We start from the raw sequence: 71,328 nt of genomic DNA, 5'->3' as shown, positions 1-71,328 counted from the left end.
GAGGCAAAAAAGTAGCATTGCAATTTAGCCATGCAATACAAAGTTGAAGAGCCTCTTGGGAAAAACCATCCATAGAAGCAATAGAGCTTTTTTGGAAATTAATAGAAGAACAAGATAGGTGGGACTTTGAGAAGCTCCTGTCTATCAACAATGGGATCCTTTCAAACTAAACAGCTGCTTGATATGAAAAACATCAGCTATGAACGAGACAATAGAAAAAATTAATCACCTATGAATGATTCTCATAGGAAGTTGCACTGAAAAAATCACCCAGTAATACAGGTTTTAGAAGGTAGTTTGTCCCATTTTTTCCATTTTCAAGCTTTCAATTCATGATCGGATATTATGTCGATCCCAAGACATTATACCCAATTATAGTCCCTGTGATCTGAGATCTTAGGAAGGGAAAGGACAGACCTTATTTTTGGACTTCTTCTTTTTTATTATTATTATTATTTTTTTTATTTTGCACAAAAGTGGGGCTTCCTCGGACTCGAATCAATATATCCATTGCCTTGTGAGGCCGAGCCTTTTATGATTGCACCAAGCAATGACCCCTAATTGATAATATATCAGTAACTAATTGAGAAGCAACCGTATACTAGCTAAAAAATAGTAATAAGGTTCCAGGATATACTACGTACTTTGGGGAGTGATTGACAACAAAGTTATCTCTATAGCAAATCTATTGCCACTACTTGAGCCTTCAACCAGATCCAAATGTTCCAAGAGCTTTGAATGTCGTGGGTGATACTTATAGGATTTCCCAAGGAATCAAAAACTGGGAAAGAAGCTTGAGGGATTACAAACCTGGATTTTCATGAAGCAAAACTACTACAAGACACAGTTCTTTGTTATTAATCTGAAATTGAATAATGAAAATCTCAAAGTGCAACGAGATCACTCTTCAATGAATGTTCTTCACAACATCTCATCCAATGGATTGGGGACAATGGAAAAGGTAAGCAAAATGAAACATAAGCATTGGAAACTTCATGCGATTATAACTCCTACTTGACTTATTTTAAGGTGGGTTCATAACAAAGCATATCAATGTGATTCTGGCCTTCAAAAATCTCTTGGATCAACAAAAACCCGGGATAGTTGAGATGCAGCAGTCCAATTGATACTGTCATTTCCTGCACCACCACCCAACTTCTTCAAAAACCATACATCATTGATGCGTGATATGGAGGATCCCCATGACAAATGCCCACATAGAGGGTCACAATTACTCACCTCAGTGACAATAGCTTTGCAGTCAGTCACATCCTTGGCCAAACTAAGAGCAAAGCACCACAAAAATTTCATAAGATCACCCATTCTCTCCCCTTCACCATGAAGCCCATAGAGGAAGAGAAAACCAAATGGACCAGCGAGAAGTTCACAAGATGAAGGAGCTCTTAAACAACCGAGGATTTTGGATCTTATATGGGTAAGAGTAGTATTAATACACCTAACTGAAGGTGCTCCTTTTACCTGAAGCTTGTAAACTTCGTAAGTCTTCCACATGCTAAGGATGGCCCAAGAGCTTGGAGTTTTGCTAAGGAACTCTTTATCATTCTCTTTGCAATGCAAACCATCCCAATGCTCTTCCTTGAAGTATGACACCCACGTACCAAGGCTGAGATCTTCTTTAAGAATGACATCAATGTCGGCCGGAAAGAATTTCTCACCTCCGAGTCGATCTTTATATAATGAAATAGCTTTCTCAACAGTCAGCTTCTCTATCCTCACATCACCAGATGGGTTCTTCTTGCTACAAGCTTCAAGTGGTTGAAACAATATTGCTAAAGAGCTTAGTTTTATGTAATCACATTTAAGAACAAAAAGATTTATGGAGGCAGCATTGTTCTCCTCTGTGGCCAAGAAAACATATCGTGCTCCATTTCTTTCTGCCCAAGCTTCAACTGATTTCATGAGCTTTAGTCCAATTCCCATACGCCTGCATGGAAAAAAAAGCCAAAACATGTCATCATATGTCCCTTTCTTTTCTTCTTCCTTGCATAAAATACCTCAATATATAGCTATTGGATGAGGCTGAACTCAATCTTATTTTTCTTCTTTAGACCGTAAGTCAAGTAATGATCAAAAGAAAAATGATGATTCTGTGCTCTTAATCCAATTCATGCATCAAAATGCCCACTCACACATATGACTCTAAGTCAATATTAAAAGGGAAAAAATCGCCGTTGCGTATCATTTAATTATCAGTTAATTATAAATAGATTAAATTACATGTTAAAAATCCTTTTCTTTTGCGAGTTGATACATATGTGTAACACGATTTTCATGTTATAAGGAATTGCTTTCGTTTCAGTATGCTATAATCATCACATTTAAGAGAGGTTTAGCCTATTATGTTCCTTGTTTTTTCTAAACTTGTTTAAAACTGTCATAGATGAGTAGAACTGGGCTAAAATGTTTCGATTTGGGGTACGATAGTCTAAATTGTTTATACTAGCAAAAGTTTTTAATGGCATGTTATCTTTTTTCTTGAAATGCATACATGTTATCTATCCTTTCTATTTTCCTCATATAATCCCACTGAAATTAATCCTGGAACATGAGTGGAGTCTGAGATAGCAACTTAAAGACATATTTGTAGTCATTGTGTGCTGTAACGGAAATTCAACAATATGTTTATCAAATTTAAATTTATAAAAGTGATAATATATCGAAGAGTTCAAAGAGAGATTTTCTTTTTTTCCTAAAAATTTTTCTTGTTCTTTGCATACATGCTAAGCTAACTCTGGCATTTTCTAAACATACATATATTAATATTTTATTGATATAAAAATTCTAACAACTGATAGTACTATTTGACTAGCTAATTGTTCAAACCCTAGTAATAGTTTTGTTAGTGTTATTCCCGGCCATTCTTTTTATTTTAGCGTTGGCTTGCTTATTGAACAATGTACGTTTCGAACCAAGGGGAAAGGGAATGTACAATAAAGAGCACATGTAAAAATATTGCACAAAACGCAAACATGCATATATATATATATATATATATATATATATATATATATATATATATATATATATATATATATATATATATATATATATATATATATGATTTTATAAATAAATTTAATAGGAAAAAAAAAGATTATTAATCTGCTCTTCCTTAAGTAGACACCTCTTTTTTGGAATTTACCTTACCTATTTAAGAATAAAGGATAGGAATCCTTTGCATTGTACGCGATGCATCGCATGGTATGGTGTATCGCATGCACCATCCATCGCATGATAGATGGTACATACGGCCATGCATGGCATGCATCACACAACTACAGATGGGCGGGTGTGCATTGCGATGCACGATAGGGGATCCGCACGCAATAACAAATGCATCAAATTACTGTCACCAAGGTCACTAACACATGAACTTGGTATCACCCTCTCGGGTACGTGTGCATTTGCTGTGAACATGCTGGAGAGAGAGAGAGAGAGAGAGAGAGAGAGAGAGAGAGAGAGCAACCTATGCTTAGGGGAGACCCTAAGGCCAAGGATGTAGCTCATCCACACTTGGCCAGTCTCAAGGCCAGTTCCCACACACTTCATGCAGCCTCTCACCACTCCAACCACCTCTCCATCTCCCACCAACTCAGCAACCTGCAGGCCAAGATAACATTAGCATCTCAACCCATACAATCATCCATATCATCTTCTCCATGGTAAAAGCTTTTAACTCAAACAATTAATATCATGGGACAAAGCACAAAAAAAATAACATCAAACAACACTTTAAAGTAACCGCACATACCAACATAACATGGAGAGGATGAAGCCTAACCCTACATAGGGGGTCTCCTAACGTGTTAGTAAGGATGGAGTAATCTTTTCTAGACCCAACCTCGCAGTTCCTCTCAAGCTTCTCTACCACCTCCCAGTCCTTTTCCCTGTTGAATTCCCTGACGACCACATTGTTGTCCATGCTACCATGCTTGAGATCCATCTTTCCTCTATTTTCCTTGTTCTATGAGGATGAGGAACTCAATGATATGGGAGGGATCTAAAACTTTCTACCCAACAGTTGGCTTGCACTCATATATACTGCCCTTATATATGCTGGCCATATCATTTCCCATTTACTTTATGTGAGCTTCCTTGTTTGTTTCTCATTTTGGACCTTTTCATCCAAAAAGGTTTCTCATTTTGGAGCTAACAAACCACAAAAACACTTTATAACCTTCTTAACATTAGAAAGCGGGGTCATGCATCATAACCTCTTATGAGTTCTGAAGAAAAGGATAATATCACAAGATACTTTGTTGTTTACTTGTTGACATTCTCCATGTTTAGAGTGGAATCTCCATGTAAGTTTTGATGTTTCAGCAAAAGGTAGAACTAATCTTTCAACTTCTCTCCTCCTTGAGGCTGTCCACATTATTTTTGAAGTCTACAGACCTCCTAAGTTACAAAGAATGACTCACCATTATACAAGTAGTGGTCCATTATTCAAAGTCTAAACGATCACTATCTGTTTATCTTTCCCATGGGGCCTACTAATGATACATCATCAGATTAATTGGAAGAAATACAACCTTTTCAATGCCTAGATTTTTTTTTTTTTTTTTTGGTAGCAAAATGCCTAGATTTTTTATTGTACAGTGAGTGCTTCCTTCTAGTTCCATGGAGCTTCAATTTCCTTTTTTTTTTTTTCTTGAAAAATAAGTGCAGGAGCGCCACGAAGCATTTCATAGAAATGATAGAAAAATTATTCATGTCCAGCACCAGGAGAAACAGCTCCCAAGATTTGGAATCAGAACCTTTAATTTGCCTCAGGGAAGAGGGTTGCAACTTGCTAAAGCTAGGTCACATGGAGCTCATTACTGCAACAAAGAAGATCATTATTGACAAAAAAATTTTGATGACCAAAAACAAAATTGTCAACCACAACGTAGCTTTGATGATGAAGATTAGCACTCATCACTAAGTTGGCGTTAGTGATTCAGTCATGCACCACATATAATATTAAAAGATTCTGTTAAATCATAAATTTTGTGCTTGGTACCTTAGTAGCATGTAGTTCAACCATCCCAAATCAAATGTAAAGGATACTGGAACTAATCTTAGTGGTGACACTGCCTACCATCATCATAAAATGTGACAATTATATACGTTATCTGCACTTTTTTTAGTTCTAGTATCCTCACTTCAGTGATAACATATCATGCATGTTTAAATGCATTGATGATATAAGAGACATGAATAGAAAAGAAATTGATCTCTTTGATAGGCTTGAAGTGGCCTTGTAATTTCTGTGATGTCCATAATGTTTACATAGCTTACATCCTACTTGTGCTTTGAAACATCAAGGCCTTCAAGGCCTTCTGACCTTCCTTTCAAAAAATGTTTCCTATAAAAAGTTTCACAGATTGGCTGTCAGTTTTGGCCACCAATAAAGTGTTATTCATAGAAAGGGAAATGATCCGATGGTTTTTTTTGTGCCCTACAATAAACTAAAAATCCTGGCAGCAGTCATTCTATAAGACCCACCATTTGGCATGAGAGCTTTTGGATCATTTGTGAAGACTGTCATAAAAAGTCTGGCAACTTTCTCCTGCCATCCCACCAGACACACACAAACAACACCAGTTGCATGGCCAGATCTCCGTCCTTGGAAAGATGGAAGAACTTATGAACCTCGCTGGTCTTTTTCCTCTGGCAATAAATGATGCTTTGTTGATTCTATATGTTGGTGCTACTTGTGAATGTATAGTTGCTGCCCTGGAACCCTGAGAAATAATGGCCAATCTGTCTACTCTCATGCTTCAGGAATTCATTTTAATTTCCAAATACTGAATAAGATTTTAAATATCGATAGGATGATGGGGTATTAGACACAGTTCAATCAAGATGGGATGAATCGAAAAATAGATCAAGATTGCAGGACATCTACCATCTTCGTAATGAAAAAAATCAGGACATCTATTTCACGATATTTAAAATCTTAATTAATATCAAATTTGGTATCCTATCTGACTATAGCACTGCTGCATACCATGCCATCCATTTTTTTCTTAAAATCACAATCATTCAATCATCAACATCTGAGATCCTTAATGTATAAACCCATTTTTCTAATGTCATAGACCATTCTGATGCCATCATGATCATAAAGGAGTAATGCGGCAAAAAAGCGATTGCTAGTGGGTATTATAGATTTCTAGCAATGTTCTTTTTAGGATCTTGTTCTCTCTTTCTTTCTTAAGCTCATGTTATGAAGAAAAAATTGAAAAAAAAATATCAACAACAACTGATTTTATTATAAAATAATTTATAATATTTATATTGATTTATTATGCATCGCTTCACCTGTTATTGGATAGTTTTCATGCAATAACTGTTCTAGTTGTATATAGAAAGAGAAGATTGAATCACCTTGCATGCGAGACACTCTTGTGTCCATTGAAAAGAATATCATTCTAATGATCAAGCAATGTACCTGCAAAATTAGAGACAAGATTGAACCAACTTGATACCTGCAGATACAGTGCAGAAAGAATCTCAAATATGTATAAAAAACAATCCACAACTTGGTGAAATAGTACAACTTGGTGAAAAGTTGGATGTGACCTATTGGGGTGAAGCGCTTGAGACGGCTTCTGCTGATACCACTGTCGCAAGTTGAGAGATGGTGATAAAAAAAAGAAGGGAGACAGAAAAGAGACCTTGTTGGAGGTAGTGACATGATTTGAAAGGAACTTTCTGAAAAGAAAGACGTGGCCTTTATACAGAAAATAACGGCAAGATAGATTCTACAAAGCTTGTAGTTCATGTCGTTTATGTACTTTTAGGTAGCAGCTTAGAAATAAAACTTGTGTTAATGATCCAAAAGTAACCGGGGAGAAAAAAGCTGCATATTATTACAATAATTTGAGAGGAAGATGATGGTACATTGGTAGTCGGTACTGCAATGAAGGTCCGTGGAAAATGGAAAGACACACTCAAATGCCACAATTAGCAGTGTTGAAAATTTATAAAGGCTGCAGATATCGCTGTAAAATCTGTAGTGTACGAGATTCTAAACCTTCACATGAGAGTTGGCTTGCATAGTTTGGAACTGCTGTGGTACAGAGAGAAATTTTTTAATTTTACATTTGTTGCGGCCAATCATCTCGTCGTCCGATCATCGGAGAACGTGCACCTGCAAAAACGAGAAGTCCACACTGATCGAAGACGGCTCCGGTGGAGACCCTCCGACGGTCAAGTCAGAGAGGTGACTGGGCAACAGTGAAATGAAGACAGAGAGCTCAATCGAGGGAGAGAGAGAGAGGAGCGAGCCTGTGGTTTTGGAGTCGAGAAGTGGGGGGAGCGGATCCCTTGCACTGTTGCCTTCCCCGATTTATATAGTGGAGCACGGTATGGCGCCGTCATTAATGGCGCAGACAAGTGAGGAATTGTCAACTCACTGTAGATTGTCAGAGTCGCCGTGAAAGTGTCATGTCGCCGTGGGGCTGTCAAATCACCAGGGTTGACAATGCCCTCGGCGGGACAATGCCCCTAGATGGCCGTGCCGCATGTTGCTGTTAGAATCTGACAAGGTCTGGCAGCTGTACGGCGATCGGAGGAGTCGACCGACCCTAGGTCGGTGGCCAGCTGAGTGGCGTCGGACCCCCCCTTTGGTCGGGGAGTCTTACGTGAGTCGGCCATCAGACCTCCGGGTTCAGTCGGTCGGGAAAGGTGCGCCCGACATATCCTCAGTCGGTCGTGAGCCGATAATTGGCCGGTGATGGCGTCAGTCGGTTGGTCCGACTGTCAGTCGATCGGTCGGTCCCTCCGACCGTAAGTCGGTCGGTCGGTCCCTCCGGCCATCGGTCGGTCGGTCGGTGGGCATTCCCCAACAGTTGCCCCCCTCCACTCCTGAGTCGGACGGTGAGCTGGCCGATGCTTCTATTTGGGCAGCAACCCTGGGCGAACAGGAGTGGATTCGTCGCATGCCAGATTCCGATCGTACCGCGGATTGATCCGATGTCAGGCGTCTCATAAATGCCAAGCGATTCGCTAGCGTCGGACGTATAGTCGGTGTCAGATGTCACGTCGGCGTTAGGTGTCAGATGTCGCGTCTTGTCGTCGTCAGACGTCACGTCGGTGTCAGGAGGTCGGGTGCCGGACGATACGGTGTCAGACGACCGGATATCCGACATCGATTTTGGGAGTGCGGGGCGCTGTCAGGCGTCCCATCGGGAACGCGAATCGGCGCAGGCGCATTAATGCGGGACCGCGGCCCCATTCGCCGCGTGTCGAAAGTGGTTGGCCGGCGCCCCCGCATTTAATATGGGCGGTGCGGCCGTCCCGGGATGGGGCGTGCCGAATCATCAGGCCACCCGGAAGCCGCCACATGTCACAGATCCATGGGTCTTCGATCGGCGTGGAGACATCTCGGCCGTCGGACGGCCCTATATATATAGGACCATCCGGACCCAAGACCTCACTATCGCCATTTTGCTGCCGAAACTCTGTCCGGGCGATTTCTCAGTCGTCGCGGGCAGAGCTTTTCTGCTTCCAGAAGGGTTTCTTCCGGTTCGTGGTCTTCTTTTCATCCTCTTCTTCTTCTTCGCCTCTTCTTCTTTCTCTTCGCTTCTCCTTCTTCTTGTTCGATTTCGGTGTAATGGCCGGGAATCCGACTCGGGGAGCTCGGTCGGGAAATCCGACTGACGACTCCCGGTCGACTCCGGAAGTTGAGGTTTCCTCGCTTTCGGGGCCGAATGTTGATCGGCTTCGGGAGCAGTATTGCATCCCGGAGCAGTTTCAACTGTCCGCCCCGAGGGTCGGCGGTCGGGTTAACAGCCCTCCGCCTGGCCAACTGCCGTTGTATGTCGAAGACCTTCGCGCGGGTCTTCGGCTCCCGATTCTGGAGTTCGTCCGGAATCTGTTGAATTATTACGGACTCTGTCCGGCGCAACTGGCGCCGAACTCCGTCCGTCTCATAATTAGCTTTGCGCTATTGTGTCAGCTTTTGCCGACCAACCCTCGCATTTCGCTCTTCCGGGCCTTCTTTGTGCTCCGACCCCACCCTAAAGCCCGAGGGTGGTGGCTCTTCAACCCCCGGAAGGGCCTTTCCTTCATCACTGGTCTTCCATCGTCCATCCATGGGTGGAAGAACCAGTTTTTCTTTGTTTCTTCTCCATCTTCTTGGGGCTTCCCTTCCCACTGGGGCGCGCCCCGAACTGAAGCCAATGACAACAGCCGGGTGGAGGCGGACGACCGGGAGGACTTCCACCGACTAAAAGATATGTCGGTCCCGAAGCAGAGGGAGCTTGTTACCGAACAAGCTCTCTATGACGCCGGCTTGAGCTTGATCCCCCGACTAGGTATCGCCCGATCTCCCGGTCTCCTTTTCATTCGGCCCTTGGTCCGGTTCTTTGATTAACACTTTTGTCGGTATCGCAGGGACACCTCCAAGAATGCGGACGACAGACGTCGAGATTCGGCAATTCGCGACAAGGAAGAGGCCAGCATCGGGGGCCGGACCTTCGCGCCCCCCGAAGAGGCCTGCTCCAGTGGCGCCGATCGTCGAAGCATCGATGACCGACCAATCGGAGCCCGTCATAGCGCTCGCGGCTCCGACAGCACGTGCGGAGGAGAGGCCGGTGGAAGAAGCGGCCGAAGGAACGTCGGCTGACTCACCGGCAGCGGTGGAACCGGATGACGTTCGAGAAACCGAACATCATCCGGCGGCGTCTGTGGCCGCAACGGGGGGTGCTGGTTCTACTTCGAGCATCCCCTCACTGTCGGTTCCGTCGGTCGGGGCGGCCGATCGAGGAAAAGCCCCGATGGATCCCGCGGACGAAACAAGGTCGGGGAGCCGCTCTGTACCGCCCAGCGCACAGTTCTCCGAAGGGGCGTCGGCGTTGGCCGACCACAACCTGGCGAGGAGGTTGTGCCAGGGGATCCGCCTTCCGGCCGACGTGGAGTCACTGAGGTCTCGGCAAGTGATCGAGATGCTGTCCAAGTTCTACCCGACCATGGTCGAGGTAAGCTTTGTATCGCCTTCTTTCTCCTTAGAATTTTTCTCACCATGTGTTCCTGACGAAGTGCTTGCAACGGCAGCTGATCTACACAATGTCGGAGCTCGAGGTCGGATACCGGAGGTTCGGGAACGTCCGGGCGGCTTGGAAGGAGAGGTCGGCGGCGGCCGAAGCCGAAAAGTCAATGTTGGTCGACCACCTACAGCAATCGGCCGATCGGGAGGCCAAGTTGGTAGACGAAGTCTCCCGGCTCGGGTCCGAGCTAAGGTCGGCCAAGAAGGAGGCCAGACACAAGGGCCGGGCCGTGCGTCGTCTGCGACACGAGCGGGACGGCATTGCCGCCGAACTCCAAGGCGAGCGTGAGCAGCTTCGGGTCAGCCTGGAGAAGCTTGCCAAGGCTGAGGAGGAGCTTTCGGTCGCCCAGGCCGACGCCGACATAGCGAAGGCGGAGGCAGAGTCGGCGAAGGACGCGCTCGGTCGGGCGGAAGAAGAGGCAAGGTCGGCGAAGGAGTCGGCCAGTCGGGCGGTTGAGGACTTCCGGGCCTCCGACCAGTATCGGGAGGAGATGCTCGAGTCGGGCTTCGCCTCGTACCGGGTGGGGTACGAGGACGGTCGGGATGCGGTCTGGGCCTTGTACCCGGAGCTGGACCTCAGCAGCATCGTCCCACCGGGGGCCGAGGAGGAAGCCACCTAGGAGATGGCCGACTAGCCATCGGGAGGCGTCGTCGCTGCGGAGGAAGCCGTCCCGGAGCAAGTGGCGCCGACTGCCAGTCCCCCATCGACCGAAGGTCCAGCTTCAGCCGTCGATCCGACGCCGATCGTGGCCGACACACCGGTCATCCCCGATCTTCCGTCGGTCGAGGAAATCGACTCAGAAGGATGATCGGGCCTTGCCGACTTTCTTTTGTTTTTTCTGTTCTTGAAATACTTGTAATCGGGCTTCGACCCGACTTTGTAAACTTTCTTTCAACTTTGAATGAAAACTTCTTCCATTTTTTCCTTTGTCTGTTTCTTTCAAATGTATGGTTGAATGCCTTCGTGAGTCGCTAACTTATGTAAGTCGCTAACTCACATAAGTCGGTAGGACGTTCGGCAACTCGTGCCGCCACGAAGGTAGAATAGGTCCCGACTTTAAATCAGCTTCTGATAGTCAAGGTCGTTAGTCGGGCGCGTCTGTTGAGTCGGGAGCCAACCGAACATGGCAAAGGTTCGGTAGTCGGGTCTCCACTGACGCGTTCGTCGAATGTCGTCCGGCGCATTCAGTCGGGGAAACGACGACAAGTCGAATCCCGATGCACTTGCGCGTGTATTCATGCTGCGCCTTTTGATATACGGTGGTAAGCCGAATATCGTCCGGCCGGCCGTGGCTCGGTCGGCAAGTCGTGGATGCGACTAAGGTCGCGTTGTGCGATAGACGGTGGTAAGCCGAATATCCTTCGACCGGTCGTAGCCTGGTCGGGAGTCGCGACGTCGGTCGCGTAGGCATTTCGCCTCTCTTTGGTCGGGGCCCGATCGACTTGTTAGCCGATGGTTCGGCCCGAAAGTTCGACCGTAGAAGGAGTGTCAACTTCCGTCAATGTAGATGCATCGGTCCTCGCAAGAGTCCGATGTGTCGTCAAAGGTCGAAGGAGTGTAACTCCCGTCCACATGGGTGCATCGGTCCTTGTAAGGGTCCGATGCGTTACCGTCGATAAGGTCGTCGGTTCCAGATGGACACTAAGTCTACGTTGGTATGTCGGGGCTTGACCTTGGTGAGCGCCGATCATTAGTCGAAGAGTTAAAACTCCGAGATTTCAAACCGAATTTGTATTCCGACTGGATAATTACAAAGTTCACGGGTAATACAACTTCAAGTTGTCGGCGTTCCAAGTTCGGGGAATGGGTTTCCCCTCAAGGGTCTCCAGTCGATAGGCTCTCGGACCATAGGTGTCTGCTACCTTGTAGGGTCCTTCCCAGTTTGGAGCCAACTTCCCTTGGTCCAGGGGCTTCGACACTTCCGCCTTCCTCAAGACCAAGTCGCCAGGCCTGAAGAGCTTCGGTCTGACCTTGGCGTTGTAATACCTAGCGACCTTCTGTCCGTACGAAGCCATGCGAATTTGAGCCGCGTCTCGTAGCTCGGGAAGGAGGTCTAGGTCGGCCCTCCGATATTCGGAGTTGTCCGGCTCTCGATACCGCTCGACTCTTGAAGACGGCAGTCCAATCTCGAGCGGGATCATGGCCTCCATTCCATAGGCCAAGCTGAAGGGCGACTCCCCGGTCGGAACGCGGGGGGTCGTTCGGTAAGCCCACAGAACGGAGCCCAGCTCGTCGACCCAGAGGCCTTTGGCTTCGTTTAGTCGGGTCTTGAGTCCGTGGAGCAAGGTCCGATTGGTCACCTCGACCTCGCCGTTGGACTGTGGGTGCCCGACTGAAGTCAGTCGGTGCTTGATGTGGAACCTGGCGCAGAAGTCTCTGAAGTCCTGGTTGTCGAATTACCGTCCATTGTCGGTGATGATCGTATGCGGCAACCCGAACCTGAAGATGATGGACTTCTGGATAAAGTCCTCCATCTTCCGCTCGGTAATCTGCGCCAGGGGCTCAGCCTCCACCCATTTGGTGAAGTAGTCGATGGCGACGACTATGGACTTCCTCTGACCCGACGCTGATGGAAAAAGACCGAGAATATCGACCCCCCACTGGGCGAAGGGCCATGGAGCGACAATAGGAGCAATTTGGCTGGCCGGTTGGTGTTGAATGTTGGCGTACTTTTGACATGGCTCGCACCTCCGGACCAACTCGGCCGCGTCTTTCTTCATGGTAGGCCAGTAGTAGCCCTGTCGCAGGACTTTGTAGGCCAGGGACTTGCCCCCCAAGTGGTTCCCGCAAATTCCTTCGTGCACCTCTCGGAGAGCGTAGTCGGCGTCGGTCGGTCCCAAGCACCTAAGCAAGGAAAGGGAGAACGACCTCTTGTAGAGTCGGCCATCCATCATTCCATATTGAGAGGCCGACCATCGGAGTCGCTTGGCCTCCGTGGGATCTTCGGGGCCGATCCCGTCGGTCAGATACCGAACGATCGGGTCCATCCAACTTGATTCGGCCGTTAGCTGCTGTACTTCTTCGACCCGATCGATGCTCGACTGCTCGAGGTTCTCCACGAATGTCCGACCCAAAGAGTCGAAGGCCGATGTCGCCAATCTGGAGAGTGCGTCGGCACGGGCGTTCTCCAACCTAGGGATGTGAAAAATTTCAAAATACCTGAGGCGTGCCACGAGGTCCTTCACTTTCTGAAGGTATTTGACCATGGTCGGATCTCGCGCCTCGACTTCACCCTTGACCTGCCCCACGATCAGCTGAGAGTCGGAGAATGCCCGGAGGCTGTCGATGCCCAGTTCTTTCGCCATCCTCAAGCCAGCGAGGAGTGTCTCGTATTCGGCTTGGTTGTTGGAGGCCTTGAAGTCAAACCGGAGGGCGTACTCGGTGACCACCCCATCCGAATTCGTGAGCAGGAGCCCGGCCCCGCTTCCCTGAGCGTTTGAAGCTCCGTCGATGTGGAGTACCCAGGTGGAGATCGGGTCTGGCTCGGAGACCGCGTCTCATCCCGGGTCTTCAGCTCCCGACCCTTGGTCGGTTGTCGGGCACTCGGCGATGAAGTCGGCCAAGACCTGAGCCTTCAAGGCAGGCCTTGGTCGGTACTGAATGTCGAACTCGCTGAGCTTCATCGCCCACTTCGCGAGTCGTCCAGATGTGTCCGGTCGGTGCAGTATCGCCCTCAGGGGCTGGTTGGTGAGCACCACTATGGCATGAGCCTGGAAGTATGGACGGAGTCGTTGCGCAGAGACGGTCAGGGTGAAGATCATCTTTTCCGTCTCCGAATACCTTGCTTCGGCGTTGTGGAGCACCTTGCTGATGTAGTAGATAGGCTGATGGGTTCGGTTCTCGTTTTCTCGGACGAGCACCGAACTGATCGCCTCAGATGATGTGGCCAAGTAGAGATACAAGGTTTCCCCGACCTGCGGCTTTACGAGCAGCGGCGGGGAAGCCAAGTACTTCTTCAGGTCTTCGAAGGCCCGTTGGCACTCATCCGACCAAGAAAAACCGTTTGCGTGCCGCAAAGTTTTGAAAAATGGGAGGCACCTTTCAGCTGATCGAGAAATGAATCGGCTGAGAGCGATGATTTTTCCGTTCAGCTGTTGGACCTCCTTCTTGGTGTTCGGATGACGCATGTCGAGGATTGCCTTTATTTTTTCAGGGTTGGCCTCAATCCCTCTCTGAGAAATGAGAAATCCGAGGAACCTCCCTAAGGTCACTCCAAAAGCGCACTTGGTCGGGTTGAGCTTCATTCGGTGTCGTCGAAGGGTGCGGAAGGTCTCCTCGAGATCCTGAACATGATCCGAGATCTACGCGCTCTTCACCAGCATGTCGTCCACGTACACCTTCATGTTGCGCCCGATCTGATCTTTGAAGACCTTATTGACAAGTCGCTGGTAGGTGGCGCCGGCGTTCTTCAGTCCGAAGGGCATCACCCGATAACAGTAGAGGCCCTTGGGAGTCACAAACGCGGTATGCTCCTCGTCTTCAGGCGCCATCCGGATCTGGTTGTATCCGGCGAAGGCGTCCATGAAGCTGAGCAGTCGGAATCCGGACGTCGCGTCCACCAGCTGGTCGATCTTGGGAAGTGGGAAGCTATCTTTTGGGCAGGCTCGGTTGGGGTCGGTATAGTCGATGCAGATCCTCCACTTTCCGTTGGCTTTTTTGACCATGACAACATTGGCGAGCCAATCGGGATACGCGGATTCTCGGATGAAGCTCGCTTCGAGTAGCTTGTCCACTTCTTCGTCGATGGCCCTCTGCCTCTCTGGAGCGAAGGACCTTTTCTTCTGCCTCACCGACCTCATCGTCGGGTCGATGTTGAGTCGGTGGGTTATTGTTTCTGGGGGGATGCCCGACATATCTGCTGCGGACCAAGCAAATATGTCGGCATTGGCCGTCAGCAGCTCCGTCAGTCATCGTCATTCGGGGTCGGGCAGTTGAGACCCGACCCAAACCTTTCGATCCGGATTTTTCGCTATCGGGACCGCCTCGAGCTGCTCGGCCGACGAACCTCGTTCTTCCTCCTCCCGCTGGTCCAGCTTGTCGATTGTTAGGGAGCCCCTCGACTCGTCGCTTTGAACGGAGATCTAGAAGCATCGTCGGGCGAGCTGTTGATCCCCACGCATCTCCCCGACCCCATTTTTGGTCGGGAACCGAACGAGGAGATGGTACGTCGAGACGATCGTTTTGAGGGCGTTCAATCCGGGTCGTCCAAGGATGGCGTTGTAGGCCGAAGGAACTTGGACGACCGCAAAAGTTAAGTGGACCGTGCTTTGCCGTGGTTCGATGCCGGCCGTCACGGGCAGGGTAATTTCTCCCTCTGTCGTGACAGCGTCTCCGGCAAAGCTGATCAAGGGCATGGAGACCCTCTTAAGTCGGTCGATTGACAGTTGCATCCGGGAGAAGGTCGAGTAAAACAAAATATTTGTCGAACTTTCATTATCAACAAAAATTCGTTTTACATCATAATTTGCTATTGTCGTCGACACAACAACAGCATCGTCGTGGGGAGTTTGGATGCCCCGAACGTATTTCTCCGTAAAAGTGATTACGTCGTCTGGGCGCGGCTTTTTCGTCGGCTCCCCTCCCGCAGACGTCCCCGGGCCCAGCCACTTGGAGATCATGTTGATGACTCCGACCGTCGGCTGATTGGTCGCCGCTTCTTCAGTCGGTCGGGGTCGTCGATCGGCAACCGGTTGGGTCGGCGGACCCTTCCGAAATTTATCGAGATACCCCCGACGGATGAGAGCTTCGATCTCATCCCTCAGCTAGATGCACTGCTCGGTGTTGTGGCTGTGGCCTCGGTGAAATCGACAGTACTTCCGACGGTCGAGGCCTTTTGCCTTCAGAGGTGGAGGCCGTCGCAGGTATTCTTCCCCCTCGATCTCCATTAGAATCTGTGCACGAGGAGCAGAGAGAGGAGTGTAGGAATCATACCTGGGGCGTGCCGGCCTCGGAGTTTACTGCCGGGGCGATTTTTGGATTCGTCAGGGCGGCGAGACCCGATTATCGGTCGGGGGCCTGCTGGGCTCGGTGGGCTCCCGACCTTTCCTCCGCTTCTCCTTCGGGCCTCTGGGCTCGGCCAAGCATCGGTCGGATGCTCCTTCATCCGCGCGCATGTACTTGTATGCGCGCTCCAGTAGCTCGGCGTATGTCCGGGGGAGGGTCTTGTCCAGAGAGTAGGTGAATCGGGACGCCCTCAGCCCCCGCTTCATGGCTGAGATAGCCATGTCTTCGTTGAGATCCCGGACCTCAAGCGTGGCCGTGTTGAATCGCGCCACGAAGTGTCGGAGCGTCTCATTTTCCCTCTGTTTGAGGGAGAAAAGGCTGTCCGACGTTCGCGACGGCTTTCGGCTGGTGCTGAAGTGGGCCACGAACGAGTGCTCGAGCTGCCCGAAGGAGTGGATACTTTCCGATCGAAGATCGGAGTACCAGGCCCTGGCAGCCTTGCGGAGTGTGGCGGGGAAGCCGATGCAAAAAAGAGCGTCGGTTGCCCCTTGAATCGTCATGAGAGCTTTATAGCTCTCGAGGTGGTCGACTGGGTCGGTGGAGCCGTCGTATGGCTCCACGTGTGGCATCTTGAACCGACTGAAAATCGGTTCGTCGAGAACTAGTCGGGAGAGAGGTTGGGCGGTCTGGAAGTTGACGTCATTCGAAGACTTCTGGCCGTCCATCTGCAGCTGCGCGAGCCGGCGGTCGATTTCCTCGAACCGGCGCTCGTAGTCGTCCGCTCGTCGATGCTGGGAGACCCCGGGAGTGGAGTCTCCGAAAGATTCCGAGAGGGAGGCCGACGGCGTGCGCGGTCGTTTCTCCTTCCTTGCCCGTTCCAGCGGGGAAGGAGAGGGCTGCTGGGACCGTCGGTCATCACGCCAGGGCCGCTCCTCCTCTTCTCCATGGGAGCGCTGTTGAGGGCGCTCGTGCGGAGGCGACGGGGATCGGCGCGGTCGTCGGCGGCTGCTCCTGGAGGGCATCGGACGGGCCGCCGGTTGTTGCTGGAGGCTCTTGACTGCGTCCGTCAGCACGGTCATCTGCCGTACAATGGTCGCGATCTGCGCCTCCGTGGTCACTGCGGGGCGCGGAGAGCTGGGCTCCGCCGCCGACGGTGACGGGGAGGCCTCTTCCCGGCGGGAAGAGTGCCTCGCCGACCCGGTGACCCTCGATCGTTGGGCTCTTATCTTTGTCATTCTGCCCCCTACCTGGCGCGCCAATCTGTTGCGGCCAATCGCCTCGTTGTCCGATCGCCGGGGAACGTGCACCTGCAAAAACGAGAAGTCCACACTGACCGTCGGAGGGTCCCCGCCGGAGCCGCCTCCGGTCAGTGTGGACTTCTCATTTTTGCAGGTGCACGTTCCCCGACGATCGGACGACGAGGCGATTGGCCGCAACAACATTGATCATGAAATAAAAAAAAATAAATAAATTTTAAAAAAAAATTAATATAAATTGAAAGCTTCCCTCCTAATATGAGATATTTTTTAAAGAATAAAATCGTGAGATCCTAAATGATCAAGATCCATTAAAATCAAAAATTCATTGAAATCCAAGATTTTCTGAAAGCTTAAAAATGATCATGAGTCAGAACAGGCAATACCTCACGTATGCAGAGACAAAGGTATAAGCCAACCATCTGAGTCATTCGACTTCTTGATCTATGACCACAATATTGACGCCGTCTGTGGGATTGTCTCCTATCTATATATACTTCTTCTTGATCGGAGGCTGTGTTGTGGTGTAGAGAGGATCTCTTTAGTCCCACATCGATTATGAGTCAAGAAGAAATATATTTATATGGATTGAATTTTTTTTTCAATGTAAGATATTTTTTAAAGAATAAAATCGTGATGTTTTAAATGATCAAGATCTATTAAAGCTTAAGATCTATTTAAATCTAAAAATGATCGTGAATCAAAATGAATAATATCTTTTATATATATATATATATATATATATAAAATAATAATACAAATTAATCATCTAAATTATTGAAATTTTTAGCTCGTGATGCAATAGGAACCATTATCTGAATTTTTTTTTTTTTTGATGGTACGTGGAGCAAAGCTATGGTTCAGAATACAGACAGATACAATAGAGTTAATTATTACAAAGCAACTACACAGAAACTGAGGAACAACTTAACACAGACCAATCATAAATGCAGAAACCCGACATTCAACCCATCAGCCATCAACAAATAGTTCGAGGTTGGAGACCGTTCAATCCCCTTGGAGCGTTTGATTTACCCAAAAAAATCTGCCACTTGATTATGTTCCCTATTAATATAAGATATCTGGAAGGAAAATCAATTAGTTTTCCAATCAAGGATATCCTTCATCATAGGAGACTGTCATTTCTTGCTTGTGAAAGGATTTTGAAGCCATTAAAAGACTATTACCTGAATGTTTGAAAGTTATTCACTAAGAGACCGACAAGATTAGGATTATAACAGAAACATCTTAGTTAGCTCTGGTAATTCTCTTAACACTTGAAGTAGTTAAAGTGACTCTTTCATATATATGTTTCTAGTGGATGATGCATGATAAACAGGTGAATAATTGAACATGCTAGAATAGCTAAAGATTTAAATTTAGTGTGACTTTCTTCTTTATATATATATATATAGCAAAATACCAGATTAGCATGGATATTTGTGAAATAAAATATTCAGCATAATTATGCTTGAGGGCCATTTCATTTCAGGGCGCAGTGGATATTTAAGATTGAAAGGAGAAGTGGATTTAGTTGGAAATGTCTCTAACAGAACTTTTATCAGGTGAAATAATGGAGTAGAACATGTAGAGATTTTATGATCATTGCTAATATGATGCAAATGATCAGGTCAGTAGAAAAATATGCCTCATACACACAAATCGTCTGATAGACATTTGATACGTTATCTAAATTGTTCTATTATAGTTGAGGAATATTACTATCTGGAACATGTATTTACTCACATACCACACATGGCATGCTACGAGCAATTGTAAATTTATATGGTAGAAGAAAAGTATTAATGTGATGACATAATTATTTAGGGAACAAGTCCTTCCAAGTTTAATAACTAACATACTTAACATTTATTAATATTGTTTACATCAAAAGAAACATTTACCTGATGTTTGGGTTTGGGATTTCTAGCAATTCTACTAGATACTAGTCCCTGATTTCTGTTTACACAGTGAATGCCTCCCAATCATACATATACTCTTAGTAAATATTTCTGATTAGTACTTGCCCTCGTAGTGCAATGACATTGCTCTATCTAACATGAAACAGTATGACTGCATTTTGTGGGCTTCGAACCAAACTGATCCAGCATCGATTTTTCTGAAAAAAATGTACTGCTAAAATAATTATTAATTAAGGAGAACTGGGGGGTCCCACTTTAACTTCTTTGTCCCATCTCCCATCCCAACTGTTAAAGTTAGAAGCAACAAGACTCCTCCCTACGTCCTCTCAAGACTGCCCCCCAAATGGCTCTCATTTCTTTAACCATTCACAGCGTCTCTGTTATCCTTCTGTCTACAGCTAACCTTCCAAATCAAATAAAAAGTTGGATAATATAATGATACAGGATCCCATCCAAAAAATCTAGCTAAACAATATTATTTATATTTAATAATCTTATATAAATATTAAAATTTTGGATGCACAATCAAAAGACTGAATAGATGCCTGCACAGGTTCTAAATATACTCCCCATTTTAAGTGCCAACATATTGACTAAGCCGGCTAGTTCAATCCAATCAAAACTAACCATAACACCATGATCGGCATGTGATTGCCTTAAAAAAGTCTGTGCTACAATGTTAATTCTCTAGCCTATATAGTATATAGGTCATCAATTCAAATATCATTTATAACCATTCAAGATCTTATCCAAAAGGACTAGTCAGAAGATATTGTTTTGATTCTTTAGCGCTATATAAGTATCCAAGATATCCTCATTATACAACTGATATGAGCCTAAACATGCATCTATGTTAGTTTTCATATATCTCTTTATTAAGTCCTAAGATTCTCACTAGGTTAAGAGGCTAAATCCAATCAAGTCCAACCATAAAACATCACTATATGGTCAACTTTAAATGGCTTATGCTGCAATATATTCTAGCCCATATGGGTCATAAGTTGGATCCCCTCTAATACCAAACAACTCAGGGCTTCATTTGAAAAAGTTAGTCGAGGTTGTGGATTCTTTGGCTCCAAACAAATATCTAGATCTTTCAAATGCGCAATCAATATAAGACTAAATACATACTCACATGGATCCTTACATATTCTTGCTATTTAAGACATGATATTCTCATTAGATTGTCATTCATTCAATCAAATTTATTCACAAATATCATAAACGGCCTATGCTAAGTCTCAAAAAACTTATGATATAGTGTCTCCTAATCTACATAGACCATGGGACAAATCCACTTTGACGCTACTTATAATAATCCAATATCTCTCCAAAACTATAAACTTCTAGCTAGCCCTTCTTCGGTGAAATTCTCAATCATTATAAATAATATCAAAGCAAACAGGTCCTAACTCATGTAGACTAAAGGACATTATAGCACAAGCCCCTTTTGGAGTTGATCACGAGCTAACTATGATATTTGCAATTGGATTTGGATCCACTCATTTAAGCCTAGGCATTATCAATAAGCCAACATTCAATCCAATCTAATCGGTCAATTCACGAATATCAAACTGCAATGTCATATACTCCCCCTTTTGAATTTTGGCATCCTCGCCAAGCTAAGACTATAGATCTAATTCAATCCAAACACCATATAATGATTAGTTGCCAACCTTAAAAAGACCTATCTTACAGTGTCTCCTAGTTTATATGAGGCATAGACCGAGTTTGCTATGACATTATTATTAATGATTTAAAATTTTACTCAAAAAGCTAGTTAGAAAATATTATGCAGTTTCTTAGCTTGTTTAAGTGCTTAAGATCCACTCAACGTGCACCCAATGTAGGAGTAAATACATGCTTTCACAAGTTCTTACTTTTATAATGACTTATGACCTTATTTAACAAAGCTAACCAGAAGGTGCTACATAGATTCCTTAGCGAATATCCGACATCACCTCAAGTCATAACCAACATATAATTAAACAAATGTTTGTATATGTCCTAACATAGTCCTCTTATTTGAAATCTCATATTTTTGCTAGGTTAAAGGTCAAAATCCAATCACCAATATTACGATTAACCCTTAGATAATCTAGAAGGATCAGTATTGCAATTCTATAGCCTATATAGGCCATCAAAAATTGGGATCCTTGATCCTGTACATAGATACCTAAGGTCTCTCTAGTGCACAGTCGATGTGGGACTAAATACATATCTGTATGAATCTTTGCATTTAAAATAATATGCTACAAGAAAATATAATTTTAGTAATAACTTATATAATGCTAAAATAATATTTGTGTCTAAAACATGTTACATATAGCTGCAAAGATAATTGTCTCTAAAAAATGTATAGTTTTTTTTTTTTTTTTGTAAACTCTATTCCACCATGATAATTTTTAGTGGCAATTTTAGACTTTTAGTGGCAATTATTTTACTGCTAAAAGCCGATATCATTGAAATGGCATGAAAGATCTTATACATTTTCTATCTTAATATAAAATATCTGGATGCTTCCTGTTAATAGGATCTTTAAATAAATCATTATGACCTGCTAACATCATGACATTGCTTAGGCACATTTTTATTTGTCTTATTTTTTACATAATGAGGCAACTCTATCAGATAATCTTAAACTATTAATCTTTTTTTTTTTTACACAAGACTAGTACTCATTAGAGATACATCAGTCTCTTGCTCGCCTTGATGTTTATGGTAATCATTCCAACATTTATTGGATTTAGCAGACTGCAAGGGTGGCATATAACGTGGCCCAAGTTCACGTGAGGCCAGTCCTACACAATAGCCTGGGCTTGGTTGGGCCAATATGATATTTACCAGCGACAAGAGAATATGTGAACATCAACCCATTGCAGGTGAAGTTGTCTTCAATTTCCAAACATTTATAATTTGAGTCAACTCAAACCCAACTTCAACTTGAATTCCTACCACAGGCTTCCATCCAATCTAATTTTGAATTCATACAATAATACTTTTGTAACTTTGAAAACTAAAATATTTTTTTAAAAAAAATATTTGGTAACATTATGTGAATAGTGCTTCTATAAAAAGAGAAGTCAAAAAAAAAAGGGAAGAGACTAAAAAAACCTAGTTTCTATCTTCTTCTTCTCTTTTTCTAAAATCATGAAGGCAACACCCAACAGTTTAAGAAGAATGCATACCACTTATTTTGTTTTTAGTTTATTCAACGTAAACAGAACCAAGCAACTCCTGCACTTGAGCTAAAAATTTAACTTAAACAATTAGGTTGCTGTGGATATCTCAATCATTTCCTAGTTATGCAGTCTCATATCTGCAATCTTTTCAACCCAATGCAGACCTGACTTCCTGGCTCTTGCCATCTTGTCTGCTTCCAAGTTCGAAGAACCATGACAGCCCTTGAATGGAAGTTGAAATATTAGAATCTTGAACTGCCCAAATACCACTTTGGGTGTATAATTGGTTGTTGAAATGTCGATAGTTAGACATCGTGTGCTGCTGCTGATATGCTTGCATGGACATCGAAAAAGGATGTGCTGACCTACAAGGACTGTACTGTGGCTGTTGCTGATGGACCTGGTGATAAACAACTGTGGGTGGCACTGCATCCCTCAGCAGCATCGAAGCTCGAGTATATAACTCCATCTTTAATGGCTTGGTAGGGCTAAATCCCAGCCATCTCTGATGTCTAAGGCTAGAGGCGAACAACTTGTGTTTCTGAATGACTCGTCTAGCAAGGCCACCATGATTCGTGGGACAGTCGATGGTGCTGCAGTAATTGGGTTGTTAGCCACCATATGCTTTGCACTGCATCAGCAAAAGGAGGGGATGCATATGCAAAAGGAGGGGATGCATATGCATGGTGGAAATAAGATAGCACTTGAAAATAAACAAACTTTTATTGATGCCCTGAGAGTAGTATATTAGTACATAAGTACACTCACATATTAATTGGAATGATCTCACCTTAGCACTCTCATAGACACTACATTCGCAATTTCTTCACACACACATAGTGGTAGACCTTGATCCCTATTTATAGATCCTATATGTTAGTAGGGTGCTCATCTTTTGGGTTCTAGAATGATAATGCAAGAAGGGCCTGGAGAGACGAAGAATAGTTTATAATAATTTTTGGTAATTTTAAGGAAACATTTAGAATATCCAAAAGATATCTAGTGAAGACTGGAGGGAAAGAGTTGTTGTTGATTGCCAACACTACCCCCTTCAACATCAACTCTATCTCTCTAACTTTTGTTCCTATGGTCATGCCAAGTTATTCTCTAAACTCTACAAACTTAGGAGTGTTGACCATTTTGTGAAGATGTTCACTATTTGATTTTTTATTTCTATTTGTTGTATTTTTTTCTTCTCTTAAGATTTTTTCTTGTAAGAAATGATAGTACACCTCTATATATTTTATTCTTGCGTGAAACATTAAATTTTCTGCTAGCCAAATTATAAATTGATTTTCGCAATGTAATGACATTGTATAGTCAATAGGTTGATGAAGATCTTTCATCAATTGCATTAGCCATGTACTTTCTCGAGCTACAGTAGCTATTGCTCTATATTCTACCTCAGTAGTTGATAATGATATTATCGATTGTCTCTTACTATACCAAGAAATAACTCTTAGTCTAAAGCTAAATATATAATCTACTATTGATCATTGTATGTCATGGTCACCAACATAGTCAACATCACAATATCCAACCACCTTACATGTATCTCCTCTTTTATGTGGAAGAAATATGTCTATTTATACAAGTCCATAGGTTTATTCTTTTACATATTGCTAATGTATAGCTTTTGTCCTAGAAATTTAGTTATGTGGATATTTTCTATTTTTTGTAGTATAGGATTCAGAACTTGGAGGTTAAGTGCATGGTTACTTATCCTCTAAAGTTTCAGAAAAGAAAAGAAGTCAAATACATTGTGTCCATTAATAGTGGGAGCAGTCAAGTGATTTGAACATAGATCATTTTTTGCTTCACAATTCCTAGCATGCCTGGATATTTGAACAACCATCGTCTACCTTTCTATTTGTTTATTGGTGAGAAATAGAGCCAGAGTCCAGCAAAAAAGCACTATTATAGTCTCAGTGGACAAAAAATAGCATAATTTTGGCTTTTCTTTTTTCTCTTTGTAACAGTCGCTTTACAAAGCCTTTATTTATACAGTCTCTTGCACCAGCCCTTACGATATCTATGAGGTATCTAGGTAAAAGTGAAATAGCCTCTCATAGAATAATACCACTATGGTCGGCCGACCTAGTTAGCATCACTATTGATCTCTCTGTAGACATATCGGGGAGAATTATACCCTACACTGCTTGCATCATATAGCTGTGTATCTTCTTGATGATGAACCTACAAGAAGGAGATACAATGATTAGCTGTCCATCGATGATGAACCTACAAGAAGGAGATACAATGATTAGCATGATGGATAGCTATGTTGGTGCATGTGGTGTAGGGTTTAATTTCTTCATATCTAGCCACACATGAGGTGATATTTGATACGATCTCCAAATATCCACCAACAAGGGATGGTTATGTCTCGATGTTCTGCTCTAGTGCCGATCCATAACACAAATTTATTTTTCACCCAAATCTTGGATGGAGGTATCTTTTCCAATAGATGGACATCCTAGTTTGAGTAGATCAACCAATTAGCCAAGTCTGCAGGGTCATTTGCTTCTGGAAGATGTGGAGTTCTGTCCACCAAATTGCTCTCCTCCTATCAAGCCTCAGGTCCATTAGATCAGAAGAGTTGTAGCCGCATTGTATTCGACCTATTTTATCACTGTTGGGGAATCTTTCTTTTATTATTATTATTTTATTTTATAGCAAACTGTTAAAGAGTCCTACTGAAGCCATATTTTCTCAGAACGAAGTTGGTCAATTGCAGTGTAGACCCCTTCCAAAGTGCTTTAAAGTTCCTCCATTAGAACATAATGCTTTCACCATTGATTCAAAAATGGCCTGATCTTCCTCGGATATCCTCATCAATAAAATATTAGTAGAGAGTTTGACAATCTCTATTGGGTGAAAATTTTCCAGACCAAAGATGGGCAATAGTTTGATAATCCATTAATAATCTGATTGCTAAGATATTCTATAATTGGTGCCAACCAAGATACACTTTGGATCAGGTGGTTTCTATAGCATCTCCTTCTTGGAAAAGCATATTCAGACTTCATTCAATCTTCTAACAATGCACCACCTTCTCCATGGGCAATGAGCAGCACATATCTTCTATCAATGCACATCTCTATCTGAACGCTAGTACCTAGCTTGATAATTTCATATTTCTTTTCCATCACAAGCTATTCAAGAGTTTAATAACCTTTGATACACTTGATGGGATTCTTCTCATGGACAAGCGTAATCAGCTCCCCTGGAATGGTGTTCCTAGTAATGCCTTCTCGGGGGTTCTCGGATGGTTTCGGTCTGTGCTTAGTGTCGAGTTGATCCAACTTAGATCTAGATCCTATGGCAGCAAGATTGGCCAAATCTGAATTGGCAAAATAGTTAGATTGGCTTGGTGATGAACAAGCTATATGCTCGAACGGCTAAAGAACATACGAAACAAGCCGGAGCACACATAGTTGAGGTTGCCTCAAGCCCTCAGTTGATCACAACTAGTCCAAAGCTTAGTTTGACTTGGATTGTTCATAGCCCTAGCCTAGTAGGGTTCGCATTGTATCTTTCATGTGAAAAGGGATTGATCTTTTTTTCACTACATCAACCATTGGATCATTTCTCGCATAGCTGTCAAAGCACTCCAAACTCTCGTTCATCTACATGCATAGATCTTACGGTGGCTGTTGTGCAATCCAATGGTGCATGTCACGAGAAAAGATGAATCATTCTTTCTCACGAAAGACACAACTCTGAATCCAGTCTGGTATGCCATAAAATTCAATGTTCGAGAGGAAGACCAATCTCAAACTCGATAATTTAATGGATCTAGTTAGGATCCAAATTTGACCAGACCCAATCCTAAACCAAGCAATCAATTGGATGTAATTGTGGCCCCAAATTCAGTTTGTTTGGTCCGGCCTTCCTCAAGCAGAAATAGACTCGACTTGTGCATCTTTACCGTTACTTTCCTTCATCTAAGTAGACAATTGATTAGGACCAACAAAATATGATCCGATCCATTAATCCGACCCGTATTCAATCCATTATAAACAGATTTAGATTTAGACTAAACAGGTTTAGATTATAAACAAGTTGACCGATTTAACCTGTTTGATATTTGAGTCAGATTTGGATTTTAAATATATGATCTATTTAATCCATTTAATTCATTTAATATTTAAATCAGATTGAGTTAGATAACTTATTTAAATTGTTTAAGACCTGTTTAACCTGTTTAAAACCTGATTAACATATTTTTGAACCATTAAACTTGAATCTGTTCAATTTGTTTAACTTGTTTAATCCATTTAATCTAATTTGATATATTTAATAAACAAGTTAAGCAGATCGACTCAGATTATTTATTTAATAAATAGATTAGATTCAGTTCTGAATTATTGACCTATTTATAAACATATCAGATTTAGATTGATAATTTTTTGATCCAATCCGTATTAATCCAATCCGATCCGACCCAATTGCCATCCCTAAAATTGGTAGGAGTTTTGGTACAATGCTCTTTTAATAAATTTTTATTATGAAAGGTATTTAAGATATTATACTACTATCTTTTTTTATATTTTATTATTTTTATCCTCCTCCATGTTCTTCTTCGGCTTCTCCTTGCCACCACCTGCCTCCTCCCGCCCGCCTCCCCACCGCTACAAGCCACCCCTTATCCTTCTCCTTTTCCGCTCGCCTTCTTCTGCCCGCCTCCACATTATTGCACGTCGCCACCATCTTCCTCCTCCACCACCCACCTCTTTGAGCCCAAGCCCACCGCCACAGCTCCTATCGCTACTTACCGACCCACCGTTTCTCGCTTCCCTGCTCTCTTTCCCCTTCCACCACTCGGACCCGCTGCCCTCTTCATCCTATACCTCCGTCACTCACCTTCCTGCAGTCACACCGCCGTTGCTCGGACCTAACACCCCCTTCCTCCTCCTCTGCCCACCTCTCTATCACTCACCTTCTCGTTGCTGCACGTCGCTCCCTTCCTCCTCCTCCTCCAACCTCCTCCTCTGCCCTTAGCAAAAATGAAATCTCCCCCTCTTTTGCCCTAGTGATGACCCCGCTGCCCCACTCCTCCTTCACCCTCGATGCACACCCCACCTTCCTCCTCTCTCTCCTCTTCCTTCATCCTTAGTGATGACCCCACCACCCCGCTCTTTCTCCTCTGCCTTCAGTACACACCAAACCCCTCCTCCTCCTCCCTTAAGGATGACACTGCCGCCCCACCCCTCCTCTACCCTCGGTGCACACCCCTCCAACTCCTCCTCCTTTGACCTTTCCCACCTCCATCACCCATCCCCACCAGAAAATCATGATTTGGGAGAGGAGGGGTGGCGAGAAAGCTTTTGAAAAAAAAAAACTAGCATTCAATTTAACTCTGATCTTTGAGGTATTTACCGCACCAACCACGCACATCTGGTGCTCCAACTAATTATTGATAGAGAAATTCAAGTCGTCAATCTTTATTCCAACAGTCAGAAATAGGTCAGTTTTAAAAAGGCTAAACTATCCTTTGGAGTAGCAAAATGAATTTCTGTATATAAATTCTTAAGAAAATTGCAGACACCCCTTAAAGTCTGATCATTTGATACTTAGATCCCAAAAAAAAAAATTTCAGCCATCCACTAAAACTTTGAAAATGTTACAAAGAACTCCAGCCGTCTGTCTCTGGCCTAATAGTGTTAATATAAAAGATAAAATGACTAAAATATCCTCAGTTTGTACTCAATTCTTTTTTCATTTTTTTCTTGAATCATCGGGTGCAATTGAACCGTGCGAAATTCCACGGTGGATAACACGCCACATTACCCCTTGTATTTCATCGATTCCTGATTGTGCACTATCCATCATGCATATACTTTGAGATTTGCACTAGTTCACTTGGATCTAGTGCATGCCATAATTTCTCCTTCCTCGACCTCCTCCCTGCTCTCTCGCCACCACCTCCCATTGGTCCCCATCGTTGCCTTCCTTGCTATCGTCACCATGTCGACCTTCCCCTCCAATCTGTTAGAGGTATATCCTAGAAGCTAAGTTGGCCGACACATGTAACTTTTCTAATGATATAATTTTATAATTGAATAAAATAAATCGGATTAATTTTTATTCATGTTGAATCATGTGTCCATAAATCCTCCAAGAAATTAATGGGATGATGATACATATCCTCAAGAGTTGAGAATTTGGGATATATGTCTTTGATGATTGATTTCTAAATACTTTCGATCGATGGATCATCATGAAGATGATGATTGATCCGGTTAGATTGGTTCATAAATCATTTTTTTCTACATAGACGAGTTTCAAGTCTACAATATGGAGATACTGAAGCAAGAGTACAGATGATTGTTAGAGAACAATGGTACCGAGCGTGACTAATATTAGTAGTTACATGAATGTCTATCGACTTATCAATGACATACTTGATGCTGCAGTGGTGTGAATAGTCCTCAAACCTATGATGCTTCGACTGCTCATAGTGAGATTGCTATAGTTTAACTACATATAAATATGGTCTCTAGCCATATGGGTCATTATAGTGGACGTTAGCCACAGTAGATTTTCTATTGAAGTAGGATATGCAGCTATATGAGATCTATCGATCTTGATAGATAAGAAATAGTCCTATATAGTTTATGAGACTGAGTTCAAAAGATCTAGACCTGAACAGAGTGAACGATGGAAAAGAATTTTCATAAGATTTCACATATGAACTTAAATCGAATAAATCTTATATATGATAGACGATGGAGTTTGACGAATTATCCATGACCTCCATCTTGTCGAGACTCACGATAGAAGGACTAAATCATATAGTAACTGCACCTAGAGATTCAATATTTTATTCTGTCAGATTGCCACTAGATGTTGCTAGGTGTCATTGATAGATTATGAGACTCATCGAGCATCATCTTGATGACCAATGATCTTTGATAGGTAAAGTTAAAATTATTCCAACTCATCGAAAAAAATTTCGATAATATTGTGATAAAGGTCATAGTATATTTTATTACCAGATAGAATAGAACCTATGGGATCACACACAAAAAAAATCTTTATCCGATCAGATGGTTGATTAGTGATTATGAATCACTATTGGATCTAATCGTCAATATAATTGATGATTAATCTAGTGCAAAAGTTATAATAAAGCAATTTGCTAAGAGTTAATGAGTTGTAGGAGGATTAATTAGTAATTAAATTATTAATTAGCTCAATTTGATTAAATAATGGAGCTGAAATTAAGTCTAATTGAATTAAATTTAATTTAAATTGATTTAGATTTGATTAGATCAAGCCTGATTGAGTTATGAGATAACTTAATCACAAGGGAGATCAATTTTTTATTTGATCAAGACTTGGATTTAACTAATTTTCTAATTAAATTAAGATCTTATAGATGAGATTTGGTTTCTAATTAAATTAGGTTCTCTTCTCCATTTGGTTATAACCAAATTAGATTTGGTTTGGAATCAAATTGAAATACCAAGAGACCCAATTGGATTGAGGCTCTCTTTCTCCCTTAGCGCCACCTCATATGCACGCCTAACTTTTCTCCATGCCGCCCCCTTTTGTTTTTTGCATGAATTCATGTTAAAAATGATGGAGTCCACGCCCAAGCCCCTTTCTCATTGCCCCTCATAGATTGGATATAGATAAGAAAGGTTTGAATTTTGATTTGAACTTGTTTCCTTATCAAGAAAGAGTTTGATCACATCCAACTTCCTTGACACCAGACTATAAAAGGAAATCTGATTTTGTGAGTCAAATTAAGATGTTTTTATCATGAAAAATTATTATGGGGCATGAGAAATTTTTAGAGGGACATCGTACTTTTCTTAAGGCATGAGAAATAGAGGAAAGCGTCTCCTCTTGAGCGTTAAATCCCTAAGTGTTTTCATCTAGGGTTTATTCATATTATGGGGCGTGGGCTTTGGAGAAGAAAAAGAAAGGGAGAGTCTCTTTCTTCTGCTTCTTCTTCTTCTTATTCCTCCTATTGTTCTCCATCATCTCCGAGAGGGTTTGAGAGAAAATGATAGAAAAAATCAGTATCAATCGTCTGGAGGCATCTTCTGCAAGAGAACTAGCACCCCAATAAAGATGCAGACCTCTGATCGGATCGAGGATTTCGTATCGATATTCATAAAGATCGGACGTGTGTGCGGCTCGATGAAGACCTCATCGGATTATTATGATCATCAGCAACGGAGATCATCGATGCGCACAAAAGTATGGAGATCGGATCTCCAGACTTTTGATTTTAATTAAATCTGATTTTAATTTCAGCATCATAAAAATTGCATGTGATAGATCCTGTTAGCCACAGATTAGATCTACTTCATGTATGTTAGATAGATTAAAGCATTTAATCCAAATCAAAATTTTATTTCATCATGTTCATAATTTTTAAATGTTAAAAATCTGCACGTTCTGATTTCTGCATGCATGTTTTCGGATGTGCGACATCCTTCACAATCTCCCTCAAGTGCTTTCCTTCTCATAGATCTCCAAAAAGAGAGAGAAATGACTAGAAAAAAAAAAAAGAGGAAATGGCTCCTCCCTACTCCCCTGGTTGCCACCTCCCGTTGGCCTTCGTTATCGTCTTCCCCCTCATGGATGCCCACCTCTTCTCTGCTCTCCTCACTACCACCTCCTACCAGTTTCCACCGTCGTCTTTCCCCTTGCAGACACCCACCTTCCATTGGTGTCCACCGTCACTTTTCTCCTCACATATGCCCTCACCAATGTCGACCTCCTCTCTCGTGGATGCCCACCTCTTGTCGGTCTCCGCCATCGCCTTCCCCCTCATGGACACCCTCACCAACATCTGCTTTCCCCCTTATGGGCACCCACCTCCCATCAGTCTCCACTATCGTCTTTTCCTTTATGGGCATTCGCCTTCCACCGATCTTCACCATTGTCTCTCTTACGATGCCCTCACCGGTATTGGTTTTCCCCCTCCAATCTCTCTCCATACTTTTCTTGTCACAGATCTTCAATAAAAAGAAAGAAATAAAAAAAAATAAAAAATAAAAAAAATTGATCAATCTATGCAGGGAAAAGAAAAAAATTTCCACCCTTTTTATTATATTTTTATATATTTTTTTCATTCTCCGAAGAAATTAGAAGGGAAGGGAAGGATATTTATAATATTTTATAAAATTTAATCTCTCAATTATTCTCACGTTATAACGTTGGTCAGTGAGGATAGGGGGATGGATCTTTTTATAAAATTTTTAAAGTTTCGGTGGGTGGTTGAAAATTTTTCATTTAGGATCTGAGCGTAAAACGGTAAAACTCCAACGGTGCCTCGTAATTTTCTCTAAATTCTTTCAAATGTAGGGGTATTTTGGAAAATGCGCTTCCTCTCCGACCGCACCGACCGCTGCCGTCCACCCGGTTACTTTCTTTAAGGCTTCTTGCAAGTCTCTGCTCTTCTTCTTCTTCCGCACCAAACCCTCATCCTAACCGGAACCCTAGAATTCTTTCTCCCATGGCGTGGGCGACGAGGTTCCTTACGGCGGTGGCGTTCCTGGCGATCGGGATGGTCTTCGCGCCGGACCTCTTCGGGTCCGGGCCGGCCTCTCCCGCCGCGGCCGTCTCCGTCGCCAAGCTCGCTCACCTCCTCTGCTTCGCGACCTGTTGGGGCGTCTCCCTTTGGGTCACCTTCATCGGCGGCATCATCACATTCAAGTATCCCTCCCCAATCCTCAAAAAAATCCAGTTTATTCAATTGCTCCTAAGGAAATTTTGAGAAACTTTGGAAAAATTTGAGTAAAGTTTGACTTTCTTTTTTCTGCATTTTATTTGCATTTTCTGAAGTAAAATGACGGAATTTAGTGAAGCATTAATGAAAAAAAGTCCTTTTTTATTGAAAATTCATCTGTTGTTTTCTTCGGATTTTGATTAATTTGGGAAAAAAATTGAAGGAATTTGCCAAGGCACCAGTTCGGGAATCTACAGAGCAAGATGTTCCCGGCATACTTCATGGTGCTATCGGTGTGTGCCGCGATCTCGGTGGCGGCGTTCGCCTACCTCCATCCATGGAAGTCAGCGGCGCCCCTTGAGAGATACCAGCTTGGGTTCCTTCTCTCTGCCCTCGGGTTCAATCTGTCTAACCTCTTTGTCTTCACACCCATGACTACCGAGGTAATCCACTATTTTGATCCCTACTCCTCAATCTGAACAGGGTAGTTTTGTTTTTGAAGTAAAATATTAGGTGTCAATAGCTTATTATTTTTGGTGGATGGTGTTGCTATGATAAAAGAATCAGTGCTTGCAGTAGGTTGGGAACTTGTTGGAATTTATTCCTTGCCTTTTATTAGCAATATTTTGGTTTTATGAGTTGCACAAGTAAATTCTATTCTCAAGGTGAATAAGCCTTTCTTGTTTCCCTGATAAATGTGATAAGTTAACTTGTTTCGGCTTTATGCAACCAAACAACCTTTTGGGCTCCCGAATGAAGCCCCAGTGATAAGGAATGCTTTTGGGATTTCAGAGAAACTGAAAAGCACATTTTTGGCACTTATTTAGCTTTAACCAGGTTAGAACTATTTGGTAGTGTAGTCTGTGTGGGCAACATAGACTTGTGTGTAATGAGGGTTGGCTTTGAATAGTTTTACCTGGCGAACGGGGAGTTGTACCTTTTTGAACAATTTTATTCATGCTTCCTGGTTAAAATTATTCGGAGACCAAACAAGTTGACTTCTTATAATATTTAGTTGTCACCTATCCAGGGAGATGGAGAAACATTATTTTCATATAGATATTCATGTTTCATGAGATGTTGATGGCAATTGGAAGTTTTTTTTTAATTTAAAAAAAAAAAAAGCTAAACGATGGTTAATAGTTTATACTTGTTTTCACTTGCCAAAAGTGAGATTTATAACATATCTTTCACTTCAGGAGAACATAATCAACACAAAGACACATCTTGTTTACTGAAACAAATAAAAAAAGCAACAAACTAGCAAAAGGAAGGATTTTTGTGACAAAATTTATGCCTTTGGCTGCTCAATGCCAAGATCTTGATATGTCCTAAGTCTGATTCTTTTAGTTTTCATGATTTTCAAAATTTGTGATTAATTTTCAACATAAAAGCTTGTCATGTTTGATGGTATACTAGATCTTAAGAAGCATGAGTTAGGGCCTTTGGGTTTGTTAACTTTGCCCCTGGGTGGATTGTCAATTAATTCACATATAATACTATGTTCAGTGGTTATTATCTTCAATAATAGTTGTGGAAGATGAAAGATAAAATATTGGAATTCCTTTTGAGAGTCCTTGAAGAGCTGGTGCTTTGTTTACCAAATCTTTGAAAACAAAAAGAGAAGAAGCCCAATTGAAGATCTCAAAAGATGCAGTTTCCATTTGTTTAATCCAAATCCCAGTTGAGATGGATATTTTCCTTTATCTTTTATTTTTTGTGAATGTGGATGGCACATGCCTGTAAACTAGTTTGCGGAAAAATATGAAGAGATGAGTAACTTCGCTCGAGCTTTTATTTGGGTAAACTTAATTAATGATATTATCTTTTTGTGGTTTCCTGTTCTTACTCATCTTACGTTGAAATTTATATGAAAAGGTTTAAACATCATCCAATTTGTCTACTATAAGTTTAATCAGTTTAGCAAATGTTGTTGCAGTGACTTTTCTAGAAAAAGCATCAGCAATGTTTGGAATCTAATTATAAGTTACTGATTTTGTCAGCTGCTCTTATAATACAAGAAGCATGGCAAAGTTTCAGAAGAGTATTGCGGATCCAATCTTTATCTCCTTATCTATTCCTTTTTGAGCATGCATATCGCCATATTTATTTATTTATTTATTTCCCGAGCAGATTATGATGAAGAGGCACAAGGTTGAGAGAGAGTTAAGCATTGGCGAGGAAGTTGGGTGGTCAAAGAACATGGAAGTAGCAAAGTCTAATCCAAAGCTTGCAGCCATGAACAAGAAATTTGGAATGATCCATGGATTGTCTTCACTAGCCAACATCATGGCATTCGGCAGCCTTGCAATGCACTCGTGGTACTTAGCAGGTAAAATTCAGCTGTAAACACAATGGATATTCTTGAGTTCTGGAAAAATCATCTTCTAGCTGTTGGCTTCATTACAGTTCCATGGCTGTGCACCCATTATGTGTTGAAGTGGTGCTCAACTAGGTTCAGATGTCATGCAAGCACCTTTTCCATCATAACTGTTTGAAAACTTATCACAGTCAAATATGTTGTACCATCTTTTTTACTTGAATAGAAAAGGCACTCCTTTTATCAGTTTCTTACTGCATTAGTGGAATACATTTATTGAACTTAGATGAGGATCTTGTTCCTGGAACAATGAGTGATAAAAATTTGATTAGATTAAGGCCATAAACCAATATATTGTTTCAATTTTTGCACTGTGGGATCTTTTCCTTTGTGAGATGGACTAAAAGATTAGTGTTCATTGCTAGCTTAGAACAGTATGTGGAAGTAATATAGTGGCAGCACTCTGATGTTCACCTATGGTATATAATCAGAGAGCAAAGTAGTCATCATGTCTGGGTAAAACATACATTCTTGCCATCCACATCTTTAGTTAATGGCAGGTCACTTTCATTTTATTGGGGTGATTTCTGATGAAAATTAACACATTGATGCTATTGCTGTCCCATGCTCATGTTTTTGTAGGTTATTCATTCAATTCTTGCTAATTATTGATGCAATTTTACCTCCATAGTGATTGTGTTCCCTGAACCTGTTCTTCCATGCTTTTGGGTGTGTGCGTTCAATATGTTTCAATTTGTATTGAGCCACCCTAGGCTTACGCATTTTCTTCTCTCTCTCTCTCTCTCTTCCATTTGTTAAAGATGGGAAGACTTATGGAGTGGGGCATATTAGGGTTTTATTATTGTCATCGCTGGTATCTTGTAAAACAGGACTTCAGAGTTGACCAAGACCTACCACTTTATGGTGTTTTTTTTTTTTTATACCAGCATTTGGAATCTGTGATGCCGTAATGTACATTGTGGATGTTGGGACTTGGGATATCTAAAGCTCTCGTTACACGAGATGTATTGCATACAATGGTTGTGAGAACATGATTTGCCATTATTTTAAACCTTGTCTGAACAACATGGTGCATGATTTCATGAAAAGCTACCATATCCAAGTCCCAAATGCTTATGGGATTTTTATTTAGATGAACAATTAAAAATTGATCTAATTGGCCTCTTCTAAAACAATACCAACTCTAGTATAGAGATGGATGGATAGATCTATCTATCTATAAATAGATAGATTAATAGATAGATATTTAGATGATGAAGGTCTTACTGGTTTTTTGCATTTTGATATTAGTATTTTGCAAATGCCACCCCCCCCACTATTATAAAAATATATTGTTTAATAAATATTCTCTTTTGTGATGCTCGTTATGGATGTACATAAAATGCAAGTGAGAGGAAGCATGCAATTAAAAGATTTACTATTTGTTTATTTAACTTGATAGGTGCATTTACACTTTGGTTTGTTACGTTGCACTGCTTTTTCTTTTAAAGAAAAGAGAAGACAAACAAATGTGGGTACATGTTAGCAAATAATCACAGAAAGCTACAAAAGATTTGTCATGGTGCTTAGTCTTCTTTCTTTTTCTTTTTTTTTTTTCCCCCCGCATGTTAATTTTAGTAATTTGCAAAAGCCACCAGCCTGCTTGTATACGATTGATTCCTAAATGAAAGAAGAGCTTAGTATTCTCCTTTGTGATGAGTGCGGCAATTGGATTGGAATTTTTGAAATTTCAGTTAGTGGATGTTTGATTTGCAATTGGAATCGGGATAAAAATTAAAATAAATTAGAGTCAAAATCGAAATGATCAAATCTTTGGAAATGTATAGTCTGTAATCGAAATTGAAATTGAAATGAAAATTTAAATTTTTAAGAGATAGTAGGAATTAAATTTTAAATAGATTTAATTATTTTTATTTTATTTTGAAATTGATCCGTTTCAATCGAACAGTTGAAACGAGAGCCATTTATTTTTATTTTGATTTCAGTTCTCAATTTTTCCAAACCAAACATTCTTTTTAAGATTTCGATTCCAGGGAATTTAGGTAAAAGTGTACAACGGACATGATGTTTTTTTGGGTAGCATAACGGACAAGATGTTTAGAAGATACAAGGCATTCGCTTTACTTCATCACACTAGCATATAAGCCCAACCCCAACACTAACAGCATCAAATTAGATCACAAAAAAGAGAGAGAAAAAAAAAAAAAAACACCAAACTTTCGTAACGTTTCTCCACTGCTCTAGAGCATATAACCCTGGTTACCAAACGCTTGATACTTACAAAACCTCAAACCATCAATCCTGATCACGAGGAATCAAACCAAAACGACAAAAATTCCATCAAAACCGTGATCATCCAGATCAAAACCCTAAAGCCGCACGAAAGTTAAGGAAAGAAAAAAGGGGATTGGGAACCAACCGTTGATGCCGCTGTTGATCTCTCCTAGCGTTTCTCCACTGCTTTGGAGCGCGACCTGATGATCAATTGCCCGGTCCTTCCAAACCCCAACTCCATCAAACTGGATCATAAGAAACTAAAACCGAAACCACAAAAAATCTTGATCTTCTTCTTAGCTGCTACCCAAAAAATCATTAAAAAGGGATCATCTTTGTCTTCTCAATTACTGATCTTGATCTTCTTCTCCATATCACTACTCTGGAGTGCGACCCTAGCGACCAAACACCCGCTCTTTCAAACCCTAACACCATCAAACCAGATTACAAGAAATTAAAAAAAAATCAGAAAAAATGGAGACCAAAGATCAAGTAGAAGAGTGAGGAGACAAGAGCTAGGTATCACTGGATTACACGCACTCGCACCTAGCTTTCTCAAACTTGAATGCTTTGATATCATGCATGGGTCCATCACATCGTTCGAACCCAACTATTTGAGTAAAAGACGGGATTTAAACATTGGAAAAATGTTTCTACCCAAAAAAAAAAAACATTGGAAAAATGTTGATTGCACCCACTTCTGAAGACACCAAAATCAACACTCTCCCACTAATGAATTGGTCCCCACGTGTCAGTGAAGTTAAAAAACCAAAAGTTCCTTCCGCACCAAATGCGTTCTCCATGCGAGAGAATTTGTAGACACACTAATTCTTGCTATTTGCAGTGGATGATAACCACCTGCAAATACTTCAATTGATCCTGATACATTCTTTACTCTCTTATAATCACTTTTACACCCCTTTACAAATTCATCTATCTTTAGAAATCGATACCACTAATATTCTACCAGAAAATAATCGATCTAAATTCTAGCAAATGTCTCTGTCCTCATATTCTTTCTTCCAAAACTCCCAAACAATCCGAGATAATTAGCATAAGATATGATATATAGTTATGGTTATGATTTTCTTCCCACTTCTCAAGTTTAAAAATATATTATTTTCTAAATTATTATATAATCAATAAAAAAGTAATATTTTAATAGTGGTATATATATATATATATGAATAAGGAATTGATTGTGAATTTCTTTGGGCTAAAGATGTGCAAATTACTTAAAAGCAAAGATAGCTAGTAGCTACACGATCAATGAATATTTTGATTTTATATCAATAATCAAATCAAATAATTGAAAGGTAGTTAAAATGTAGGAAAAGAATCTGCTCTTATATATCATTAAATCGTATAAATGATTATTTTGATATCTCATGAAAATTATTTTGGATGTAAAAACAAAATAATACTGGATGATATAATAAAATATCTCTTATTTTCAAACGAATGTTTGCGTCTTGCCTTCAAGGATATACTAATTTTTTCTACAAAAAAAAAAAAAAAAAGGGGTATGCTGCTTCTCAGAATTCGATACCAACATGTTTGATAACCAATCAATATGATCCGCAGAGCAGCTGTTGCTAACCTTTAATTTTATTTTTTTTTTGGGTAAATTCATGCATGTCTTGCAAGAAAACATGCAGACAGCCTTTTTCTATATAGAAGGTATTCCACCGATTAACAGGGTGCACTTCGGCACACCACACCGACAATACCGCTAACATGCACCGTGACCCCGCGGGCCGGAGCTCCTCCGCCGCACCTGAGCTGGCAGCCCGCCGTCGATCGATGCAGTCAGCCCGGCAGCGAACTTGGGCGATCGACCCACATCGAGCACTTGGACGTCGAATCTCGGAACCACCGACACGACGATGGTCTTCATTTCCATGAGAGCCATCTCCTTCCCGAGGCACACCCGGACCCCGGCCTGGAACACCGGGTACTTGAACGGGCTCGCCGGCACAAACTTCCCGTCTCGGAGCCACCGCTCAGGTTTGAACTCCTCGCAGTCGGGTCCCCAGATGCTCTCCATCCTCCCCATCGCGTAGGGGTGGTACGTCACCCTGGTCCCCTTCCTCACCAAGCTCCCGTCGGGGAGCGTATCGTCCTCGACGCAGTATTTGGAGTCGAACTGGACCGGGGGGTAGACCCGCAGGGTCTCGTACATGGCCGCGTGGACGTAGTGCATCTCCTTCAGCTGCTCCAAGCTCGCCACCTCGTCGTCGCCGGTGCCTCTCATGACGTCGGCTATCTCGTCTCGAATGGCGGCTGTGACCGCTGGATGCTTCGAGAGGAGAAGGAAGAAGCTGGTGAGGCCGGACGCGACCGTGTCGCGGCCGGCCAGCAAGAAGCTTATGGTTATGTCGCGGAGGTAGCGGTCATCGTTGACCGAGCACATGAATCTAGAGAGGAGGTCGTCGCTGGAGGCGACTCCGTGCTTCCTCTTCTGTCGTATCACCTCGTCGGCTAGCACATTGACCAGGCCGATGACCCGCCTCAGCTCCCTCTCCGAGCCCACGTTCAGAATCCTCTTCAGCTTCCACAGCGCCGGCGCCACCGCCGTCGCCCGCCGGGCCGACAGCCTCGACGCCGTGTCGAAGGCCGCCGCGAACTCGGAGATGGGCAGCGACGCCTCCAGGCAGCCCGGGTCGAGGCCGAAGGAGATCTTGCATATGTTGTCGAAGGCGAGGCGCCGGAACACGTCCTGGAGATCGATGACGCGGCCGTCGGAGGAGGCGGAGGTGAGGAGGGGGATGAGGCGGCGGCGGACCTCGGTGGAGACGATGCGGAAGGCGTGTGAGCGGACGGACAAGCTCCCGAGCTCGAGGCTGGCCATCTTGCGCTGGAACTGCCACGTGTCGCCGTCGACGTTGAAGATGCCGCGGCCGAGGAGGTCGCCGAGGATGGAGGAGAAGGGCTTCCCCTTGGGGAAGTTGTCGAACCGGGTCTGGAGCATGTACTCCACGTTGGCGGGGTCGGCGGTGACCGTGTTGTCGAGGACATGGATGTGGATGGTCCTGGTGGGCGATTGGCGGAGGAGGTGGGTGTACCAGTCGCAGAGGTTCGTGAACTCGGCGGTCCACGACGAGCTCAGGTAGGCCTTGCAGACGTGGCAGTTGCACCACGGCCGGGATCTTAGGAGTACAAGTAGTAGGGTAAATAAAAAGAAGATGGTGGTGGAGGAGAAGAAGAGGAACGAGAGGTAGTTCTGTAGCCATGGGAGAAGAGAGATCAACGGTGGAACCATTTTTCTTGTTTGGTTTGGTGGTAAGAAATGAGATGAGGGAGGGGAGGAGAGGCAAGGTGTCTTTCTATTTGTACCGGCCGGTGTGATGGCCTTTCAAGTATTCCATTCTGCCACAATTATTACTGGGTTAGGAAGGGGAATCCCCTGGACATCCCGGGTTTGCTAGGGACACATGAGGTGAATTTGGCTGTGGATGTGTACTAGGATCGATACATCAAGCCAATGGACCTTCGGCATTCCCCTACTTATGGATCCATCAAGCACCAAAAAATAAAATATTTTTATTATATACAGTAAATTTATATTTTTTAAAAAATATTGATTGTTAAATATTATTTTTGTTTTTTTTTTTTTTGGGGGGGGGGTTTATGATAGAGACATGCCTGAGAGGTGGATGATGCTTTTGAGGGAAAGGATCGTTTATCACAACATTGAGTGAATCATTTAGCGGGAAATTTTAATTATTGAATATTATTTTTTATATTTTTATAAATTTTGATTGTTGAATGTTGGTGGTATATTAACTCATAGAATGAATATTGTGTTCGTATACTATTAAAATTTTATTGTGATGAATGAATTTTGCAAATGTAACTTCAATCATCATCTGTTACTATGGTTTTAATAATATTTAAAAAATATAGATTATTGAGCAAATAATATCTAATAATATAAATTCATTGATAAAATTATTGTAAGCTATTACAAAAGTTATTGCAAGCCGCTACTAAAGTTATTGCAAAACGTTGCATAAATATAAAAATAAAATATGTAATAATATCAATTTGTTGCTTAAAGTAGGATTTGCAATAGTAGATGTTGCTATAAGACTCTGATCCAATGTATGAGGTCCAAGGTCAGATTTTTTTCGATTGAAAGCTCGGCTTCAATCCGAGAACCAAAACTTCTTGAAGAACTTACAAAACAAATTCATTTTCATCAAAAATTTTTTAGTAGGAATCTTTTGATGCTTAAGTCAGTCAGAATTTGAGAATAATAAAAAAAAGAGAAAGCAAGAAACTGAATTGATTACTCTGAAGTTAGGGGTGAAAGTAGTATGGATATTATCGGTTAGGATCCATTTTCTTATCTGAATCAATTCGGATATGGAAAAAAATTTGAAGATCCGACTAATATCCATATCCGCATTCACATCCGTTAAATAAAAATAGATATGCATATGAATATATAATTATCCGATCCATATTCGAATCTACATATAACACTACATAATTTTATATAGTATTTATTAATTTTAAAAAAAAATATGTAATTATATAAATATATTATTAACTTGATTTATCATCTATTTAGTAATTTCTTTGACTATATAGTCATAAAATTTAATTATCTAAGTTATATCCGTAATTATATTCATACTTTCAATATCCGAATTGTATCCGTATCTATTTAAAATAAATATAGATATAAATTTTTATATTCGAATAATATCTATATCTATATTTATATTTATTAGATAAAATAAATATGAATATGTATATGCTAATATCCAATTCATTTTTAGCCCTATCTAGAGTCAAACCTATTTAAAGGTCCTTTCTGCCCCTCTTTATATAAGGGGAAAGTTGTCAACCATTACCCTCCAAATCTAGTAATGGAAGTAGAGAATCATTACCCACGTTGCGAATGTAGATGGTGGGTTATGGACATTAATTGCATGACATTAACTCGCATACCCATGTTTTAAGGAAACCTTTCAAGACTTTAGAAGGTTATTCTTCCTTTTGTAATGGTCTATCAGTTGTTGGGTCTCATTTCTTTTTATCAATAAAATTCTGACTCTGAGATTGGTAAGCATCTGAGTTAGGGATCGGACAGAAGCCGATGCCATAAAGTCGATTACTTCACCTCAATTTTCTTGATTTTTTTTTCTAACATCCAAGGTTATATTGAGTCATCGATGAGTGTTCGGTTGTAATTGGAGGAAAAAAAGATCAGACCAGATAGTGGATAATCCCCAAAATAATAAGGATCTATTACCTAAATATAAAAACAGCTATCAAATCTTCCAACAAAATTGTTACTTATAATAAAAAAATCATTGCAAAAACTTTTTGAAAACCATTGTTTGTTTAAACAATATGAAACCATTGCCTGAATATTAAAAATGGATACATAAATATAAAAATACTATTGCCTACGTATGAAAAGCTGCTGCCTAAACCCACAAATATCGATCGCTGCCTAAATATGAAAAACCACTGCCTAAGATAAAAAGAAATATTACAAAAATCTTCAGAAGATTATTCTCTAAATATGAATAAATATTATCTAAAATAGAAAAACCACTGTCAAATTCTTTCGAAATTTTATAAATGGCCATGCAGTTGCTAATCTTCAGAAAAAGAATCTAAGTTTTGTTTGCTTTGAGCGCTATTTTCTCATCATATAACTTCAGCAAGCAACCAGAACTAAACTATAGCAAAATTGGAACATCAAAATTCTTCAAAGTGCTTACATATTGTTCAACTCGTGAACTGAAAATTAATTCCCCTCAGTACCAAAAGCAGCATCTACCTTGTATAGGCAATTACTGCCACACATGCTATGATCACCTTGGCATGTGGGTTTGCCCCGTGTTTGATGACGTCCATGTCAAGCTGCATGGGAAAGCTATTTTTTGCTTATACGTACATGTAAATGTGGAAAAGTTGATGTCTAGAAACACATATACTTCTCTCAGTTAACTGCATCACATATGATCAAAGCAGTCATCCACAAAATTAGTCATGCACATTGCAAATATAAGATGCTAGCCGTACATTAATCAAATCCTGAGTCCAACCACACTGGTCTTTATCATTGTCTGGTAATCAAATTATTTATTTTTGTTCAAAAGGAAAAGGTGATGAATCAAATTTCATATTTCTTTTTAAATCTTGACAAATAATGTACTCATGATAAGTTGGGGCTTATCCTAATAACCACACCCTTCTCTCTCCCCCTCTCCCTCTCTGAGTTTAGTTTTGAGTAAATTCATCCTTAAATATTTGGGTATGTTTGGGATCCGATTGATGCATTCCTAAATATCTGGCCATGCATAATAGTAGTATTAGTAGGTCTCTCTTCATTTTTTTTTTTAAATAAAAATATCAATAATAAGTGAAATAATAAAACAAAGATCTGTAAGAGAAAAAATATATATTAATAATAAGTTCAAAAATAAAAAAATGAATAATAAGTGCAATAATAAAACAGAGATATATAAGAAATAAAAATATTAATAATAGGTGCAATAACAAAACTGAAGTATATAGAAAATTTATTTCATTTATTTCCTTCTCCTGGATTGCCGAGTTTTTCCCCCAGTCCTTGCATTGGCTTCAAATTTCGAAACAAAACGGCAAAGAGATCAATCAGCAGCATGACCCGCGGGCGGGAGCAGCAGCGGGCGGCAGAGCGGCGAGTGCTTCAGCTTCTCCACGGCCGCGCCACCCGCACCCACATCCGGGAGATCCACGCCCACCTCCTCCGCCACCATCTCCACTTCTCCAACCTCCTCCTCGCCCACCTCGTCTCCGTCTGCGCCGCCCTCCGCCGCGTCCCCTACGCCCGCCGCCTCTTTCTCTCCCACCCATCCCCCTCCCTCCCCCTCTTCAATGCCACCCTCAAGGCCCTTTCCCTATCCCCCGCCGCCGCCCCCGACGCCCTCCGCCTCTTCTCCCTCCTCCGCTGCCGCTCCCTCTTCCCCGACCGCCTCTCCTTCGCCCCCCTCCTCAAAGCCGCCTCCTTTCTCCCCCCTGCCCTCGGCCGCTCCGTCCACGCCCTCACCCTCGTCTCCGGATTCGCCGCCCACCCTCCCGTCGCCGTCGGAATCCTCGAAATCTACACCAGTTCGGGCGAAATGGACTCCGCTCATCGAGCGTTCGACGATATGTTCCAAAAAGATGTCGTTGCTTATAACCTGATGATAAATGGATACTGTAAAAGAGGCGACTTTGAGAGTGGATTCCGCCTCTTTCGCCAGATGGGTGATCGGAGCATTGTCACATGGAATTCAATGATCGCCGGCTTGGCATGCTGCGGCCGGGATGGCGAAGCTCTAGAGCTTTTTCGGGAGATGTGGGACTATTCCGGGTTTGAGCCTGATGATGCCACATTGGCTACAATTCTGCCGGTTTGTGGTCGGCTGGGGGCTTTGGATGTTGGTAGATGGATTCATTATCATGCCGATGGGAAAGGATTATTGAAGAGTGCCGTCAATGTTGCGAATTCGATCATCGATATGTATTGCAAATGCGGGGATTTGGCAGCTGCCCAATTGGTTTTTGATGAAATGCCAAAGAAGAGTGTGGTCTCTTGGAATGCTATGATCACGGGGTCGGCTTTCAATGGGCATGGTCAAGTAGGGATTAATTTGTTCGAGGAGATGAAGAGAAGTGGAGTTGAGCCCAATGCCGGGACCTTTGTCGGGATTCTCGGGTGCTGCGCACATGCTGGATTGGTCAAGGGGGGTCGCAAATTGTTTGCTTCAATGGTTGAGGATTATCGCATTGAGCCGAAGCTTGAGCATTATGGGTGTATGGTTGATCTCTTGGGGAGGTGTGGGTTTGTCGAAGAGGCTCATGAGTTGGTCAGGAGTATGCCGATGAGGCCGAATGCTGCCATTTGGGGAGCGCTGCTCAGTGCATGCCGGAATTATGGTGAGCTTGGCATTGCAGAGATGGCCATGAGGGAGCTCATTGAGCTCGAGCCTAGAAATTCTGGGAATTATGTGTTACTAGCCAATCTTTATGCAGAGGCTGGCCTGTGGGAAGAGGCAGAGAATGTGCGGTGGTTGATGAAGGGGAAGAGCGTGCCAAAGGTGCCCGGGCAGAGCCTTATAGGACATGAAGATAGGGTTGAAGGAAATTGAGGTGATTTCGGGTAGGTCATCAATGGACTTTGTTGGAACTCAAGAGGTGGAGCCCTCTAGATTGTTACCTCCTATTCGCTTTGACCTCTATCAATGGCTGAAGGGGTATATCATGGAACACTCTTTCAGGAGAGCTTGGAAGAAAGGGTTTAACATGAAGGCTTCCCTTCATAGGAATGAAGGGGTTTGAGAGGCCCACACCATATTGTTGGCGGCACACTTTGCATAAGATTGCAGAAGCCAATACCTGTTGTGGGAGATCTTTACTGATTTGATTCTTTATGACAACATCATTGTGGAATTTGAACATCACTATTTTTGGGGGGTCTCCGCATAGCGATAAAAGCTTCAGAGGAGCTGCACTGTTCAACTAAAATTTTCGGTGCCTTCATGCCTGCTTCAGGAACAGCAGACTCGGTCATATGAGCATTTGGCTACATAATCTGCATATGGATTCGACGCTTTATGATTGCTGATTAACATCAGAGAATTAATCAAAGAAAACATATCCAGTGTAAGATCGCATTTATATACGAGGAAATCAAGGATGGTAGATCATTGCGTTTGCCATGCAACAGCCATATGATATTATTTCTTACAAGTCCTCTATTACCGTTACCAATTTCCCTATCCACTCGGCTTCAAACACCTGCCAACTTCAAGTTCAGAGAGGATCCTATTTTCTAACAGATATCATGCATGGTATGAGTAAGGAATAAATAGTATTCTGCAGCAAGTTAATGGCTCAGCCAATCCAATCAAGAAAAGGAGAGTATTGAAAATCTAGGAGGGAACGAGTAATTACAGTTTAGCACATATTCTCAAGGTGCTAACTAAATAAAACAGGAGCTGAAACCCAAAAAGTTGAATATATATATATATAAAAGAAGAATTTCAAGATAAGTAGAATCCTGCGTTTAGCAAAGGATGATGATCCTGTTTATCACACAAAAAATAATGTAAATGACCAAAATATCAGCCGTCTATTTTACAAGGGGGAGGACATGAAGAACAATAAAGGCTCAGCAATTGAAGCGTCCCATCATAACTCAAGAGGCTACTTGCTATTGTGGCCAAGATAGCTGAATGATACAGCTGAATACAATCCTGGGACAAGATCGCCAGCGAAGCCATCAACTTCAATCAGCAGTTGCCAGATTCTCTTCACTTACATCAAAAGCTTTCCTTGCCTGCTTAAGCTCTTCATTCATTGACAATAATTCAGTACATCGGTGGAGCTTTGGCAAATCCTGTTAATGAAAAAGATACAGAAGCAAAAACAGGTCAACATTGTAGGGAGCGGAAGGTTTTGTAGATCAACTAACGTAGCAAAACTAGTCGCAATATCCATCACAGAAATGCAATATTTTTAGGTTATAATTGAACAAAAAACAGCAAAACATATAAGAGAAAAGGGTCCGAAAGTGATCTTTGCAGTGATGTGGTAGGCAAGAGTAGTTGCAGAGTGGCAGACATAGATGACTACATACTAAATAGTACTTAGGTGGCCAATTATAAATAACATACAATAGGTTCAGCCTAAATTGCTGCCTGTAATTCAGGCTCCATATCACCCAAGATAAACGAGTTGAGATTTCAGTTCCGGAAGAATCTTTTCTTAAGGTTTCTTCCACCCTGCTTTGGAAAGAGTACTGGCACTCAGTTTCAGACTACTAAACTGTTGCTGTGTTTTAAGCATTCGATAGAAGGATCAAATTCCCATCCATATAAGATAGAAGAGTTATTTATTATCAAGTGGCCTTCTGTCCAAGGGTCTAATGTCCCCTTGGCCTGTACTCTGTGACAAGTCACATCATGCCAATGTATGCTGCATTCTCAGATATTTTTTTCACTAAATGCAATCTGGCAAAACTCAAGCATGGCGAATTGACTGCTAGAAGGGTGACTGTGCAAATGTGTACTTGCATAGGCATCTATAAAAGAAAATGTGTTCATACCAGCCCCACCAGACAATTTTAATAACAAGGCCCATGTAAATAGCATTATGGAACGTTGATGCTGCATAACTCATGTAATTTCATACACAATCCACATGCTTTGGTATCAACTTAGATGCATTATCATGAGTACTTAATGGAGATGATGTTTTTAAAATGACCGAATCATCCCAGAAATGTACAGGTAGAGCATAAATACAAGCGCATTAAATATATCCTAAGAACTGCAGCAACTTGTACCTTACGAATTAGATATAAAAAATCCTCAGTCAAGAGCTTTCCCCTCTTTGATCCTTTATCTTGAGCTTTATGCACCTGAGAGAAGTTCATGCAGTTGAAAGTTATGAATGAGTAACATCATTCCCTTAGGCAGATAGAAATTTTCAAAACAAACAAAAGAGCAGTAACATATATGCAACTAGCAGTATTGATCAAATTAAACGTTTGAGCACATTTATAAAGCATTGACAGGTCTTGGAGCTCCTACCAAATGTTCCTATCTAGACAACAGTGAGTTCCTTGTGCACATGAACCCAGGGGTGCGGTGGGCTCTCATAATTTGGAATTTACACTTCCATTAAGCTATCTTTTTTGTTAACAGCAATGAAACCGTTTGTGGGTTTCCTCTTAAGATATTCACCGCAGTGAATCCTTAAGTGCCCAACTGCTTATATTAGCAACACAAAGATAAGCAAGGTGAACCTCCAGAAAGAGGGCACATTGAGTTAAAGCTATGGCATCTATCTGTGCTTCTTGGAAATTTGTATCATAATTCAAGAAGCATGGAACAAGGTCTTTGACAGTTAGGAGAGGAATTATGAACAAAATTGTAAGATCCAAGAACATCTGGACACAAGTTTTGCAACATGAGGCATCCATGTACATTCTTTAAAGCCAGGCATGCTTAACTGATTTGTTTTCCCTCTAGTCAATGGCTGATGTTTGGGGCCAGCAAGAACTAGCTCCCAAAGCTTCCTGAATCCTGAGTTTTAAAAAATTTAGTTCACTAATCTTAATTGGAGGTGGTCCAAAAGGCTTAAGTCTATGGGGGAAGAGACAGTCCTACCACTCCATTTTTGCAATTATTCTTACAGATTAAGCATGCCCACTGGTGCCACAATCTTTTTACACCATTCTGTTTTTCCAAATAAAACACGCACATGTATGGGATTACCATTTTGTATGTCAAGTTTCCTGAACAATTATAGGTAGTTGAATTTGCCTTTCTATTTCAGCTGGAACCTGATGACCATATGCCTCATGACTTCTAAATAAAGCCTGTCATATGACAAGGACAATTGCCCCAAGATAATCAGACATCAAAATAAAAGCGATTGGATTCTTTTAAATATGACAGAATTTTTCTTTTAATCATCTCCTAAATCCCACATGAGGTTTCCATGATACTGAAAGTGATCAATTTTTAATCCATGGGCAGTCGACAGCCAAGAGCTTTATCTAATTTTTCTTTTTTATTTTTAATTGATAAACGCAAAAAAAAGTAGGTGAGAACCACAATTACCAAATCAGTGATATACTCCACAACGATGTCCTCCACCAGTGCAACTGTTTCCGGAAGTGGCTGCAAAACCAACAAAAGGCTATAACTTGAGCAACAAGGCGCTAACAGCATACAATCAGTTTAGGTGACAACCAGAGGGTATTAATACATTGAACACATAGTAGCACCAAGAATTAGGCATCAGATATCACATCCTTTTAAAATGTTGCATCACTATCAATAAACCAGATGCAGGTAATCAAATAACATCTGTTCTTGATTAAATGTAGGCATAATACATCGAACTTAGACAGTCTTGAAACAAAAATTGAGTCACCGCAAATTGTTTAACCATGATGTCCATAGACAATATATACTTCTAAAAATGATAATTATTTTTATAAAATGAAGACAAATTTTCTAAAAATCCAAATAGTAGTTTGAGAATAAATGCAAGGGTGACAGATGGCCAGCAGATTTGTCATTTCCAATTTTCTTTTTGCCCCCCCTTGAATGTGGTGTCTTGTTAATTGTTCTTCATATGTAATTCAATGCACAGGCTGATGCAGCAGTCATCTAAGACCAGCTGTTAAGCAACAAAGAAGGCTGCTACAAGTGCAAAAGCAGCTCTTCATATGCCTAATGCCATGATGATTCCATTTTAAGATGATTCCAAGAGGCATCCTAATGCACATCAATGTTGTGAATCAAAAGTAAGTTTTTCTTTTAACTGTAATCCTTTATCTACTCAGGATGCCCTTAATTTAACAAATGTAGGCGTGATCTTGACAGTTTTTAACTCTTGAAAATGATAAACAAGTTGTCCATAAGCTCAAAGTTAAATTGTAAAAATAAAAAACAATAGATTGATTGTCATCAGTCAATAAGAAAGATAAAGCAGAGTATATTATTTGTTGTGAAAGAATAGAAATACTTACATTGGGATCATCCCCAAATCCATACATCATGTGTTGCACTACAACATCAACAAAGAAGATTTAGATTAGTCACAATGGACATGACTTTCGATTTTGCATATGATGGCATAAGTTTTATGTAACCATAAGGCTAAACATTTTTCAGCAGTGTCAGCAAAGAACAGCGCCCTTCTTTTGTTTCAAGTATTAACTGGCAGGGACACTTTATGTATTACATGCTGCCATAAAATGTTTTCTAAATTTCCAAGTTTAAAAATATTTCTAAAAATAACTTCATATTGTTTATTAAGCACAAAATCATCGATAGAATTGCAGTGGTGTCAATACTCGAAGGTCAGACCTGGGCCATACATATGCAAAATTAGACATGAAGTTTGACCTGGAAGCACATACAGTCTAAACTCAAATAAACCCAGGCCCTGGACACTTTGATGCTGAAACAGTTATATTTGGAGGATAGATGACTATAAGCCTTTTTCTTTCACAAAACCATAACAGACTTTTCAGCTGTTAGTCATCAATATTTTATCTTGGTTTTTGCATATATTGAAATCAAGCACAAAATGTATTGTGGTAAGAGGCATGATGAATTTTCATATCACTCACAGAGCAGCCAAGCAAAGCAAATCCGAGGAGCAGAAGTTTTTACCTATGCAACAGCTATGGAGAATATCATAACATACAGTTACTACAAAAACTGTATCCCAGTGGATCTCTTAATCCAAGAGCTTGTCCTTGTATTCAAAATATAGCAAAACTGCTACCCACTCGCTTCTCCATTGAAAGGTGTAGGAGAAGTTTTTCTGGTTTTCTGAACAGAAGTAAATTTTTGGCAATTTTAATAGGAAGCTTTGGTTTTGATGGTTTAGGGGATCTGTAAGAGAGAAATGAAATACTCCTTAAAAACTAGAATTAATTTTAAATCTTGCACTCATATTTGACATACAAAGAGGATTATCGATTTTTGATTACACCTTTAACTATCTGGAAAATGAAGCTGGAACAATGCTGAGCTTCTTCTATAATCATCCATACCTCTCTGTCTGATAGGTGGGCTCTCTCCTTAAGGAACCTCGTTTTCAATTTTGATGGGTATTTACTGTGTGACCCAAAAGCTTTCAAAATTAGCAATTTTCCAACAGATTGTGATTGTTTCATCCCAGTGCTGCATAACATGGCTGTTTCCTTAACTGGCTGATCCAAAAGATTCGACTGTAGCAGCTATATGAAGGATGATAATGTGAGGTTTCTTTCAACAAAAATCATTCTTTGAATCAAATTTCCATACCTTTCCATTCTTCTAAAAATGAAATCCTTTTATTAGCACAAGCTAGTCAGCAGCACAAATGATTCTAGATTCTCAAAAAATTTAGAACTAGTTCTTATGCATCCAATGAGTACCAGGTATAAAATAGCTAGCACAATAATGAAGACAAACAAAGACCACTAAGAGAGCTGATATCCTTTCAAGAATATACAAGCAGTGTCCCAACCAAAAATAAGTGAGAAAGAACCAAAAAGCATCAATCTTACAATCTTTCTGAAAGACCCCACGCTTGCGCTTAAAAGAAGCTTCAGAGGGCTGAGATGATCCCACCCTCGGCTTCGCCGGGGGCCCTGAAGAAGAATTGTGCATCACCTGAATTCCACAGCAATCTCCAGCATTAACACATAAGTATGTTCCAAAACAACATACCTTTACGCAAAATAATCGAGAATTGATTCCAAATTAGATGAAAGGCAGATAAAACAACGATGGAGGTGCGACAGAAAAATAACGATAAACATCAATTCTTGTGGATTGAAAAAGAAGGAATCGATGATTCCGAAGCCCTAGCTCATGATTTTGTTATATCTACTGACATCGTCATCTTTGTTTTTTCGAACAATTCCTCTTTCTCCATCAATGGATCCAAAAAGGCGGAGCAGGGAAGGGTTGAGTCCGAACCCTTAGGGCGGTAGTAGCGGCGATCGGAAGCGGAGAAGGGCGGCGGGAAGGCAGGATTGGAAAGGCACGGAAAGGAATAAAGAGAAGAGAGCATAAGAATACCTCGAGGCGGCGGTGGCCGGTGGGCGGCAGGTGGCGGAGAGGGAGAGAGTGACGCTCGGAGGGCAGAGACTGGACCGTCCTACTTGGGCCTCGGTGCGACCGGATACCATGTCCTTGCTTGAACCGAGAAATTCTTTGCGCACCGCCCGCGGTGCAGAAAATGAGCGCACCGCTTCGGCCGGATCATGCGGCCATCATCCAATATATATTTAATATTTATAATTTATAAATTTATTTTTTATTTAAAATTTTAAATAATAAAAAAAATTTTGAATGCATTCCCAATAAATTATCTTTTTTTTTACATATATATTTAATATTTATAATTTATTATTATTTTTTTAATTTTAAATGATGATATTTTTTTCTAAAAAATTTATGATATATTATGTTAATATTATGATATTTTATATTAAAATTATAATTTTCTGTATAGGATATTATAATTTTTTCACAGAATGTCATAAGGAAGAAGGATATTTTCATCATTGAAAAATTAATATAATTTTTTAATTTTCATCATAAAGAAGGAAAGATATCTGTGCCGCATCAATTTTTTAATGACGAAAATATTTTTTTATAATATTTTATAAAAAAAAATATGACATCCGTATAGGAAACCATAATATTAAGATGTCATAAATATTTTTAAAAAAAATATTTATATCATTTAAAATTTTAAATAAAAAAATAAATTATAAATATTAAATAAATATTATATATATGTTGAAAAATGATAATTACATGGTTCGATGAAATGATATATTGCACATCAAATTTTCTACACTACGGACAATGCACAAAAAATTTTATGAACGTATAATTATTTACTTTCTTAATTATTGGACTCTAAAAAAACTATATCAACAGCAATCGCTCGGGTTATATCTTTCATGCAAAATAATGATTGATTTTTTTTTTCACGACATCAGCCATTGAAAGTTCAATCTCTTTCTTCATTCTGTGCAATCCAATGATTAATGTATGAGTGAAGGAGAATCGAAATCACTGGAAAGTCCGCTCAATTGGAAAACATTGTGGAAAAATATTTTAATTATGTGGTTAGATCTTCAATGTTAGCTATTTTTAATTTTTCTTATTATCACTGGGATCACCCACTGCACATATCTAAAAATGCTCCAGAAGCCATCATCCATCTTCACAAGTCTCCAAGTGACCACTTAACAATCCAATGATAGATTCGTACGAAAGAAGGTGATCCCTCTTTTGGTAAGAAAGCGATAATCTCGATCCGTAATACAAAACTTATTGGCTCTACTGATACGAGAGAGAGAGATAGAGAAATTGTCTTAATGGATTTAGAGGGCGTTTGGTATGGATGATCCATTCAGGATCAAAGATAATGTAGATGTAATAAGATCACTGTGTTTAGTTGTACCATGATGATCCTATATGACGGTGATCATTCCCACTCCTCAAATAACCGTCCAACGCGATGATAAGAAATTTATTCATAAGGATAGATATCCAACATCACTCCATCACCATAATTTTATATTAAAATATATTAACCAAAATATCCACACGAGTACTTGAAATGTCATCTCTCCGAAAAAAAAAAAAATCCCATCATGCTGATTAGAAAGAGAAAATTCTCAAAAATATACCAAACAAATAGTTTGTACATGTTCGAAAATTTTGACCATTGCACTACGACAAACTAAATATAATTATCTTAGATCACTAAAAATTAAATTATATTAAGATTTAGATGATCAGTGATCTTAGATCACCATGATGATCCAAGTTGGATCACCAAACACCCCCCTTAACACTTTCCAATAAGATTTAAATTTCATGAGACGGGACGCAGGATATTTCACAAGGACTTAAATCCTTCCTTCCCCGTAATAACCCATAGCAACAAAGGAAGCAACATTTGCATGGCATATGAGAGCATGCTTACGAAGGAAAGAAGGTTTGCAGGCACAGCGGATGAAAGAAAGAAGGCTTGTCAGGGTTCTATCTCAAAAAATACAGTAACAGCTGCCAGCTCTACGACAGTCAAAAGAAGACATCGTTCCACTCGGGTTTCTTTTGCAAAACTTCCAAACAGATTGGATTTTATATCTTTCTTTTATTGGACTCCCAAAGGGATCAAACTTTTATCACTTTCTTCTTTCTTCGCTTGAAGAATTATTACCTGCGTCCGGTTGCTAATGCAAATAAAAGATGTGGTGCGAACAAACAAAGACTGAAGAACGAAATGCCAAAAAGCAGCAACAAACATATCCAAAGCGCAAAGGAGACATAATCAGATCATGATCGACCATATCACCACAATTGATAAATTCCGCATCTTCTACTTCCATCAGTAAGCTTTTTAAAAGGAAAAACAAAAAGAAAAAAGAATAAGCAGGTATATAAAAGTTTACCGGCAGGGCAAGCATTAAGAATAACGATAAACATATGTAATAAGAAAAATAATAATTCATAATTTTTTATATATTTTGGAAGCAGTGCGAATACAGTTTCTCTCATAGTAACAGAATTACATAATCAAAAATGATTCTGTAATATGTTTTTCTTTCCCCCTGGTTGAGGCAAGGGAGAGAGATCTGGATCAGATAACAATTAATCAGTTTGCTTTTTCTAAACTACATCTATTGCCCAATAAAGGGGGGGAAGAAAATGGGGAGGTGGTCGCACCCCAGGGAAGCAGCTAGTAACAAGAATTACAGTAAATGACATCATTCAAACAGGATCCATGTGGGAAAATTCCAGGGGTTGTACACCTTTCAATCAACTCTAGTCATATTACAAGGAAGAACAAGTTATAAACCAACAGAGACAATGCTAGCTTCCAGAAAGAATTGCCTTGATTTTAGTTTTCTGATCTTCAGTTAGTGACTTGGGGAACAAAACTTCATATGTGACATACAAATCTCCCTTCTTTGAACTTAGGTGCAAAGGCATGCCTTCCCCCTTGAACTTCCTCACCTCTTTAGGTTTAGTGATACCCTACATATTTCACCAAATCCATTTTAAAAAGTGGAGGAAAAATGACAAGTTCATATGACTGAACAAGATCATGATTATTTGCAGACCTTTGTGCCGATTTCCACTAAATGTTCATCAAGATGTTCGATGGTCTTTTCCAAACCAACAAGAGCTTGGACCTGAAATAAGCAGGGAGTAAAGAGATCGACATTATATATGAAAACCAATAAATTGATTAATAAAGAAGAATAAATATTGCAGGTTCAGACGACTATAAAAAGCTTCCTTTAATCTGCAATGTTGAAAAACCAAGCACAATAAGTTGTGGCCATCCATTCTATAAACTGATATAGCTCCAAATGTCAGACTTGGGAAAAAAAGCACTATTTTCTCTCATTCTTCCGAAGTTTATTTATCACAGAAACAGTAAAAGGTATGTGATTTAGTATCCATCTAACAAATGTCCTTCACCAAAATTATCTTATAAATTTAGGATGCAACTCTTTGGAGGAATCACTAGAGTTGCATGACTCTAGTTCTTCATCCCACTTAATGGAATCTGAAATTCACCCAAAGTTACAAAAAGAACAAAGAACACAAACATTAATCACTATCAAAGTAAAAGCTAGTACATGAGAATCATAAAACCAGACACATTGAGATAGGTCAAAAGGCTGTTAAGGCTGAGATACTGAAGTTTCTATGGAAGATTTCAGCTCATTACAACTTATCACTAATACAATGTTCACTAAAAGTTGTTGCACATACTTCTAAAAGCTTTAGAAAGTGAAACCTATTAAGGATGGAGCTAAAACAAACACAATTCTAGATGTACCTCCTATCCTTGTTATTGTTGTATATAGACATAAATGAAAAGCCACTTCAATTGTTGACAAAAGTAGGCAAGTTTAAGGGGTAGATGGCTAGTGTTACAAGCAAGGTTTCGAGTTTCAACCAGTTTCGGTCAGCCTCAGCTGGTTTCCATCAATTTTCGCCATAAACGACCAGAACTGTTGTTCTTGTTTTTTTTAAAAAAAATCCTTTAAAGAAGTACATATTCTTACTATTTTATAAAATTCATTGATTCATTAATATGTCCATTCAATCACACATTTATTCATTAAGAAATCAATTATCAGGCATCAGCACATTTATGTCATCTGAAATTTGAAACATTGCAACATATCTTAGAAGTGCTGCAGAACGGAAGGAATAGAAAAAGAAGGGGTGGTCAGGCTTGGTAAAAAGGAATACCCTTCCTTTTTCTTTTCTTTTCTTTTTTTTTCTTCTTTTTTTTTTGCTTTTTTTATCTCTACCTATATCAATTTGTTTGTTGATAGCATGTGGTGATTGATAAACGAAGGGCTACCTGTGAGCATTATTAAGGATCTTAGGGTAGGGCTTGTAAATGGTGTGTAGTGTCTATATTCCAAGTTTCTTACTGAATAGATAGGCATTGTTTGAGTAGTTTGAAGATTAAATGTTCAAACTTCAAAAGGGGCAAAAAATCTATGAGAGGAAATTATGAAAAAGTATAAGAATTTTCAGCCTAAAACCACCCAAGCTGCACAAATTATGGTTGCAACTGACTCAAAAAAAATAAAATGATGAAAAATAAATTATCTTAGTTTCTTTTATTTTCTTATTTTTCTATTTTTAAGTATCTTTCTTGACTTCTTGATTGAAACTCTGAAACTTGGAGTGAAACTACCAAAAGCGAAACTCTACTTGGGGGACTGAAATCAAGTCCTAAAACATTGATTACAAGCAGATTTCAAGCCTAAAGATTATGAAGTGTTTAGTATTTCTTAATAAGTGACATAAACAGAATCTTGAGAGGTATAAATTTGATGAAATTCATGGTTCATGACAAACCAATAAAAAAGAACACAATGAGACAAGCATCAGAAAATCCCTGGAAGTCAAACTTCACCAAGGAAATTCTATTAACAATTTACAAGGTCAAATCTGCAGGCACTCTAGTCTATAGATGTCTGTCTCACAATCCTAAAGCAATTCACTACTCTACAATCACCCGATCAACCAAAAGAAGAAAGTTTTGTCAATATGAAAGAAAATACCAGAAGCACCCCCTCCCTCCCACCAAAAAAGGAAAAATTACATAAGAAAACAAGAGCATAAAAGAACATGATACCGTAGGTTTCCCCTTAAGTTTTCTCACTACCAGTACAGAACATGCACAACAATGCAAAGCCATGTCCTGTTCATTTGGGATAACACATAGGAATATGAGGGCTTATAAAACTGATCCCTTGTACTAAGAATTGATGCAGGACATAGATCTGGTAATATGTTGACTAATCAATGCATGCAAGCACAGATACATACTTCTATTCAGGACTGCCCAATATGAAGTATTGCCATGGTTGTATATGCAATTAAACTATTTGTCCACATAACAATATTAATTTTCTGGAAAATATTCTGGAAGAAGGCTATATTCATAGAAGATTTCTGTATTGAGAGCAACCTCCTTCAAAATGTTAGCAGAAGTTTGTGTCATGATTGGAAGTTTGATTTTGAAAGCTAGCAACATAAGAAAAACAACCCAATTGAGTAATTTGCATCAGGAAATAAATAGATGATATCAAGGATCACTTCAAAATCCATTCTCTCAGTTGACAAGAGCACACAATCCAGACAACCCAGTCACTGTGGTTGTAAGAACTAGAAGGAATCATCAGTTCAAGCTAGATTGCAATTGTAGTAGCAGCACACAGTTACAGGTCACCACAAAATACTAACTAGAATTTATAAAAACAAGTAAGCTAGTCTTACGAATCACAGCAGTAAAGGTTGTTAGCAGAAATAAATCTTAGTCAAAGAAGAGAGGACAAAATTGAAGAGATGATGTTACCAGTGAAATTGTCACAGTTGCATGCAGGTCATTGCCTTCTCTTCTGAAGCGCACATGTGGTGCTGTTCGGATCCTGAACTGCTCATGAAAATGACTGGTTTAAATAATGAAGTAGATTTACAGTGGTAAATTTCATTATTTTTGGGGGCGGGGATACCTTCAGATCTCCAGCTTCACCATCAATTTTGGGTTCGCCATCCTCATAAAAAAGCAACTCCTGTGCAAGGTTTAGATAATTTTACTGATGAGTTACAAATAAACTGAAGAAGGAAAGCATATATTATTCTATTGTATTTGTGGTGCAACAAGTCTGAATTAGTTCAGAACTGCAGAAGACCAAACATAACTTTTAGTTGGTCACTCAGGAGAAACAAGGGAAGAATATCCTAAACATATCACAGAACTTGGAGTGACTCTATGCCAACACCATGAAGAAGGCATAGGATTCGCAAAATAACGTTCAGCACTCAGATGAGACATAACTAATCTGAAGGAAACAGAAAAAACCAAAATATGCATAAAGAAGAAACCTAAAATGAAAGCCTGAAATAATGTAACTAGCACAAAAATTGATAATAAACACCTATGTTACACAAATCAGGGATAATCAAAATGACTTTGTGTTGCACAGAAGTTGCATGCATTTCAATGAGCACATTCAACTAGTGATGCAGGTCTGGCAAGGGTCATCTAACCCATTACTACATAATTTCCATCTAATGCCTCACTGGTTGCAAGTCACAACAGTGTGACAAAAAACACATTATGACAGGGAAAAGAAAAAACAAGGATTTTAAGGTTGATAAGACTCGAGTGCAAGATCAAAGAGACAGGTTCAAAGTTTAAACACAACTTCATTTTGACTAAAATGTAACAAAAGAAACATGTCTTCTAGGCATCACAATAAAGCAAACATCATTTAAATGATGGAGGGAAGGACCAAGAAATCTAATATATGGGGCACCAAAAGAATGATATGAACGCAACAAAAAGTAATGGCAAGAAATAATCCATCATCATCATATATTTGCATAAAGGTAGTAAAGGAGACTTTCTAGTAACAAAATAATGAACCAAACTGTCTAAATTTCTTTCTAGAGTGTGAGCTGCAAGATTTTGTTTTAGTGTACATTGCAGGACAAGTATAAAGGCCACAAGGGAGACCATTCTGATAATGACAATGAAGAAAACTGTTTATGTTTTTTCTTTCATTAATTGCAAGCTAGAAGATTTTATTTTAGTAGTATGTTGAATGATAGAGAACACACGCATGCATCCATGCATGAACGTACACTAGCATACGCACACAACATACCATGGCACACCTGTACATAGATTTACTGTATGCACATCAGACATATGCGCACATGTTCAAACCAATGCAGAAACACAGATACGAATAAGGCACTTGCTTCAATCCTAATAAACGAAAGATTGACTGATAGCTTTCAATAATGTTACGGTATTATATTGAAACACTTATGGTAATACAATACGTCTAGAGAACAGCTTTACCTGACCTCACATGCACTCAAAGAATTCTAGTTTCTCCAATCTAAACCTCAACTTGCAATCCTTGTTTTATTCGTATGGTTTTGGCCTTACAGACCTAACTAGAATTCAATTGACCACTATCTGCCTAATAAGAATTATATTTGGTGCCTGGTACTTCCAAACAACAGAAGTGTTTACTAGTAACCTAACAAGTCTATCACTAACATAGAATTCCATACTAGCCCGGACCGGCCGGTACACTCCGTACCAAGCTGGACCGATAGGAAATCAGGACGGTTCGGCCAAGAAAAATGGTACACCAGAGAGAGAGGGAAAGAAAGGAGGGGAGAGAAAGAGGAGGAGAGGGACAGAGAGCACGACGCCGTCGGAAGCCGGCGGTGGCCCATTGTGGCCACTGGAGATTGGTGGTGGCCACCGGAGGACCGCAGAAGCCTCTGCGGCTCGATGTCGCCTGATAGAGCTTTTAAACAAGCAAGAAAGAGAGAGAAGAGAGAGAGCGATCGTACCAATGGGAGAAGTAGATGGCGAAGGAGCTGCCGGAGGACGCTGGGTGACCACCGTGACCATCGGATGGCAGAAAATGCACAGACAGAGTCGCGGCTGTAGAACAAGAGCGACCGCCCCTGCTCACTCATCGATTTTTTTAAAAAAATATCGATGAATAGTGAAGCGAACAATTGGTTTGCCGACTTTACTTTTTAAGAATTTTTTTAAAAAAATTTAAAAACAGTGAAGTCAGCAATAAATTTGCCGGCTTCACCGTAATCCATATTTTTTAAAAAAAATCTGTAAAACAAGGACGATCGCCCTTGTTTCACGCCCGCGGCACCGCAGGTGTTGAGTGCGCCATCCAACGGCCAACTGGAGCCCCTCTGGCGGCCTCTTCGACGGCTTTTCCTCCCTCCTTTTCTTTCTTTCCCCCCTCTCTCTATCTGTCTCTTTTTCTCTTTTCCTCCTCCCGATTCGATTCTTTTGCTCCGTGTCGGTTCGCGCCGGTTCAGTCGAATACGGATCCATACCATCGGCCGGCTGGCACATATTCTAATACCGAGTCCGCGAACCTTGATCACTAAAATAGCAAGAAAAAAAGAGATCATCATACTTTCTAAATCTTCCAAAGAAATAGAAGATAAGATATTTTTCACTCAAAATTGAAAGGGAAAAGCATGACAGCGACATGTTAATTTCACTGTTGGCATCATGACCAAATAGCACGAGGGAGGAGATGCAGAGGTAATCTATTGCGGAACTAAGTAGAGCTGCATAACCGCATTGGCTTTTAGGAAGAATCCATTCTTCTTCTTTGTAATGTCAACACTACTAAATCCAAGAAGCTTCCTTTTTCTTTAAAGCCTAATGGGGAATGGTGAACTGACAAATTTTCGAATATCTCATATTTTTTTTATTTTCTTCTTTACTTGCTGAAATCTCTACATGGATGCACTTGTTTATGCATGGAAATAGGTAGGCTAGGAATAAAATAACTTGCACAAAATATTCCATCTATAGGTAGCCTAATACTCTAATAGAAAGTGGAGACAACTAAAAAATCCCATTTCAATAGAAATGTTCAATAAATCCTCCCACCCATCTGGACAGATTAGTTGACAATCCAGATAACCGTGAGCTGAAGTGTGGATCAAGAAGGGCATTTAGAAATTAAGTAACATCTCCGGATGTTCAGAAGGCAACTAAGACTTCTGCATTCAGTGCAAACTGTAAATCAATTGTGAATGTGCACGGAATCAGTGAATGTTTAATTAAATAAAACATCCAAGAAAATATCCAAAACCTGAATAATGTTTGAAAAGAATGTGATGCAATGACCATTGGTATATATAACATAGTAAAACTAGTAGAGAGTCATAAGGTTCAAGCACTTAAGTAACCTGAGAACATCCATGAAGATGCATCCACTTGATGCTACTAAAAAGTACCAAGACCTCAGATGTATCTTGGAGTAAGCAGCAGTCAAGACATATAGAAAAAATTGCCCCATGAAGGCTTTATTTGGAATGATGATAATCTATATAGAAAATTTTGGTTGATTTTGAGGCTTAGCAGCTTACTTGTCCATCTTGCATCCCCTTTTCAATATCAACAGTGATGAAATAACCTTCTCGCTCAAACTTCACATTGGGACATTGCTCACAGACCTGAAAAGAAACATTTGAAATTGAAACAAAACTTCCATTTGGACACATTCTGAAGGTGATTTTTTTTAAGAATAAAAGTTCATATAGTTATTTATCCCTATCAGTGCACTTTCAAGTGACATCAAAAATAAAGAGGGCCCAAACTGCTGCTTATTTGAATGAAGTCTCATCCACACATCCCAGAGCTAGCTATCGAGATATTTTTTGAGAGAGAAGGAACCTGTTCTGTCATCTGCTGAAACATTCCTGGACCAATTTGTCTATGATAAACTTCATTCCTGCAGTTGCAGCGCCTCTTGCCAGGGGCTGGCTTTATGGTATTTTTCTCCCTCCAAACCTATAAGATATCCCATCAAAGAAGATGAAGTAGGGTGACTGGAAATCATAAGAAACAGACAGCCTCAGAACTACTTTCCTCTGGTTCATAGTATGCAAAAATCAATTTAAATTATGTTCCAAGATATAGTTCAGTTATAAACTAGGAAAGCAAGAGGAAGAAATGTCAAAACTCGAAAAGTCATCATCTTGAACAACAAGATACCACCCACAAAATTACAGTGGCACGATTCACATGAGGCACTGGTTTAAAAAAAAATGACATTTAACGCACAGAAAGTAACTTCAAAATGAAAATTGAGACAATTTTAACTAGCAATGAAGTTTGATCAGCAAAAGAAGTTTAGATCATGAACAGCCTTAAGAAAATTATGAAGAGAGTAAAGTTACCCTTAGTGAACCTCCCATATATAAATCTTCTAGTGTGGCATCCAATTCAACAACTACATCATCACCTTTTGCTATCACCTCTTCCTCCTCTTGTGCCATACCACCTCCAAAGAAACTGAAAGAAACCTTATATGTAAGCAATGCCAGCACTGCTTGATTTATAATTAGGGAAGCAGATACAAATTCATGTAATTTATATAACATGATAAAACTAACAATATTCACTGAATGAGATCATGCACGAATGCAACACTTAGAAAGAAATCATATCAAATGCACTGCAAAAGGCAGGTAATGTATGATGTATCAATGCAATTATGCATATGCAAGATGGCTTATTGCAAACACATTAACAGACAGGCAACAATCAGCACAGAAGTAGCTGTAAATATTGAAAGAGCGGTATAGAGGAAACAAGATTGTGAAAAACGACCTAACAAAAAGGAGCGTGAAAAGGAAAATAGTCTAAAAGCAGCAGAAAGAATTGATATTCAATAATAAAACCATCTTAAAAAATCTCAAGTATGAGATATATAGAGACTTGCAAGCATATTGGTCAAATTGTCTAGGTGACCCAGAGAAATCGACCTTGCGATCACCCACAAAATTGCCTTGATGACTAGATTATCACCTGGGCACCAGACACCATAAAAAGTCACTCATGCATTCAATGATTCAATTAAATGACTTAGTATATTCAGATTTAAACTATTTCAATATATCAACATTTGCACGTATCTAAGGCTTACAGGCTGGACATTAACAATTAAATTTGCAAGACATTTTAGTTTATGAATTTATAACATATTTGATGAAAATAACAAATGAAAAATATCTATAGTTATTGTCTTAGCTCAAGTCGTTAAGCCTGTCAAGCTTCCTCAGGCATCCATCTTTTTGGAAACTGGAGCCATGGTCTAGGTTTTTGAATGGTATACCTTTTCCAGTCACTTGTTTAACACTTCAACTTATAGTACTTAGGTTTTTGTTTGTTGGCATCATATGCCATATAAGAAACATACAAGAAAAGGCTTTAACACATATGCATGCATGCGTATGTATATACTTATATTTTATATATTCGCATGTTCATAAGTTCATCTGTACTTACATATCTTTTGGTTCAATGTATGTTATATATACATGCAATTACAACCACCCTCCCCTGCATGTACATTTTTTTTTGTGTGTTTATATATAAAAATATATATGTGCAAATATATATAAGTATGTATGTTGTGTGTGCGCGCACGCGAATGTATATAAGTGTGTATCTTGTGTCTGCGCACGTGCACAAATGTATATAAGTATGTATGCTGTGTGTGTATGTGTGCGTGTGCGTGTGTGTGCATGCACGTGTGTGTGCGTGTGTGTGTGTGTGTGAGACTGTACATATGTATGTATCAGGGTCCTTCTGAGGCTTGTCTAGCCATCTTCAGAGACCTATCTAACACCTTGACTGCCACCCAGATGCCTGGACAACCACCCGCAAAAATAATCCAGCAACCCATGATTCCTAAGATATTTATATAACATGACATCAAGTTAAACAGTTCATCCAAAATCAATTTGTCCCTTACTACAGGCAGGGATCATGTTTAAACATAGACAACCAGAAGGAATTAGTTGAACTTGCGAATTTGATTTTGAAATCAAGACTGGCATGTATTGCGTTTTACAAATAGACCCATCCATAAGTAGAAAGATGCCCTCTGTGTCCTCAACTGAATGTTGATGTTGTCTTCTTCTCCATCACTAGTTCAGGAATGTGTTGGCAGTGGTTACCATGATTCTGCAAATCCATGTCCTCCTCGGAATTCTAAAAAGGGACTTGTGATGGTCGAAATCAACAAGCCTAAAGAGCCATAAAGCTATACAACGTGAAACTGTAGTTGTGTGAATTTGATCTCCCTAATTATCATGGACTGAAACTAGGCCAGATGTGCACTTAATGGGTTTTATCACGTGCCACTCATCAAGCATGTTACCGGGCTGCTTCTTAAAAGCAATCAACAATGAACAAAGGTGTCAAGCACACTCTTGAACCATGCTTCTGCCTAGATTTTGTAAGCTGGATATTGGGAACCTTAAAGATGACAATTTTAGTCAGGATTTATCATAATTATCATCCATTGTCTCGTCAAAGACATGTCAGAGTGACAGGACATCATCATTTTTTCCTTCTCTTTTTTCTTTACCGATTCTCATTCTCAGAAGCAATACAGAAGCTTCTTTCTCACACTAATTAATGATGTTTTCAATCTCTAGTTAATAGTTCAGCATGATAAGCCAATGAATGCATGATGGAGGAGCATGGGAAGCAAGATTTAAGCATTAATCTAAGATGTGGACACACAAATTTAAGATGTGTTGTCAATCCTTGTCTGTTCTTGTGTGACTGTGTCTGTATGTGAAATGTGAATGAGTGGACAAATGGATATAATATTGACCCCAGTAAATTAAGTGATCAGGAGAACAACAATTAAAGCAATCTTAGTGTCTCTCAAAATTATTATCAGTTTGTATTGCCTTTGAGTTCCCTTTAAATTTTAATAAAATCGTGGACAATCTCGAAAAGGAAATATAGTCTTACCTGTTAAAAATGTCTTGCATGTTCATCCCGCCACCCCCTCCTCCACGGCTGGCATGCTGCTTCACACCCTCTTCGCCGTACCGGTCATATATACTCCTCTTCTCACGATCCGACAGCACTTCGTATGCTGAAAAAACGTAAATTTAGGCCAAAAATATTAGATTTTGAGTACAAAATCTATGAACTTTTGTTAGTTTATGAGGAAAAAAAGGGGAATGAAATCCTTAGGCAACAGAATTTAGATTAGCTTTAAGAGGAGGAAGAGAAAAGGAACTGATCGCCATTGCAGTCCACTGAACATAAAACTTGATTCATACCATTGTTTATCTCCGCGAATCTCTTGTTTGCGTCTTCGTTCCCGGGATTCTTATCGGGATGATACTTCAGAGCCAGCTTCCTGTAGGCCCTCTTGATCTGCTCCTCCGAAGCTCCCTTCGAAACTTGCAAAACATCATAATAGTTCTTCCTATAATCCCAAAAGCCACAGAAATAGAGGAAAATCTATCAAAATCCAAAGCGATTCGAACCCAAACTGTTCAATGAAAAAAAAAAATCAAGAGGGACCGAATTGTACCCTCCGAGGGCGGCGAGAACGTGTGATAGAAGGAAGACGAGGAGCAGAAGCCACGTTCTCGGCAGCGCCATCGGAGCCGTGGAGGAGCTCCGATCTAAGAAATCCGGGAATCGACTCGATGGTTATGAATCGAGAATTTGAGGCTTCTCGGTCGAAATTAGGGTTCGCAAAGGAGTCCAGATCGCATCTCTCCAGTCTCGGCCACGAGCTCCTCCACCCTCCTTTCAGGAACGGCTTAAGAAACCGAAGGCGTCAACGAGCTGGTCTTCGCAAACCTTCATCCCCGGAAACGAACCAATGAGAGCAAAGGTATTCGGTGTCATCACCAATAGAAAATGGAAACGTGGAGACTGGAGAAGCTTTTGATGTTCCCTGGTCCTCAAGCTGGTCCGACGGGCAGAGATTCGCCCGGCTCCGGAAGGGTGCGCGTGGTGACGAACGTATTCAATATGGAATTCGGCAAACGGATTACCGTATCCAGTATACTGATACACGCCCTCTCCTAATCACAGATTAACGGGAACTAAAATAGATGTTAGTTGCGTCTGGCCAGAAGATGCCCCATAATTATAGGGATAGTCTCTTTCTAGGGTGCTACTGTTGTGAGCAAGAGCTCATGGCTCAGCATCGTGACATATTATCCATTTTAGCTTATAGGTATCATAATTTTGTCTCTCAAAAATTATCTAATATAGAAAAAATAACCACTTTCTATATAAATTAGAGTTTCTTTTGACTCACAATCAATGTAGAACTAATGATATCTTTCATTCTATATCACAACAGATGTGTTTCTATTCAATCATTTATTTTGCCTCACAAAAGACATGATAATAGAAAAATTACATAAGGGTATCCATCAAAAGCAAAGACATTCCTTAAGAAATTGTATCCGTCATTGACACATGGTGTCCTCTTCAAGCACCATAACACTAAGCAATATCATCAAAGTGTGGAGTTCGGATCAGATAGATTACAGTGAGCTCCATAATTAAAATTGAAGAGAGTATCATGTCTCTACCATCATAGTTATGAATAATAAAATAGTGCTCTAATGAGAAGGCTTTATCAATCATCAGAATTAATTTTAAGATTTATTTTTTTATTGGATTGTTAATTCTGATGTTATAGGAAAAAGAGCTATGAGTTGGTTATCATCTACACATTTCTTTCTTAAACTTTTGTATATATACCTCCTCTGTTTGATGGAAAGATATTCACAGCTTAAAAGAGATGAAAAATATATGAAAAATATGTAAAAAGGTTATCCCTATTTATGATATGTCTTGTTTCATCAAATGGGTCAAATTTTAAGAAAATTATATTATCGTATATAAGAGAAAAATATGCTATAAATATTTTGTTTATCAAAATTCTTAATCAGACTGCTATTGGATTTAGTTAAAAAATTTGCTCGATGATAAAATATTAAGAACTATGAAGTGGAACATTGATAGCTAGAAATATGCTTATTTTTTGTACGAATTAGGTTTTGAAACATTTTTGTTTTCAATGGTCTCTTCATTTATGAAAAAATTCAAGCATCCATGAGAATTTTACAAATAAACATCTAATTTAAAAAAAAAAATAATGAGGAGTCATTTAGGAATGATAATCCCAAGTAATAACATATCCGAGCATCTACTATTATAATTGTTGCGGTCAATTTCTTATCGTCTCTCTATCGTCTGTCGTCGGTGATAAGCACCTACAAAACAGCATCCTCACAAATCGGAGTTGTATCCGATGGAGACCCTTCGATGCTTAAGTTAGAAAGAGAATTGGTGAACAGTAAATTTGAAAGTTGAAAGTAGCAGAGCTCTAGCTCAAAAGTGTCTTACCCGTCCTGTTCACTTACCCCTCTTTTATAGATAATTCTGATATAACCGTCAAGCACGTGGTTTTGCTTTTTATGACACTAAATTATCGGACCATAAATGTGGAGTTAGTGAGTTGTTAATTCTTCTGAATAGCCGTGACACGTAGTCCATAACCGTCCAGAACGGTTATGGTATGTTGAGTAGATTAACCAACCATATATCGATAGGATCTATGAGTGACCGTCGGCTAGTAGTTCAGTTATGCCGATGGTTCAAGTCGTCCGCTGTTGATCAGTAGTAGTCGAACATTAGTCGGTCAGCCGATCGTAAGTCGGTATGATTTGCTCAGTCGATCAATGAAGAGTCAGAACCACATATTCAGTCGGTGTACTATCAGAGTTGTGGTGACCAAAGTCGGGGGATCGATTGGTTTACCCCAACAGTTGCCCCCCACTCCCAAATTCAAGGTGAACTAACGCGTATATTGCCACGTGATTTATCACATTGAACGAAAGGAGTTATTTCTTATCATATCGAACCTCGATTTTGCAGCCATTTTTTTTGGGATATGGACGATCGGCTGCTTTGTCATTTTAGCGGGTATGGAGTCATCTTTAAACTGCCACATTAATTGGAAGATTTAGCAACAGATATCAGTATCAGACATCATTTCAGGAAGGCAATTCGATGCCGGACGACATGATTCTGACAAGCAGATTTTTGCCACATGTCCGAATATTATTGGATTGAAGCTATTCACGCGGATAAATGTGATGTGGCTTAATCTGGAGCAAATGTGTCGAACCGTCCGATCAATGGTTGGTCTAGATGTTGCCACGTGTCGTCATCTGGTAAGTCTTCGATTTAATCGCCTTCATTTCGACCGTTGAGGGATTCTATATATATAGGATCGCTCCCAACCAAATTTTTACTTTTCATCTCATCTTTTCTGGTGGTGAGACTCTATCGGAAGATCGCTCCAACGTCTGAGGATTTTGTTATTCCTATCTTTTTGGATCAAGTTTGTCTTTCCTTAAATTCTTTCTTCCCTAGTCTTCACTTCTTATGGCTAGGACCTCTCCTTCTCAGAATGGTCGGTCGGAGAATTCAATGGACGAATCCCAGTCGAGTCCAGAGGTGGAGACTTCTTCACTTTCAGAGTTGAATATCGAGCGACTCTGGAGACAGTATTGTATTTCGGAGCAATATCAGCTCTTTGCCTTGGGACTGACGGTTAGGGATGGCAAACGGGTCGAGTCGGTCATAAATGGGTCGGCTCATAAATGGGTCAGATCATAAAATGATCAACCTAAACCCGATCTGTTTATTAAATGGGTCAAAAATTCAAATCTGAATCCGACCTATTTATTAAATAGATAACCCGACCAGACCAGTTTAACCCATTTATTAAATGGGTCAAATTAGGTTAAATGGGTTAAATAGGTTAAACGGGTTAAACAGGTAAAATGGATCAAGTTAAATAGATCAGAAACAGGTTTTAAACATGTTAAACAGGTCTTAAATAGGTTAAACAGGTCGGGTTAAATGGATCAGAAATAGGTTAAATAGGTTAAATAGGTTAAATAGGTTAAATGGGTTATCTGATTCAACTCAATCTAAATATTAAACGGATTAAACAAGTTAAATGGATCAGATATCTAAAATCTATATCCGACCCAATTATTAAACGGGTTAAACGGGTCGATCCGTTTATGATCCGAACCCATTTAGCCTAAACCTAAAGCTGTTTATGGTGGGTCGAATACGGATCGAATTAGCGGATCGGATCATATTTTGCTAGGCCTACTGACGGTCGGGTGAACACCCCTCCTTCGGATCAGGTGGCTTTTTATGTTGAAGATCTTCAGACAGGTCTTTGATTTTTGATTTCGGAGTTTATCCAAAATATTTTGGATTATTATAATCTTTGCCCCACTCGGCTGGCACCGAACTCGGTCTGGCTGATAATCAGTTTTCTTTTGATGTATTGGTTGTTGCCGACTGAACCTCATCCTTTCCTTTTCGTGCTTTCTTTATCCTCCGACTCCATTCAAAAGCCTGAGGGTGGTGGTTCTTCAACCCTCGAAAAGATCTTTCTTTTATTATCGATCTTCCATCATCTATTCATGGATGGAAGAACTAGTTCTTTTTTGCTTCTTCTTCTCTTTCTTGAGGTTTTTCTTTCCGTTGGGGTGATCGAAGAATCGGTCCCAACGACAACAGTCGAGTAGAGGTCGGTGATCGAAAGGACTTTCATCGGTTGAAGGACATGAGGGTGCCACCACAAAAGGAGCTTGTGATCGAACAGGTCCTTTATGACGCTGGCCTTAGTTCGGTCACCCATCTAGGTATAGTATAGCCGATCATTTCTTACTTTATTCTTCTTTTGCCTCTTGAGTCGTACTAACTTTTGTTGTAATTACAGCCATGCAGCTGAAGGTGCGAGTATCAAACGTCGATATTCGTCAACACACTACCAGAAAGAGGGTAACATCCGAGGCTGGGCCTTCCCGATCACCAAAAAGAAATCAAGCTACTGTTTCGACGCAGCCTCAAGTTGCCCCTTCAACGCTAGCGCTAGTCGTTGTTCTGATCGAGGAACCCAATGTACCATCCGTGTCGGTTCTTGAGCCGATCTCGACACTGTCGGCCCTGACAGCTCTTCCTACCATACCGTCTGAAAGGACGGTGAGGGAAACTACTAAAGCAACATCGGTAGTTCCATCAACCGAGGAGGTTCGGGCTGAGGCAGGAGGACTCGAACAATCTGCAGCTGTGCTAGTTGCTCCTTCAATTGGGGCATAGTTGAGTTCAAGTTTCCCCGCACTTTCGAACGTGGAGCCACCGACAAGGGATCAGGGGAAAGCTCTGGTGACTTCCACGAAAGACGCAGCATTGGAGGGCCACACGGTTCACTTCGACATTCAAGTGCCTGATGATGAGTCAGCCTTGGCCAATCCGACATTGGCCAAGCGACTGTGCCAAGCCGCTCTTCTTCCGGTTGATCGGGAGAAGCGGAGGAACCGAACAGTGGCAGAGATACTCTCATCCTTTTTCCCGATGATCCATGGAGTAAGTTTTTCTTTTTTTTTAATTGATTTATCTTCTGTCTATAGTTGATTCATGACATGTTCGATTTGGAAGCCGGCTACATGAAGTTCGGCGACTTTCATCAATCATGGATGAATAAGGTGGCAGGCGTTGATGTCGACAAGGCGGCTGCTCTCGAACAACTTAGGTCGACAGTCGAACGGGAAGCCAAGCTTCAAAAAGAGATTTTTTTGGTTGACTAACGACCTAGCATCTTCTGGAGCCGAACTCGAGTCAGCTCGTAAGAATATTTTGGCTCTTGAATCATGGGTCAAGAGCAAGAAATATTCGATCCATCGGCTTCGATGGGAGCGAGATGGATGCATCGCAGAAGTCAAAGCTGAACGTCAATGATATCTGGCCAGCCTGGAAAGGTTGGCACTGGCCGAAGAGGAGTCATGTTCTGCATGAGCCGATGCTGATTTGGTGAAGGTGGAAGCAGAGTTAGCGAGGGAGGCATTAAGTCAGGCAATCGAGGACTTCAGAGGTTCGGAAGAATTCAAGGAGGAGATCCTCGAAAGTGGCTTCGCTTCGTACTGTGTCGGGTATGAAGATGGATAAGATGTGGTCGAAAAATTATATCCGAACCTTGATTTAAGCAGCATCATCCCTCCGGGATCGAAAGACGGGGCTATCAAAGAAGGAGCTGCGCCGACTCAAGGTGGAACACTGATCGAGCTTGAAGTTGTCTCAATCTCCGACTCTACACCAAAGCAAAGAGGTAGGGATGGCGATGAATCTTGATCGGTATATTTTGCTTTTTTGTAATCAAATCTCTGTAATCAGACTTCGGTCCAATTTTGTAGTTTTTTTTTTTGATAATGAATAGAAAGAATTTTTCTTCTAAATCCAAACTTTGCTTTGCTTGTTTGCAATGTTAAATTTGTGATGTCGTCAATGTAAAGCAGCTTTCGAATATTAATCGGCATTCGATAGGACTTGTAGAATCATTCGTTAGTTGCGTAGTTTTGACGTACTTAATAGAAATTAGGATAATGATGGTAAGTTGAATATTCCACACCTGACTCTTGGTCAGATTTATATGTCAAATTATCTGATAATTGGTGGCAAGCCGAATATCCTTCGACTGATTGTAGCCAAGTCGGTATAATTTCAATCTGACCTTGATCGTATTGGCATTTTCGCTTAGTTAGGACTTAAGTTGGTATATTAGTCTTTCGACTACGATCAGCTTTTACAGTGGAAAGCCGACATTGAGTACCGAAATATAGTCGGCACTACGATTTTTGCAGTGAAAGTCCGTATACTTAATGTCAATTTTTACAGTGAAAAACCGCAATCGATATGATATAGTCGACATTGAGATAGTTGATTCTTTGGCCTTTACAATGACAGCCGACATATAGTCAATAGTTGATAGAAATTGATCAAGGCTTGTGATTCTAAAATTGTATTGCATTCCAAATAATGTATACAAGAGTAACTTCATTGGTAATACACCTTTAGATTGTCGGTATTTCATGTTTGAGGAATTATCGACCCTTCAAGAGTTTCTAACCGATATGCACCGCTCTAACTATTTCGGATATTCTGTAAGGTCCTTCCCAATTCGCAGACAGCTTTCTTTGATCCAAGGGTTTTGAAATTTTTACTTTTCTTAGGATCAGATCTGCTAGTCGAAAGACCTTCGGCTTGACTCTTGTATTATAATACCGGACTATCCTTTATTGATATGTTGCCATCCGAACTTAAGCTTGCTATCGGAGTTTTGAAATGAGATCTAAGTAGCTCTCTGACCTTTG

General features: G+C 40.6%; 6 protein-coding genes across 8 annotated transcripts; 2 read left to right on the top strand and 4 right to left on the bottom strand.

The window, feature by feature from the left end:
• Positions 1-1,068: 1,068 nt before the first annotated feature.
• On the bottom strand, positions 1,069-3,964 carry LOC105052774 (probable N-acetyltransferase HLS1-like). The gene is made up of 3 exons (XM_010933712.3): positions 3,773-3,964; positions 3,488-3,621; positions 1,069-1,945 (listed from the first exon to the last, which is right to left on the bottom strand). The coding sequence occupies exons 1-3, from the start codon at positions 3,962-3,964 to the stop codon at positions 1,069-1,071; spliced, it is 1,203 nt and encodes a 400-aa protein (XP_010932014.1).
• Positions 3,965-31,750: 27,786 nt separating this feature from the next.
• Positions 31,751-34,618, top strand: LOC105052584 (uncharacterized). The gene is made up of 3 exons (XM_010933437.4): positions 31,751-32,039; positions 32,276-32,495; positions 34,186-34,618. The coding sequence occupies exons 1-3, from the start codon at positions 31,840-31,842 to the stop codon at positions 34,399-34,401; spliced, it is 636 nt and encodes a 211-aa protein (XP_010931739.1). The 5' UTR covers positions 31,751-31,839; the 3' UTR covers positions 34,402-34,618.
• Positions 34,619-38,222: 3,604 nt separating this feature from the next.
• Positions 38,223-40,181, bottom strand: LOC105052773 (cytochrome P450 94C1-like). Its single transcript, XM_010933711.3, has one exon. The coding sequence runs from the start codon at positions 39,927-39,929 to the stop codon at positions 38,400-38,402; it is 1,530 nt and encodes a 509-aa protein (XP_010932013.1). The 5' UTR covers positions 39,930-40,181; the 3' UTR covers positions 38,223-38,399.
• A 3,067-nt stretch (positions 40,182-43,248) lies between these two features.
• LOC105052772 (pentatricopeptide repeat-containing protein At1g09190) lies at positions 43,249-45,373 on the top strand. Its single transcript, XM_010933710.4, has one exon. It carries the CDS (start codon positions 43,315-43,317, stop codon positions 44,803-44,805), a length of 1,491 nt encoding a protein of 496 aa, XP_010932012.1. The 5' UTR covers positions 43,249-43,314; the 3' UTR covers positions 44,806-45,373.
• Positions 45,374-45,655: 282 nt separating this feature from the next.
• On the bottom strand, positions 45,656-51,448 carry LOC105052582 (transcription initiation factor TFIID subunit 13). 3 transcript variants are annotated; one of them, XM_010933435.2, is made up of 6 exons: positions 51,253-51,448; positions 50,736-50,841; positions 49,203-49,240; positions 48,286-48,345; positions 47,004-47,078; positions 45,656-46,055 (listed from the first exon to the last, which is right to left on the bottom strand). In XM_010933435.2, the coding sequence occupies exons 2-6, from the start codon at positions 50,836-50,838 to the stop codon at positions 45,945-45,947; spliced, it is 387 nt and encodes a 128-aa protein (XP_010931737.1). In that variant the 5' UTR covers positions 50,839-50,841; positions 51,253-51,448; the 3' UTR covers positions 45,656-45,944. The 3 variants fall into 3 exon arrangements, with proteins under 3 accessions (XP_010931737.1, XP_010931738.1, XP_073100536.1); XM_010933436.4 differs by having other exon boundaries at positions 51,151-51,435; XM_073244435.1 differs by lacking the exon at positions 51,253-51,448 and adding an exon at positions 51,066-51,102.
• A 2,237-nt stretch (positions 51,449-53,685) lies between these two features.
• On the bottom strand, positions 53,686-64,898 carry LOC105052581 (dnaJ protein ERDJ3B). Its single transcript, XM_010933434.4, has 10 exons — positions 64,656-64,898; positions 64,399-64,547; positions 64,082-64,208; positions 61,489-61,603; positions 60,983-61,099; positions 60,676-60,762; positions 57,249-57,308; positions 57,092-57,169; positions 54,321-54,392; positions 53,686-54,234 (listed from the first exon to the last, which is right to left on the bottom strand). Exons 1-10 carry the CDS (start codon positions 64,724-64,726, stop codon positions 54,070-54,072), a joined length of 1,041 nt encoding a protein of 346 aa, XP_010931736.1. The 5' UTR covers positions 64,727-64,898; the 3' UTR covers positions 53,686-54,069.
• Positions 64,899-71,328: the final 6,430 nt, after the last annotated feature.

This window comes from Elaeis guineensis, chromosome 10 (genome assembly GCF_000442705.2).
Source record: "Elaeis guineensis isolate ETL-2024a chromosome 10, EG11, whole genome shotgun sequence".
In the NCBI taxonomy this organism is placed as follows: Eukaryota; Viridiplantae; Streptophyta; class Magnoliopsida; order Arecales; family Arecaceae; genus Elaeis; species Elaeis guineensis.
The sequence above is the reverse complement of the archived record's forward strand: the minus strand, read 5'-3'. Positions and strand labels throughout refer to the sequence as shown.

Coding starts and splice junctions, on each gene's coding strand:
- LOC105052581 (XM_010933434.4), bottom strand. CDS start 64,726: ATGGCGCTGCCGAGAACGTGGCTTCTGCTCCTCGTCTTCCTTCTATCA. Junction 64,209..64,398: donor ATTCGCGGAGATAAACAATG/GTATGAATCAAG, acceptor ACGTTTTTTCAG/CATACGAAGTGCTGTCGGAT. Junction 57,170..57,248: donor GTGAAGCTGGAGATCTGAAG/GTATCCCCGCCC, acceptor TTTCATGAGCAG/TTCAGGATCCGAACAGCACC.
- LOC105052584 (XM_010933437.4), top strand. CDS start 31,840: ATGGCGTGGGCGACGAGGTTCCTTACGGCGGTGGCGTTCCTGGCGATC. Junction 32,040..32,275: donor GGCGGCATCATCACATTCAA/GTATCCCTCCCC, acceptor AAAAAATTGAAG/GAATTTGCCAAGGCACCAGT. Junction 32,496..34,185: donor TCACACCCATGACTACCGAG/GTAATCCACTAT, acceptor TTTCCCGAGCAG/ATTATGATGAAGAGGCACAA.
- LOC105052774 (XM_010933712.3), bottom strand. CDS start 3,964: ATGGATCTCAAGCATGGTAGCATGGACAACAATGTGGTCGTCAGGGAA. Junction 3,622..3,772: donor ATCCTCTCCATGTTATGTTG/GTATGTGCGGTT, acceptor CTTGGCCTGCAG/GTTGCTGAGTTGGTGGGAGA. Junction 1,946..3,487: donor AGGGTCTCCCCTAAGCATAG/GTTGCTCTCTCT, acceptor TTTTCCATGCAG/GCGTATGGGAATTGGACTAA.
- LOC105052773 (XM_010933711.3), bottom strand. CDS start 39,929: ATGGTTCCACCGTTGATCTCTCTTCTCCCATGGCTACAGAACTACCTC.
- LOC105052772 (XM_010933710.4), top strand. CDS start 43,315: ATGACCCGCGGGCGGGAGCAGCAGCGGGCGGCAGAGCGGCGAGTGCTT.
- LOC105052582 (XM_010933435.2), bottom strand. CDS start 50,838: ATGCACAATTCTTCTTCAGGGCCCCCGGCGAAGCCGAGGGTGGGATCA. Junction 48,346..49,202: donor GATTTGGGGATGATCCCAAT/GTAAGTATTTCT, acceptor TTGGTTTTGCAG/CCACTTCCGGAAACAGTTGC. Junction 46,056..47,003: donor TTTTATATCTAATTCGTAAG/GTACAAGTTGCT, acceptor TTTCATTAACAG/GATTTGCCAAAGCTCCACCG.